A 58,364-nucleotide genomic window follows, 5' to 3' on the forward strand; every position below is an offset into this window, starting at 1 on the left:
AACAAAGAAAAGGCAAATAAATAATTTTGTACAAGAAATTTAACACATTCTGTACAATGTCTTCACTTTGCTGTCATCATCTGTACAAACTCTTCATAGTTTACTTGACCATCACCGTCAATATCTGCTTCCCTGATCATTTCATCAACCTCTTCATCTGTTAACTTCTCTCCAAGGTTTGTCATCACATGGCGGAGCTCTGCTGCACTAATATAGCCATTACCATCCTTCTCAAATACACAGAATGCTTCTCTAAGCTCTTCTTCACTGTCTGTGTCTTTCATTTTCCTTGCCATCATTGTCAGAAATTCAGGGAAGTCAATTGTGCCATTACCATCAGCATCTACTTCATTAATCATGTCCCATAACTCTGCTTCTGTGGGATTCTGCCCAAGAGACCTCATTACAGTTCCCAATTCCTTAGTTGTTATAGTTCCATCACCATCCTTGTCAAATAGTGAAAAAGCTTCTTTGAATTCTGCAATTTGCTCTTCAGTCAGTTGGTCAGCCATGCTGCAAGCGCTACCGGTCTCTGGGACTCAACTATACAACCACTTAGCTCGCTCGCTCCACTCAGACTCCCGCCCATTATTTTATCTACCACTTTCATCCTTTCTCTTTCCAGCACTGCACACCTGTCTCAGTCACAGTTTTGGTAAGCCCACAAGCTAACCCTAGCCAAAATGAGTAAAAAAACAAATCTTGCTGGAGAGCTTCTTTGAAAATGGGGAAAGACCCAATGATGAGACAGCAGAAGACTCCAAGGCTGCTAACAAAGGAAAGCTGAATTTAAAAGAAAATACTGGGACTTGCCTTGTGGCACAGTGGATGGGAGTCTGCCTGCCAGCGCGGGGGACAAGGGTTCGATCCCTGGTCCAGGAGGATCCCACATGCTGGGCCACAACTATTGAGCCTGTGCTCTAGAGCCCATGAGCCACAACTATTGAGACTGTGTGCTGCAACTACTGAAGCCTGCGCACCTAGAGCCGGTGCTCCGCAGCAAGAGAAACCACCGCAATGAGAAGCCCACGCACCACAATGAAGTGTAGCCCCCACTCACCGCAACTAGAGAAAGCCCACGCGCAGCAAGGAAGACCCAACACAGCCAATAAATAAATAAATAAAATTTTAAAAAGATAAAAGAAAATACCAAGAGTCCTACTTAAATTATGGGTTCATTGCAAAAGGTGGTTCACATTCTCCAAACCTGCTTTGTATAATATGTGGCAACCAGCTATTCAACGAAGCCATGAAACCTTCAAAACTGCTTCGCCACATGGAGACCAAGCACCCTGCATTAAAAGACAATCCTTTGGGGTTTTTCAAAAGAAAAAAATATGAGCACAAAGAACAAAAGCAATTATTGAAGGCCACCACTTCATCAAATGTAACTGCACTGAGAGTATCATTCTTAGTGGCCAACCACATTGCTAAAGCTAAAAAGCCCTTTACTATTGGTAAAGAGTTGATCCTGCCTGCTGCTAAGAACATTTGTCGTCAACTTTTAGGAAATGTTGCAGTTCAAAAGTTGGCACATGTTCCTCTTTTGGCTAGCACCATAGCTAGACGAATTGATAAAATAGCAGAGGATGCTGAGGCACAAATGTTAGAGAGGATTAATGAGTCACCATGGTACGCAATCCAGGTTGATGAGTCTACCAATGTTGACAACAGGGCAAAGATGCCTGTTTTTGTACAATATATTTGTCAGGCGGATGTGCATGAGGATATGTTACTTGCACTTTTGTTGCCAACCAACACCACAGCTACAGAACTATTCAAGTCTTTGAATAATTACATATCAGGAAAACCTAATTGGTCATTTTGTGTCAGTATATGCACAGAGCGGCTTTCTGGTTTCACTGCTTGGGTCAAAGAGGTCGCTTTTGAATGTGTATCTGTGTACTGTGTCATCCATAGAGAAATGCTGGCTAGCTGAACAATGTCACCTGAACTTAACTACATTTTGTGGGATGTGATTAAAATTATCAACCACATTAAAGTATATGCCCTTAACTCACATCTGTTTGTGCAGTTCTGTGAGGAGATGGACGCAGAGCACACACGTCTTCTCTTATACACAGAAGTGAGATGGCTTTCTAAAGGTAGATCACTGGCCAGAGGTTTTGAGTTGTGAGAGCTGCTCCAGAGATTTCTTTTAGAAAAACAGTCACCACTGGCAGCACATTTCAGACGAGATCGGGCGCGTTCAGGGTGGTATGGCCGTAGACGGCAGCACATTTCAGTGACACAGAATGGGTCGCAAAACTTGCTTACTTGTGTGACATATTTAATCTCCTCAACGAACTCAATCTGTCACTTCAGGGAATAACAACAACTGTGTTCAAGTTGGCAGATAAAGTGGCTGCATTCAAAGCCAAACTGGAATTATTGGGGCAATGAGTGAACATTGGGTTTTTGTTTTGTTTTGTTTAATTTTATTTTTGGCTGCATGGGGTCTTAGTTGTGGCATGCAGGATCTTTTGTTGAGGCATATGAGCTCTTCTTTGCAGCACATGGGCTTCTCTCTAGTTGTAGCATGAGGGCTCAGTAGTTGCAGCACATGGGCTTAGTTGCCCCACTGCATGTAGGATCTTAGTTCCGCAACCAGGGATCGAACCTGCGTCCACTGCATTGGAAGGCAGATTCTCAACCACTGGACCACCAGGGAAGTCCCCACATTGGGATTTTTGACATGTTTCAAACATTAGCAGAGATTTTGAAAGGGACTGAGCCAGGGACTTCTTTCTCTCATCTGGTGCATAATCACCTATTCAGCTCTCAAAAGAGTTTGAGCATCACTTTTAAACCACAAAAGACCCCGAACTGTGAAGGAATGGATCTGTGACCCACTTGTCCATGCTAGAAGAGGATCAGCTGCTTAAGATCATGAATGATGGTGGCCTTAAAATCATGTTTGAGGAATTTCCCTGGTGGCTCAGTGCTTAAGAGTCCACGTGCCAATGCAAGGGACATGGGTTTGGTCCCTGGCCCGGGAAGATCCCACATGCCACAGAGCAAATAAGCCCGTGCACCACAACTACTGAGCCTGCATTCTAGAGCCCTCAAGCCACAAGTACTGAGCCCAAGTGCCACAAATACTGAAGCCCGCGTGCCCAGAACCTGTGCTCCATAACAAGAGAAGCCACCGCAATGAGAAGCCCACACACTGCAGTGTTGCACAGCAATGAAGACCCAATACAGCCAAAATGAAAAACAAACACATTTTTTAAAAACAGTGTGTTTGAGACAACTTCAAATCTCCATATGTTCTGAATTAAAGTTAAGGTGGAATATCCTGAGATTGCCGCAAAAGTACTCAAAAACCCGCTTCAATTTCCAACATCCTATCTTTGTGAAGCAGGGTTTTCTGTAGTGACAGCAACCAAAACAAGATTATAGAGTAGGCTGGACATAAGCAACACACTTCGGGTGTCACTGTCTCCTATCACCCCCAGGTGGGACCATCCAGTTGCAGGAAAACAAGCTCAGGGCTCCCACTGATTCTGTATTACGGTGAGTTGTATAATTATTTGATTATATATTACAATGTAATAATAATAGCAATAAAGTGCACAATAAATGTGATGTGTTTGAATCATCCCCAAACCATCCCCCCCCCACCCCAGTCCATGGAAAAATTGATCCGTGGAAAAATTGTCTTCCACGAAACTGGTCCCTGATGCCAAAAAGTTTGGGGACCATTGCTTTAAACCATGAGAGGGGGAGTTTAAAGAAAGGGAAAATGGTGAGTGAGGCCAAATGATTGCATAAGAATTTGGAGTTGGACAGACTTGGGTGTAAATCCTAATTTTGCCACTTACCAGCAATGACACCTTGGACACATCACCAGAATTTTATAAGCATTTTTCAAAAAGAGATTAATAATATTACTTATCTAATGGAGTCATTATAAGGATTAAATTGGATAATGTATATAAAGCTGTTAGCACAGTGTCTGGCACATAATAAATTATCAGTAAATGCTGATTAATAATAAGAAAAATAAGCGCTGAAAAGGATCCATTCAATTTAAGACTAATGACCCTACTGCAGTAATTTCAGAGAAGCCACACAGATATAAAACCAAATGAAATATATTGAAGTGTATATGAGAGGTGAAAAAGGAGCCAATGAATTTGGCAATGAAGATAAAATGGGAAAGTTGGTGTGCCAGAGGGAAACAAGGAATTGAGGGTAATATTCCCCTACATCCCCACCCCAGCCATTCTAAAATAAAGAATGGGGAGTCATGTGTGTTACTAGGCTTTGGGGAACAACTTAGAGAGAGACAAGTTAAATACAAGAGACAACTTGGATTGGAAGAATTAATATTGTTAAAATGACGATACTACCCAAAGCAATCTACAGATTTAATGCGATCCCTTGTGGGAAGACATTCAGAAGCCTTTCTGAAACCTTGAAAATGTTACTAAAAGTAATTAAAGTATGTGGGCCGAGCAACTGGATGCAGAATGTCCTGCTTGAGCAGTGGAGGAGCTAAGGGTGCTGGGCGTGGAGACCATGGGGGCATAGGCTACCGTGGAAACAGAAAATTGACCCTCTCTGGGGGCACAGCCCCTTTCTCACTTGCACACCTCATATCACCCTGTTTGGCCCTGGAGAATGGCTGGTTAGCCAGAGATGGGTAAGATTCCTCAGGGGAGGAACAACCTCAGACAGGCACAGTCGCAGAGGGGCCAACAGGGGTGGGGCACAGACCCTTAATCCTTCTGAGAGAGGTCTCCTGCCCCCAGGGCTGCTTTGCTCTCCACGCCCAGCTCAAATCCGCACCCTGCTCAGATCCACACCCTGCTCAAATCGGACCCAGGAGGCAAACAAAGATCATTGCCCCAGTCATGTGAGGCCTTTGTTTGTTTATTTCAAAGATAGCCTTGTTTATGGGACTAAACTGGAAGTGTTAGACCCTCAGGCTATGCCAAGAACTCAATAAAAGCAACGTGGGATCAATCAGCAAGGCTCTTGATCCTAGAGGTCTTGAGTCCCCCGGTCCCATCTTTCTCTTAAATCTGTGTCTGTGTTTTCTTTAAGCTTGCGGCACCCATCACTCACCTCGAGTCGCCGAGCTGGTCTCGGCAATCCCTATCAAATTACCCATGACATTTTTCACAGAACGAAAACAAATAATCCTAAAATTTATATGGAACCATAAAAGACCCAGAATTGCTAAAGTAATACTGAAGAAGAACGAAACTGGAGGCAAACCCTGCCCAGACTTCAGACTATACTACAAAGCTACAGTCATCAAAACAGCATGGTATTGGCACAAAAACAGACATTGGAACAATGGAACAGAATAGAGAGCCCAGAAATAAACCCACATACTTATGGTCAATTAATCTTTGACAGAGGAGGCAAGAATATGCAACAGAGAAAAGACAGTCTCTTCAGCAAGTGGTGTTGGGAAAGTTGGACAGCTGCAAGTAAATCAATGAAGTGAGAACACACTATCACACCATACACAAAAATAAACCCAAAATGGCTTAAAGATTTAAATATTAGACATGATACCATAAAACTCCTAGAAGAGAACATGGGAAAAACATTCTCTGACATAAATCATACTAATGTTTTCTTAGGTCAGTCTCCCAAGGCAATAGAAATAAAAACAAAAATAAACAAATGGGACCTAATCAATCTTACAAGCTTTTGCCCAGCAAGGGAAACTATAAAGAAAACAGAAAGACAACCTACAGACTGGGAGAAATATTTGCAAATGATGCAACTGACAAGGGCTTAATTTCCAAAATACACAAACAGCTCATACAACTCAATAACAAAAAAACAAACAACTCAATTGAAAAAAAGGCAGAAGACCTAAATAGACATTTCTCCAAAGAAGACATACAAATGACCAATGGCACATTAGAAGATGCTCAACATCTCTAATTATTGGAGAAATGCAAATCAGAACTATACTGAGGTACCACACCCCACTGGTCAGAATGGCCATCATTAAAAAATCCACAAATAACAAATGCTGGAGAGGGTGTGGAGAAAAGGAAACCCTTCTACACTGTTAGTGGGGATATAAGTTATAGCCACTATGGCTAACAGTATGGCAGTTCCTTAAAAAACTAAAATTGGAGTTGCCATATGATCCAGCAATCCCACTCCTGAGCATATATCTGGAGAAAACCATAATTTGAAAAGACACATGGACCCCAATGTTCATGGCAGCAATATTTACAATTGCCAAGACATGGAAGCAACCTAAACATCCATTGACAGATGAATGGATAAAAAAGATGTATATATAGGTACAATGGAATATTATTCAACCATAAAAAAGAATTAAATAATGCCATTTGCAGCAACATGGAGGGAACTAGAGATTATCATACTGAGTGAAGTCAGAAAGAGAAAGACAAATACTGTATGATATCACTTATATGTGGAATCTAAACCATGACACAGATGAACTTATTTATGAAACAGAAACAGACTCACAGACAGAGAAAACAAACTTATGGTTACCAAAGGGGAAAGATAAATTAGGAGTTTGGGACAGGTTACCAAAGGGGAAGGATAAATTAGGAGTTTGGGATTAGCAGATACACACTACTATGTACAAAATAGATTAAAAAGTTTCTAGAGTATAGCACAGGGAACTATATTCAATATCCTATAATAAACCATAATGGAAAAGAATATGAAAAAGAATATGTATATATACATGTAACCAAATCATTTTGCTGTACACGAGAAACTAACACAACATTGTAAATCAAGTATACTTCAATAAAAAAGAAATTTTTTTTAAAATACAGGAACCCTCTTAAATGCTCATAATGTCCCCCTTGTACCCTAAAACCAAAGGACTCAGATGGGTCAAGATCACTCTCGGTGGGGTTGTCAGTAGAGAAGCTGCTGCATGGCTCTGGGTGTACCCTACTCTGCAAGTGGGAGATTCAAAACTCTGTGCAGAGCTCTTTGCTGCTGAACCAAGGTTGAGGTGATATACACGTGCCCGCTTAGAAAGAACTCCAGATATTTTTAAGTCAGAAGAACAAGTCCTAGAATGATATGTACAGTGTAGTCCCATTTTTTTAGAAAACAATGACAATAGGGGCTTTCCTGGTAGTCCAGTGGGTAAGACTCTGCATTCCCAATGCAGGAGGCCTGGGTTCGATCCCTGGTGGGGATGCATGCTGCATGCACGCTGCAACTACAAAAATATCCCGCATGCTACAATGAAGATCCCGCATGCCACAACTAATACCCAGCACAGCCAAAACAAATAAATCAATAAATATTTCTTTAAAAAAATAAGAAAAGAAAACAATGACAATAAAAGCTATGTCTTACCTTAAAAAAAAATACAGGAGACAAGAGGGGATCATGGTAGAAGCAATAAGGGACCACCCTTTGATGCTCCCATTGACGCTTTACTGTCATCACTTCTGCTGAACATCACCACTAGTTCAGCCTTTGTGAAACACAAGTTTACAAATGTCACATCCGCTATCTTTTTGTCCCTGTTCCAAAGCCTACAAGGAATTCCTAACGTCCAAGGAATATTGTTCAAATGCCTTCCCAACATTCAAGGCCCTGCATAATCTTGCTCCAACCTACTTTTACAATGTTGTCTCTTCCTATAGTCTGTAGACTCTTCCCCAGCTGAATCTCTCTCCTAGCTCCTTCAGGAATCTCCCTAACATAGTCTTCATTACTCCTCACTCTATCCTGCTTTAAGGTCAGCTTAGGTCTCTCTCCCTCCAGAAAGTATTTCTTGGAACTCTGCACTTTTCAATGACTACCTTTTCCTTTCTAACTCTCCTAGAACTAAAGTAGAGTTGCAGGCCAGGACATGAACTGATTTTTGTTTCTCTGTTTCATTTGAATTAGTTTAATCATAAATTTTCAGATAAAAATCTGAATTTCTGGCTTCCTTTGAAAAATCAGGCATTCCCTCCTGGCAAGTCTGATCTGGAGTTGAATGTAGCAGCGGGCCCTTTAGCTAGGGCATGCATTCTCAAGTTTTATTCTTATACTTGGCTTATTCTCATATACACATGTGCCTGGCTCTTGTAAGCATTTGAGTTTGTAATCCCAGGTCTAAACAGGAACTGGACACTTGGTTTATACTACATGGCATTTATTTATCTTTATGTTTATCATGTCTTCTGGAAAAGTTCCACATGGGCACAGATTATACTTCTTTGGGATTCCCCACAATGCCTTGCACAGCAACCTGAACATAGGAGAATACTTAATATAAGATAAATGTGAATGAGAACCTAATCTGCCTTTTCTTAACTGATCCATCACCCAACAAAACTACAGTTACCCCATTCCAAAATTAAATACCAAGGGAAAAATTCTATATGAGGAAATAAGAAAGCACTGGGAGTGAAGAGGGAAAGGCAGCTCTAGGAAGGTTGATTTCAGTGATACAAGCTCTGGTCTTGCAGCTAGAGCAAGAAGTTTGAAATTTCTCCATTGCCGTTAGCAGGTATTTGTGACTCCTGTGCAAGGCTCCTTGCTAGGAGATTCTGTTGGTTCCTATTTCCTTACTAATGTCAGACCTTTGAGACCCAAAGGCAGGAAGGAAAAGAGGAAGGATGAGGGATAGTGGTGATAGACCCTGGGTCAGAGAAGGGACTAGTTACTCTCGTGGTAGTTCCCCTCCCACTCTGTTCTCTAAAGTGAGAAGTACAAAAAGAGAGCTACTGCCAACTTGTGAAGCCCACAGAGTTGGCTAGAGCTTCAGGGGAGGGACAGGCCCGGACGTGAATCCAGATCATATGGCTCCACAGTCAACACACCCCCACCACTATACCAAGAGAGGAGGCTTTACCATGAAGCTAAGGAAGTTTAACCTTCAGGCCCCTTACTTGCACAAGCCCCCTTCAAGGTTCTGGGCAAGGCCTCAGCAATACACTCATGTGGTCATTATAAAATTCCATGAGTAAGATATTTTCATAGCAATGATTAAGATCCTTGTTTCTTTTCACTCAGACTCTCTCTCCAATACCTTTCCCTTGTTGGACATTTTTGGGATCCCGCTAAAAGGAAGTTGAGTTGGGATACAAATATTTTTGGTCATATTTAAGTGGTATATAGTCACTTTCACTTAGAGTTAAGTTAGTGCCAGACGTGTAGGTGTAGAAATGGCTTTCAAGAATACCGCTATGTAGACTGATCTGGCATTATGACCCAAAGTTGTAGGGCCAGAGGTCATATCTTGACCTTATATTACATGCTACTTATATGGCATGTAGATTGTGGAGGAGAGACAAGGTTTGAAACTTATGTAACCAGAAGCTAATCTTTGGAAAAAATCTTTCTATCGTCATACATGTAAAATTTTAAATGGAAAATTCAGTTATCACTAACACCTGATATGGTAGCAAGCATCCAAGATAGACCCCAAATCTCTGCCTCCTGTTATTCACGCCCCCCTGTCCTCCCACATTATGTCAGTGTTGATCTGTGTGATCAATAGAATACAGAAGAGGTGGTGGTATGTCACTCCCAAGGCTAGATCATGAAAAGCATTACAGCTTACACCTTCCGTCTTGGTCTCCCTCTTTCTTTCCTTCTTTCTCTCTCCCTCTAGAGGAAGCCAGCAGCCCATATCCTGAGTAGCCCTGGGGAGAGGTCCACATGGTAGGAAACTGAGGTCTATGTGAGATCCTCTAGCCCCAGTCAAGCCTTCAGATGACTTGCAGAGATGGCCAACAATTGATTACCACCTCATGAGAGAACCTGAGCCAGAATCGCCCAGCTAAACTGCTCCTGAATTCCTGACCCACAGAAACTGTGAGGTGATAAATGTTTGTTATTCTAAGCCAGTAAATTTAGAAATAATTTATTATGTAGCAATAGATAACTAATATATCCAGCAAAAATGATTGTTCTCTCCTGGTCAAGAATATATTAAATAATTCAATATTAATTCTACAAAGTCTTAGTGTTTATGTACGTAAGAAACTTGATAGAAGTTTCCCTAAATTTGACAACAAATCTATAATTTTCACCAATTTTACCAATGAGTTGTTAAATAAGAGACTTTTCTAAGCTATCATTGATAAAACCATTTTTATTAAAAGTGCCTGAGGGAAGACTGATCTATTTTTTTTCTCTTTATAGACAATACTACAAGACTGTCATATGAAGAGACAATCAAAGACTATGCAGCTAAATATATAGAAAAGTCTATTATAGAGGATTATAGAGTTTATTGGTAAAAAAATTGTGACTTTGTTTTGAGTTTGTAATGTATATGGTACAAGATTTTTTTATGTGTAATTTATTATGATTTCCTTTCCTAGTCTAAACAAATATTCACTTTTGAATATAATTTTTCTCAATAATTTTGCATTTTTTGTCTAGAGGGCTCTACAAAACCTTTGCTCATTGGACATCATAAAATGTTTTGTCAATTATTTTCTGAAGAGGTCTAAAGATTGTTTGACATTAATTTAAAATCAAGGTGGGGTGTGAGTAGGGAAAATATGACATTGTGCCCTTGGTCTAGATAATTTATCTCATTTTAACAAACAAGGGGCAAGCCCACATCCACCCCTGAGAATTCTGTTTGTATATATGGGGTGCGGGGTGCGGAGGGGGGGGCGGTGTGTGGGGTGTGGAGATCCCCATGTGGGTTCTCACCTGGACTTCGGACTTGTTCTCCCTCTTTTTAATAGCCCCAGGCTTTTAACTTCTGCCCTCTTCAGTGTCCCTATTACTCCATTATTTTTCTTTTCCCTCTTGGGAGAGAATAATGGAGATGGAAACAGGATTATTTCCATCAAAAAGGAACTGCTGAAATTTACTGCAAAACAGCCTTACTATGATATGAGAACTGTTAAAAAAGAATATGGTAGGCCTCTAAGCACTGATGACCATTAAAAGATATTCAAGATACATTGTAAAGTGGGGGGTGGGGGGGGAAGCAAGTTGCAAAACAATATGCACAGTTTTAGCCCATTCTTAACCTAAAATTACTGTATTTCATTCATTCTAAGAGGTACTTCCTATCAAATTTTAACATCTTTGATCAATGGTCTGTCAGAGTTTAACTGTCAGTTTTTTTCTCCTAGAGGTCTATAAAATAAGATGCATGTTATAATCAATGATACTTAGATTTAATGAAATATAACTATTGTTAAAGAACAAAAATTGAACCGAGTAAATTTAAAGATGAAATTGGCTTTATTCAATGATTCATTAACCAGACAGCATCCCATCTAACAAACAGAAGGAGGGAGTTGTATAAAATGGAAGGTTTTTACAGGCAGAAAGAGGGTGGGACAAGGAAGTTAAAAGTGGATTATTTGGGGGAAGATTACCTTTTCTTAGAGGAAAGTAGAGGGGAATCTTATCAGGTAGGTGCTGATCAGGAAATTTCAGGTTGACTGGTTTAAAATTTCACTCCTGGTAGCGTCAGAAACTACAGTTACGTTAGGTATTAGGTCTTGGTGGTGCTTAGCATAAGTGACCCCATTTGGGGGCCTGCTGCTTCTTTTTTAACACTATATACAGCTCACCAATCCGACCAGGATGCAGCTTGAAAACCGTAGTCTGGAAAACACTTCAGCTGTTTGGAAAGCCTTCTGTTAAACCGAAAAACCCTGGGTGTTGTGGCACAGACTGGTTACCAAGAACCTGCTTGTAGGGCTGGTTGACATGGCAATCAGAGTATTGTGATGTAAGGCAGGGATTGACGCTAGGATTCTAATGTTGTGGCTTCTCACTTTGAAAGAAGATAAAAGCCCAAGTGTCAAGAGACTTAACACCCCTCTGACCCGATTCATATCCAGTCCTGGACTGGCTGGGATTCTCTCACTAAGCTGGGAGCTGGAGGAACAAGCCCAAGAGGAAATAAAAGGTGCCGGAAGTCGCATCAGCTTTACCAAGAGTATCCTTTCTTAGTAGCAGAACTGTAACCTTTATCCAAGTTCAGTAAAATATTGCCACCTAAGCAAGTTGTGTTGAGCCTATAACCCGGGGGGGGGGGGGGGGGGGGGGGGGGGGGGGGAGGGGGAGGGGATCTTGGGCTCCTACTATATCAGTGCAATATATTTAAATAGATTTGCATACAAAAAAAGTTAGAATACATGCTACATTAATGAGAGATTATTTCTCAGGGATGAGATAGAGATAGAAACTTTCTACCTTTGTACTTCTCTATTATTACCTTTAAGAAACTCACTTATATGTATTTCTTATAATTGGAGAAACAAGGTAAAGACATTCAAATAGGAAAATACAGGCTAATATGAATAATGAAGTGGGTAGGTGACTGACGTTTTTCCTTTTCACGTCTCAACCCTCAAGAACTTTTTAATGAGCATGAATTGTTTTTCCAATACGAAAATTTGTTTTAAGAAATAAAAGAAACTCCCCTCAAACCCATTTCACGTCTTCAAATAAAAATAAATGCACAAATCCTTCAACATTGGAAGAAAAAATTTGTTCGTTTCTAAATCAACACAATATTTGAACGATTTATTCATTAAGCAAACACTGGTAAGAACGAACTGAACGCCTACTATGTAGTAGAAATTCTCACGGCTTTCTCGCTTATTACGTCAATTTGATTAAAAAAATGTTTTTAAATCAAAGACGGTTTCGAGAAACCCCTAACTTTCTAAAACGCGTTCCTTAGAAAGGAAGGGACGCCGCGGTTTAGCACCTCCCCTCTCACGTGACCCTCTCACCCGCGGGAAGCCATCTTAAGCATCGCCTCATAGAAGAAACTACATCTCCCAGAATCCTTGCGCTTTGCGTCGTGTTGGCACTTTTACTGGCCGGGTCTGAGAGCTGAGCCTGTAGCCGGGCGCCATCTTTGACTCTGGCAGTCTTGAATTTTTGCTGGTGTTGCTGCTGAGAGGACGGCGGGCGGCGGCGGCTAAGAAAGAAGAAAGACGTGGCAGCAAGCGGGAGTCGGGGATAGTGTCGACGGTTCGGTAAAGTTTCTGTTCTCTGGTAACTAGACCCGTTTTTTGCTTCCCGGGTGGCTTGGGGCCGGGGAGGTGGGAGAGAGGGCGAGGGGAGTGGCTGCGGCCTCCCCTCGCCCCCGGGTCGCGGCCTAGCCCGGGAAGTCAGAGCGGGTCCTTAGGCCTAGCGGTAACGACCCCCTCCCCCACCTCCCGGCCGCTGCTGTCGCCGGGGCAGGGTGGGAGCCCCAGGTTCCCGCTCCCAATTCCCATCCACCCCACCCCCAACCCCATCCCACTTCACCCCACCCCCACGGCACCTCCTCCTTTTCCCAACCAACCTTCTTCCCCTCCCCCACATCCGGTGTTGGCGAAACTGTAGGAGCCCGGAGCAGCCCCAGGAAGCCGACTTGTTCCCTTACTCCCAGAGGAGAACTGACACTAGATTGCTTTCTTCGGGGCAATAGTTTCCCTAGTTTAGCGGACCCCCGCTGCTTAAATCAAATTGAGTGCCAGGAGCTGATTTTACCTACTCTCATTCCTCTCCAGGGTCCCACTACTTGGGAGATTTTCTCAAACTCCACACACAGAAAGCCACCGACCTTATTCCGGTATCCTACACCCCTTACCTGCCTTAATTACACTTCCCACCCCCAGCCCTCAGCATCGGAGTCAAGAGCAACAGGGACACTTCCGTTCTCCTTTGTAGGATTGATGAAACCGTAATGAAGAATACCCCTTAAACTCCCATAATCGGTGCGGATTCCATGGGGAAGGCCCATAATTGTTGACATCTTCCAGGCCTTGGTTCTGGACCTTGAGAAGGAGGCTGAACTAGTGATAGTGATGCTTTTTAGGATAAATGTATGTAGGTATTGGGGGAAGGGGAGGGATCAACCGAGAAAGCATGGAAGTGGTTTAAAGCTAATATTTCAGTTTTTGCTGCTCATATAGAGTCCAACTTAGGAGTTACTCATTTACACGCTGTAGAGCTTCTCCAGACTAAAAAATGTCTGAAAACCAAGCATGGATTAACTCTTGATACAAACAGTAAATTGAAAATTAAGCTTGTGAGTAAAATTTTAAAATTTTACTCTCAGAGCATTTATTTTAGCTATCTACATTGAAAAAAAAATTGTATTACATTAAAAAATTGTATTACTTTTAATTAGAGTTGAAATTAGCATTTGCTGTTAATGACCAGTATGTGGAGTCTGATTTAGCTTTCCAGAATTGACATTTTGGGTTGTATTGCCAAATCACAGTCCTAAACGATGAATGTTGAATGATGCACTATGTTTTTGTTTAAATGAAAGTTACTGAAAATAATTTACTTCAGAATTAAGGGAAATTGGTGTTGCTATCATGAGGCAGCATAAAAAATACATACTTTAAAAGTCAAAGACATTTCAAGCAGATATAGTTCCTGATGAAGCAGAAAGAACGTGGACCTGGGATTTAGAAAACCTGGTTTCTAACTGCTACTGATCAACTCTATTACTTTGGGAAAGTAGGCCTCAGTTCTTTTTTCTATAACATGAGTAAATTGGACTATTTGAATTCAGAACTCAAAAAGTTGGAAGGGATCTTAAAGCCCTCTGTGAAAGAGTTTGGGAATGTTCTCCATTGCTGTCATTTTTCCTCCAAAAATAACCTGGCTTGGAAGTCATTGGTCCAAAGGGAATTTGACTCCCCATAGAAATTGGAGAAAAGGTGATGCAAGTAGAGAGGAACAGCTGTGTATCTGTTTGAGGAGTAAACCCACTAACAGATTCTGGTACGAATTTTGGAGACATAAAAAGAATGAGTGTATGTACCTTAAGTGTACCAGTTTCCTCGCTCTCTCCTGGCAGAAGATGTAGCACTTTCAGTGGTGCTGAGATTCTAGGATGTGTTCCTATTACTTCTAATACAGGTGAAGATGTGGTAGAAGGAAAGATGGTGGCAGAAGGACTGGATAAAGAGGCAAAATTGCCCGCTAAAAAGAAAAGGAAGAAGGGTTTGCGAATTAAGGGGAAAAGGCGACGAAAGAAACTGATCCTTACTAAAAAGTTTAGTAAGGATTTGGTATCTGGGAGGCCAGTTGCAGATGCCCCTGCTTTATTAGCTTCCAATGCCCCTGAGCAGGATGAAGAAAGTCTTTTTGAGAGCAATATAGAAAAACAGATCTATTTACCTAGTACTAGAGCCAAGACCTCCATTGTGTGGCACTTCTTTCACGTTGACCCCCAGTACACCTGGCGGGCTATTTGTAACCTCTGTGAAAAAAGTGTTAGCAGGGGCAAACCAGGTAGCCATCTCGGGACATCTACTCTTCAACGACATCTGCAGGCAAGGCATTCACCTCACTGGACCAGGGCCAACAAATTTGGGGTTGCTAGTGGGGAGGAGGATTTTACTTTGGATGTACCTTTATCTCCCTCTTCGGCTGGAAGCAGTGGAAGCTTTGAGTATATCCCTACTGATCCATTAGATAATAATGGAATGGGTAAGAAACGTGATAAATCAATATCTGATGCTCTAAGGGCAGAAAGAGGGAGATTTCTCATCAAAAGTAATATTGTCAAGCATGCCTTAATTCCTGGAACAAGAGCCAAGACATCTGCAGTTTGGAATTTTTTCTATACTGATCCTCAGCATATCTCAAGAGCTGTATGTAATATATGTAAAAGAAGTGTGAGTCGGGGTAGGCCGGGTTCTCACTTAGGAACTTCAACACTTCAACGACACCTGCAGGCCACACATCCCATCCATTGGGCAGTTGCCAACAAAGACAGTGGTGCAGTTGGAAATGGATTAGATGACGCTGAGACTGAGAGAAATGATCTCTTGAGTGATACTTTGCCTGGAGAGAAGTCTACAGGCAGCCAAGATGTAACAGCTGAGGACCTTAGTGACTCTGATTCAGATGAACCTCCTGTATTAGAGGTTGAAAACAGAAGATCTGAAAGTCCTATTCCTGTTGCAGAACAAGACACTCTAATGCATGCACAGGAACAAGAAACAACATATTGTGGAAATTCAACCTCAAGTCAAATAAGTCAGGCCATTATTCAAATGATTGTGGAAGATATGCATCCTTACAACTATTTCTCAACCCCAGCCTTTCAGAGGTTCATGCAGATTGTGGCCCCTGATTATAGGTTACCATCTGAAACTTACTTTTTCACTAAGGCTGTACCTCAACTGTATGATTGGGTCAGAGAAAAAATTTTCTTGACTTTGGAGAATGTTCAGAGCCAAAAGATCCACCTGACTGTGGACATATGGACCCATGACCCATCCACTGACTATTTCATTGTGACTGTACACTGGGTCTCTTTGGAAACTACACCTGCTTCCAGTAATGGCAGAGTCTCCAGTTTCAGAAAGTGGGCAGTTCTTTGTGTAACAGGTTTGGCCAAAGACTGTTTGATAACCAACATTTTACAAGAATTAAATGACCAGATTGGTCTGTGGCTTTCTCCTAATTTCCTCATCCCTAGCTTCATTGTTTCTGATAATTCTTCTAATGTGGTACATGCAATCAAAGATGGTGGTTTTACCCACATGCCATGCTTCCTGCGTTGTTTAAATATAGTCATTCAAGACTTTTTCTGTGAGCACAAAAGCATTGAGAACATGTTAGTGGCTGCTAGGAAAACCTGTCATCATTTCAGTCATTCGGTCAAGGCCCGTCAGATACTGCAAGAGTTCCAAAATGATCACCAACTTCCATGGAAAAATTTGAAGCAGGATGAAGCTGGCCATTGGATTTCTACCTTTTATATGTTAAAATGGCTCTTGGAGCATTGTTACTCAGTTCACCATAGTCTTGGTAGAGCCAGTGGAGTTGTGCTCACCTCCCTTCAGTGGACTCTAATGACGTATGTTTGTGATATTCTTAAACCATTTGAGGAGGCCACCCAGAAAGTGAGTGTGAAGACCACAGGATTGAATCAGGTGCTACCCCTAATCCATCATCTACTCCTTTCCCTGCAGAAACTCAGAGAAGATTTTCAAGTTAGAGGTATTACCCAGGCCCTCAATCTGATAGACAGTTTATCTCTGAAACTTGAAACTGACACCCTACTAAGTGCCATGTTCAAATCTAAGCCCTGTATCTTGGCTGCTTTGTTAGATCCTTGCTTTAAAAACAGTATGGAAGACTTTTTCCCTCAAGGTGCTGATTTGGAAACTTATAAGCAGATCCTTGCTGAAGAAGTTTGTAACTATATGGAATCTCCACCAGAGGCCTGCCGTATTGCAACTTCAGAAGCTTCTGGTCCCTCAGCTATAGTAGGAGCTGATTCATTTACCTCATCTAGAAGAGAAGGCACCTCCAGTTCAGGGTCTATTGATAGTTCAGCTGCAGATAATGTTGCCATTGGAGGCAGAAGCTTCATGTTTCCTTCTGCTATGGCAGTAGTGGATGAATACTTCAAAGAGAAGTATTCAGAGATCTCAGGAGGTGGTGACCCATTGATTTACTGGCAGAAGAAGGTGAGCATATGGCCAGCTTTGACCCAAGTTGCCATTCAGTATCTGAGCTGCCCCATGTGTAGTTGGCAATCTGAATGTATCTTTACTACAAATAGCCACTTTCATCCAAAGCAGATTATGAGCCTGGACTTTGACAATATAGAACAGCTGATGTTTCTGAAAATGAACTTGAAAAATGTTAACTATGATTATTCTACATTGGTTCTGAGCTGGGATCCTGAGAATGAAGTTATTCAAAACAATGAAAAAGAAATATCATCTTAATTTCTTTTTCCTTTCTCCATTTAAAATGGGCAACTTATTGCTGTGTTACTGTATCCTATTTGCTATAATTATTATATATAGTTATACTAATTATTCTGTATGGACAATCTGGGGAAACCCGAAAACACAGGAAGGGCTGAAAATTCCTCAGAGGTAATATAATGTTGACAAAGTGAAGATTAAGATTTCATAGTAGTAACTCAGTGTAGCTGTCACTTGAAATTTTGTTTATACCAATTGAGAGGAAAAAAAGATATTTTTTAATTAAAAAAATATAGTGCAGCATTGAAAAGCCTTAGGCTGTTTCTGGCTGGTAGATTGAACTAGTAATTGGTTTTAAGTAAAAATTTCTTTCAACATGGAAAGTTTGCTCTGAAACCAGTGAAATAGAGAAAAAGCATACTAAACTGGTATCTTTCCCCACCTCCACCATTTTTCTATTTCTTTAAAAACCCTGATTCATTCTTACAGCTTGGCAAAAACAAAGTTCACAAAATTGTTTTATATTTGGGAATTTCTAATTGCCTCCTCATACTGGTCAGCTTTATAATTTCAACTTACTGTGATAGAGTTGCCCTTTATATTTAAGATTGGATATATATAAAAAGGAAGCATTAGAAAACAATTAGGAAAAAATTACTTTTTAGTCTTTGAATTGCCCCCTTTACCTTTTATTGTAATAACAATAAAACAAAGATTATGTAGGTATCTTTATATAATTTATGGGTAAATGTCAATGAAAAGTTTACAAAATTGAAAAAGATTGAATGGAAACTGAAATGAAAGCCCCATAAGCATACTGTGACAGACCCAGTATCCATTTCCCAAAGAATGTTTCTCTGAATTGACATGAATTCGCAGAAGAATTAAGAATTAAGGCAGAATTAAGAATTATTAAGGCAGAATTCTTTCTGCCTTATATGTCTTTTAAAAATTATATGGAATGATCCATAATACTGTATTCTTAACTATGAGATTATTTTGGCCTTAATTCTTATTTAAAAATAAGCAGTATTTTCATGTGTAAGGAATCATTGCCTCACTGGTAAAATGAGAAAATTGATCTCAATTGATCTTGCCCCTTTCCACTCTGAAAGTATGTTTTTGTGATTGAGTGGGAGGCCGGAAATGATGACTTTTAGTAAAAGTCTATTAAAAGTTTCAGACTGAATAACTAATGTAAGATCCCAATTTTTCCTTTTTTTCATTTTAGATTTGGGGATATTCCCTGCCCAAAAATTTCCTGGAAAATTGACTAGTATTAAGTGTGAGTAAAAGGTGTCCACTTTTTTTTAAGTTTTGATTTTAGTTTTGTCTTGGGTAGTATTTGGCAAGATTTAGCCTAGAAATTATGTAGTATATATTACGTGAGAATCAAAATTGCTATGTTACTGGGCTGGTTTCAAAATTTAGAACTCATTTCTATGTATCAAAATCGTTTTTTGTTTTTGTTTTTTTTTTTGAAATTCTTAAATGGTAAATGTACCATTGTGAAATGAAATTTCAACTCCAAAAGTTTACCTTTTTACTAACTGGAGTAAATGGATAATTACAAAGTCTTTAGTTGTAGCCATCACTAATAAAAAATTTGGAACTAGGCTGCATAAGCAAGCCTTTGCAGGGCCACCATTAAATGTCATGCCAGTGACACTGGTGTTGCTGTAAAAGAAGAAAAAAAGTCTTCCCTTATTAGATAGAAGTTTTCTGTATTTCTACAGTGCCAGTTCAGGATGGCTATAATGCTGTTGTGCCTTCTACAGCTTGCTGCACCACTCTGTAGTTACTCTATAACTATACATTTCTATCTTTTTTGGTTAAACACTCCCTGAAGATGATAAAAGATGATGTGATGATATGCATACATCCATATTGTACACACTGATAATATGTGTAAGGATTTCCCTTCATCTTTATTTTGTGGGCTGGGCAAAATTTAGTGTAACATATTAATATACTTCATGATACTTTGGTATAAGAGGAAGGTCACTATTTTTATAATGAACCCAAATTTAAAGGCTTTTGTAGTGTATTTTAAAAGGGAAAATTTACCCAAATGTTTTATTTCTACACATTTGTGTGTGTGTGTATGTATAAGCCAGTTAGTATATATGTATATGTATATTATACATAAAACACTTTATATTTTTACATACAAGTATGTTTTTATTATACAGATAATAAAGATGGGGGAAGGTTTCTGTCTTTTTCTTAATAGGTGAAGAAATCTTGAAGACCAGAAATTGGATCTTATTGAATTTTGGTGTTTTTCTTTTTCTTTTTTTCTTTTTAAATTAATTGTTCGGCTATGGAAGATGGATCTTTTTTTTTTTTTTAAATAATCCTTTGACTCTCAAGTTCATCTTTATATGAACTCTTTTTTTTGTTGTTTTTGTTTTTGAGGAGATAACTAACCCTAGCTGTCTCCAATTTGACAAAGGTTATTTGAATGGACTTAATCTCTCAGTAGTTGGGAGATGTTTTAAAAACACATCCTGTGTTTGAATTGTGGCTGAGAGGTTTCCTTGGCAATGTGAGGAGGAAAATTCTTTCTGCCTCATTATTATTAATTCATGGATTGAGTGTTGGTTCGACCTACAGGCGTAATAGATTGGAACTCAGTGAAGACACAGACATTCCTGCTGAAAGCAACCAGCTAATGTAAGTGTAGAAATGTGTTTTTTTCCTTATTAAAGGAGTGAACATTCTTGCAATTTAAGGCATCATTTTCTGATGATCAATAAGAAATCAAAAAGTTACTGTCAACACATTTTTTTCTTGTAATTGTTTACAAGTTTTTGGTTTTTTGATGGAAATATATCTACCCCCTCTTTTTTTTGATAATATATGCACATTATAAAAAAGGTAAAAACAATACAGACAAGGTAGACTCTTCCTGTAATTCCACCTCCTCAGAGAAAAGCACGGTTAATAGTTTTACCATGGCATAGTTCAGTGTCCATACATATAGCTCTGCCTCACCTTTTTTTAATGACTACATACTGTTTCTTTATATGGATAGATGTGCCATAATTTAATATATCCCTCATTGAGAGATATTTGGGTTTTTGCCATTAAAAACAAAAACAGCCCCACATCTAAAAACAGCTCTGTACACACGTATGTGAAGTATTTTTTTGAACCACTTCTTAGATGCCCATTTGTAGAATTGTTATAATTCCCTAGAGAGAGATTATACCAATTCACTGAATTAATGCAGTCTTTTTGATTTTTATAAGTTCTTAACACATCCCTTTTAGTGAAGATATTAATCTTTGGCCATGTTGCTGATAAATCTTTTGCTCTGTGAATGTTTTTCATTTTACATCATCAAATCTATCAGTTTTATTATGGTTTGTAACTTTGGTATCATGTTAAGGACAGGTCTTTTTCATCTTGAGCTTATTTAAAATAAAAAAAAAAGGATGCATTTTTTCCCAGTGCTTGGGTAGTTATATACTTTATATTAAAAATGTAATCTAAGGATTGTAATTATATGACATTGCCTCTTTTCCTCCGATTAAGCATTGTTAACTATTGCTTGCTTTTTTGCTCAGTATAGTTATGAATTTAGAATCTTCGTTATATAGTGCTTTTAGTGAGCTAAAGCCTCTTTGCCATCCTTGCTTTTATTCCCCTGGAACCTTTTTGTATGAAGTAGAAATTGTTTTTTTTCAAATGGGTGGCTAATTTTTTTGATTAATTTCAAATGCCACCTTTTCTAGAAATTACTTGAATTCTGTTAATCTGTACTCATTCATTTGCCAATATTACATTTAAATGTTATCTTTCACATCTATGGTATATCAGGAAGTACAAGATCCTCTCATTCTTTTTAAGATTTTCTTCATTTTTCTCACTCTAAGTGATTTTTGCAGTCTGTCAAGTTCCAGTAATAAAGTATCATTGAGATTTTGAATTGAATTGCATTCAATGTATTTACATTATTTGGGGGAAAAATAAACCTCTTTACCTTTCTGTTCCATTATCCCTCCATTATCCAGGTCTTCTGTGCCTTAGTAGTTTCATAGTTTTTGGTTTTGTCTTTATTTTCTTTCTATACACTTTAGGTTTATTGTGAATAGGACTCTTGTTATTATCTGGCACATAGGGAATTTATTGGGTTTTTTTTAATCTTACTATTTTAAATTTCTTTAGTTGGTTGTTAGATTTTATAGTTTGCAAGTATATAATCTGCAACTACTAAATTTTTTGCCTCATCCTTTCTTTTACACTTTTTCCCCCTTATTTCATATACTGGACTCTGGAACAGTGTTGAATGATAGTGCAGTGAGCCTTTTTTTTCTTTTTTTGCCTTGAGTGATTTTACCTCTAGTGTTTTACCATGTTGCATGTGTTGATAGTTTCTGGTGAATCAGTACATTTATGCCAAGGAGGTTTCTTATAATTTACAAAGAATTTTTATTGGGAGTAGATGTTGTATTGTAGCTTTTCTTTTTTTTTTTTTTTTTTTTTTTTTTTTCATTTTTTTTTTTGTTTTTGTTTGTTTGTTTGTTTTTCTTTTTTGGCACACGGGCTTAGTTGCTCCGCGGCATGTGGGATCTTCCTGGAGCTGGGATCGAACCCATGACCTCTGCATTGGCAGGCGGATTCTTAACCACTGCGCCACCTAGGAAGCCCTGTAGCTTTTCTTTTTTTAAGCCATTTTAACTTTAAAAAATGACAATTTTAAATCTCCCGCCCCCCCCCCCCCCCCCCCACTGGTTTTCTGTTTTGGAAATCTTAAGATATCATAGAGTTTCTGTTTTTAACCTCCTTTTATTCTATTGATATAATGAATTTCCCAATATTTGTCCTGAAATAAACCTTCTTTGATCATGTTTTGTTATTACTTTCGATGTACTTTGCTTTATTCACTCTGCTTTATTTAAGATTTATCAGCTGAATCGTAAATCAGATACCCCAAGTAGTTGTTTTAAAACTTTTTTGAAAAGTAGTGAAATAGTGCCTTTTCACTGTTTTGTTCTTTTTCTACTACTATTATTTAGTTATTTTTTCTAAATTTTTTTCCCTGAGGTTAGACTACTTCCTTCAGTAGTTGTTTTTTTTTTAATTTTTTAAATTAATTAATTAATTAATTAATTTTACTGGCTGTGTTGGGCCTTTTTTGCTGAGCGTGGGCTTTCTTTTAGTTGCAGTGAGTGGGGGCTGCTCTTCGTTGTGGTGCGCAGGCTCCTCATTACCGTGGCTTCTCTTGTTGCAGAGTACAGGCTCTAGGCATGTGGGCTTCAGTAGTTGCAGCACAGGGGCTCAATAGTTGTGGCTCATGGGCTCTAAAGCACAGGCTCATTAGTTGTGGTGCACGGGCTTAGTTGCTCTGCGGCATGTGGGATCTTCCTGGAGCAGGGATCAAACCCGTGTCCCCTGCATTCGCTGGTGGATTCTTAACCACTGCACCACCTAGGAAGCCCCCCTTCAGTATTTTTTAAAAGAATGCATGATATACTTTTTGTGACTATTGCAAAAACTTCTTCCAAGTCCTGAGATCTCCTTCAAATGTAGCTTGAAAGACTAAATCTGAGGTCATGATTTCTCCTTTCAATTCTGGATATTTTGTCTTTTGGCATTTTAGAGATACAGATGAGAAGTCAGGTGTCATGTCTGATTTTCTTTCCTTTGTCGCCAGTCGGCTTTTTCCCAGAAGTTTGTGTGATTCTACCTTTATCGTTGGAATTTAAAAATTTCACCATATATGGTATACTAGAGATGTCTTTAAAGAAAATTTCTGCCTAGCATTTCAGGACCCCTTTAATTAAAAGACTCAAGTTCATCCAGTTTAGGGAAATTTATTGTATTGTTATTTTATTATTATTGCTATCAGTTCTCTTCCTTTCTTGTAGAATTTTCATTGTGTAGACGTTGAATCTTCTGGAATTATTTCCATGTTATGTATCTTTTCTCTCATGTTGACATCCTTTTGCATTTTGGGAGTTGTCCTGACAGTGATGTCTTATAATTCAGTTGTGTTTTTCATCAATGTTTATTATGTTATCTGTTCCTTCTACTGGAATCTATTTTTCAGGTTTTTCTTTATCCTGGGTACTTTTTTCCTTTCCTTTTAAAAAAAAAGCAATATGCTACCTTAGTTTTGGATTTTTGTCTGGGGTAGTAATAATTACTGCCAGTTTTTTACCTTTACATTTTTGGGGGGCCATTTTCTTGCATAGCAGTTATATCCTTTTTTCCCTTAGTGAAAGTTATAGAAGTTCAGTGTGTAAAACAGATATATGAAGGAAATGTTCTGTTTAAACATTAGTAAGGTGGTGCACATCCACTCAGGATTCAGTCTCTCCATGCCTTGCCTACCTCTGAGGGCGTTTTGCAGAACCTAATTTGAAAAAAACTGGGGGAAGAAAAGTACAATTCATGCTATTTTGTTGCTATTTCATAAATTCCATTTTGTTGTTTGATTGGTATGTAGAAGTCTTCCTGAAACCAGCAACAGTTTCATGTATATTCTTTGGGATGTTGATTTTGGGGATGACCGGAAGCTTCTTTTTTTCCTTTGTAAAAAGCTTTTGTATTGTAAAATTTTTTCATTCTTTTCTGATAATTTTTCTTATTGCACATGTCATTGTAATTATTTGAATATTCCTTAGAGACTTGATCCCATTTGAGGCAAGTTTTTTTTTTAATTTATTATTTATTTACTTATTTATTGGCTGTGTCGGGTCTTCATTGCAGCACACGGGCTTTCTCTAGTTTGAGGCAAGTTTTTTAAATTTAGTTTTTGTTTTTATATTGGAGTATAGTTGATTTACAATGCTGTGTTAGTTTCAGCAGTACAGCAGAGTGATTCAGTTATACATATACATATATCCATTCTTTTTCAGATTCCTTTCACATATAGCTTACTACAGAATATTATAATAAAGAATGCTACACAGTAGGTCCTTATTGATCATCTGTTTTATATGTAGTAGTGTGTAATATGTTAATCCCGAACTCCTAATTTATCCCTCCCCCCAATTTTTTTTTTTTTTTTCGGCTGTGTTGGGTCTTCGTTGCTGTGAGCAGAGGCTATTACTTTTCTTTGCAATGTTTTGGCTTCTCCGTGCGGTGGCTTCCCTTGTTGCAGAGCACAGGCACCAGGTGCGCGGGCCTCAGTAGTCGTGGCTTGTGGCCTCTATAGAGCACAGGCTCAGTAGTTGTGGCACATGGGCTTAGTTGCTCCACAGCATGTGGGATCTTCCTGAACCAGGGATTGAACCCATGTCCCCTGCAATGGCTGGCAGATTCTTAACCGCTGCGCTACCAGGGAAGTCTCCCTCCCCTCAATTTTCTTTCATTTTTTTTTTTTTTGGCTGCTCTGCTTGCGGGATTTCAATTCCCCGACCAGGGATCAAACGCGGGCCATGGCAGTGAAAGTGCCAAGTCCTGACCACCGGAGCACCGGAGAATTTGCTCCCTCCCCACAATTTTAAAATATTTATTTATTTATTTGGCTGTGCCAGGTCTTAGTTGCAGCATGCGGGATCCAGTTCCCTGGCCAGGGATCTAACCCGGGACCCCTGCATTGGGAGTGCAAAGTCTTTAACTACTAGACCGCTGGGGAAGTCCCCCTCCCCTAATTTTTAAAGTTACCTTTTGGTACCCTAGAAGGCAGAATGTATTCCCTGTGTTTGTGGTCAGAGGAATCCTGGTAGTAGATTGGTGAGGTGCTATTAAAAGTTCAACCCTTGTGCCATTCTGTAGTGGATCAGTGATGGTCAGGTCGGTTAGGGCAAACTTAAAATTTTTTGTTATGTCTATGTTGCATTATATTAGAAAATTTAATATTATTCTTAGCATAAAACAGAATAATAAATAGCCACCTGTAATCCTACTACCATGGCCATAACTATTGCTGACATTTTGATTTATGTTCTTCTAGACTTCTTCATGCTACTACATCCTCACTAGCATTTGGTGGTGTGAGTTTTGGGATTTTGGCCATTCTAAAAGGAATTTGTAATTCCCTGTGATGTTGAGTATCTTTTTGTATGCTTGTTTGTCATCTGTGTATTTTCTTTGGTGAGGTGTCTGTAGATCTTTTGCCCACTTTTTCCATCATTGTTTATTGAAAAGACTTGCCTTGCTCCTTTGTCAAAGATCAGCTGACTATTTTTGTAATCTGTATTAGTTTTCTAGGGCTTCCATAACAAAGTACCCACAAACTGGGTGTCTTAAAGCAACAGAAATTTATTATCTCACAGTTCTGGAGGCCAGAAGTCTGAAAAGGTGTTAGCAGGGTCATGCTCCCTCTGAAACCTGCAGGGAAATGATCCTTCCTTGATTCTTCTAGCTTCTGGTGTCTGCTGGCAGTCCTCGTCATTCCTTGGCTTATAGATGTATCAAATTTTTGAACATTTAGGTTTCTAGGTGGTTTTTCATTGTTAGAAGAAGATGATGATGAACTTACGCACTGTTAGTTTGCATGTTTGTTGAATATTAATCTCAGGATAAATTCTAGAAATGGAATCATAGGGTATGTAAATTTTGAAGGTTTAGCATATGTTTAGTAACATTGCTCTTCTAACTTAGGTTGCTGACTTAAAGGCTGTTTTTTTATCATGGGCTGCTATTCTTGGATTAGGAATTGTTAGTGGGAAATATGAATGAATTTGATTCCGCTGATTTCAAATTATAGGTCAATATTTCTGGTTTTTGGCTTTTTTTGTTTGTTTGTTTTGGCTTCGTTGGGTTTTTGTTGCTGCGCGTGGGCTTTCTCTAGTGACTTGCGGCAAATGGGGGCTACTCTTAGTTGTGCTGCGCTGGCGTCTCATTGATGTGGCTCTAGGCACTTGGGTTTAGTAGTTGCAGCTTGCAGGCTCAGTAGTTGCTGCACATGGTCCCTAGAGTGTGTGAGCTTCAGTAGTTGTGAGCAGGCTCCAAAGCACAGGCTCAGTAGTTGTGGCACACAGGCTTAGTTGCTCTGCAGCATGTGGAAGCTTCCCACTGTGCCACCAGGGAAGTCCCCTGGTCCTCCCCCACCTGCACCTCTCGGCATGCAGAACTTCCCTTACCAGGGATTGATCCCACACCCCCTGCAGTGGAAGTGCAGAGTCTTAACCACTGGACCACTAGGGAGTCCCTAGATCAGTGTTTCTGAAACTTGATTTTCTGATGCAGGGGTTTGTAGAATCCCTTTCCAAATTCTGACATGTGCTATTTTCATGTATTTTTACTTCCTTAGAAGCTTTCTTTCTTGAACCCTTTAGTGTGGAGGGCCAGGGTATGGCAGGGACTGAGGCGCAGGAGGGAACATTGGTCATTTTGCATAAGCACTATTTTATGGGTCAAGCCCCAAGAGCTTGTTTTGCTCTTTGTTTGTAATTGGTGTGCAACTCTTTGGCCATCTTCATTATATTAGCTAGCCCTAAAAGATTTTTTGGGGGTAATTGTTTCACCAGTTATTCTAGTGAGACAGTTTTTCCCACATACTTATGATTGTATACTTTTGAAATAAAAATTCTTGTGAAAATATTGGAACCTTTCTTAGATGAAAAAAATCTAGTTTGTCAGAAATGTAGATTTAGCAAATTATCTTGTGTAAAATAATCCAAGTCCCATTAATAATCTAAACTGCAGATCATTTGTTGAGTCAGCGCTTACCTAATTTATGCTGAAGCACCATAGAGAATGCAGAGGAAAGAAGCATGGCTATTCTTAACAAAAATTTTACGTTGTAGGTGAGAATGTACAACATTCACATAAGAATAAAATATGAATCAGTTTTCATAAGGCTCTGATATTAATACAATTAAAATTTGGTTTTAACAGTGTGGTCTCATTGGTCAAGGTGATTTGGAGGGGAAAGTTGGAAGAATTTAACTTAATTCGTTGTCTTCTCATTTTAGGATTACGTTTAAAAGACGATTTCTGTGATTGAGTTTGTCTTTTGGAAGATTAAATCCGTTTTAAGAGGACTTGGAGCTGGTCCTCACCTTGAGGAAGCAGTGGCTTGTTTTCAGGCAGCCACTTCTCATCTAAGGATCTACTCAGCATGCCTAATCAAGGAGAAGACTGCTATTTTTTTTTCTATTCTACATGTACTAAAGTAAGAATTGGCATCTCTAAATCAGTTCTTTCTGTGATTTCCCTAATAAAATTGGATAAGGTTTTCCCAATATACCAAGTTGTCGCTGTGTTTTGCTCAATGATTTTATTATCTACTGTCAGTTTTTTAGTAAAGGGTAGCATTCCTAAGGGAATTCATTCTTCATCATTTTTTTTCTCTTCATTTTATGTTCTCCATACTCTCCAAAAGTAAGACGGTCCAAAGCATTTAATTATCATTCAGTGTTCTTGTAGCTGTAATTAATCTCTTCAGGGTGCTTTTGGATTAGGAGCACTTTGGCTGTGGGTTGCTAACTTTGATTTTATTTTGTGTTAAATGAATGGGTGGATTGTATTGTACTTGTAGAAATTGTCATGGGTTGAATTTGTCATCTTCAGATTTCTTGATGAATACTAAAGCCACTTTTCTAAGTATGCTTTTGCAGTTTTATTGCTTTTTCTTTGTCAGAACTTATTTTTCATCTTGATTTTTCTACAGCTCCATTTAGATCTATCCACTATTACCTGTTAGTCCTTTATGACTAATTCTTTACATGTGTATTTTTTTTCAAAAATTTTTCTTAAATCATCTTGATGCTATGTTTGAAATTGTCAGTTTTGAGCAAAGCTTTGATTTTTATATAGCAAGTTGCACAACAGGAGCATTTTGTTTCAGATATTAAACTGTATGGAATTGTACTTAAATTCTGATCTGTTAATTTCAAATTTTCCATTAAAAGCTAGTTACACAAGTCAGGAAGTGTGAGAGAGTTTTGAAGATTAACTAAAATATTTTTTTAAAGAGTACCTAATACTCCCATTTGTCTTTTTCAACCCCATCTCTGAGTTTTTGTCATTCATGTTGTCAGATCAGATAAAGGATACTGACAAGTTTTAGGAAGTTAAAAATTTGTTGACCTCAGATTGTTCTTGTCATCCCATTTTGGTTGTTTTCTACCTTGTCTGTCTCTCCTTACTCCTTTGTGTTTGTCTAGATACCAAGAAGTTTACAGTGAACATTTTGCCTGGGATCTAGCTTGGTACCACAGTTCTTTTCCATATTATTCTCTTTGTTTACAGGGTGACAGCTGTCCATTCCGTCACTGTGAAGCTGCACTAGGAAATGAAACTGTTTGCACTTTGTGGCAGGAAGGGCGCTGTTTTCGACAGGTGTGCAGGTTTCGGCACATGGAGATTGATGTAAGTTTTCAATTTTTATTATAGTAAGTAGTCTTGTGTCCTCATGGGCCAATAAAACATATGGGGTAAAAAACATTTTATATAACGTGTGGATTAAATTTTTTTAATGACCTAGTGAAATTTCTGTCATTATTAAAATGCTCTTTGAATATCTAGATGTTATTATATGGTATGAACTGGTATCATATTTCTTAAAGACAGTTTGGTAATCTAAGTGTAAAAATTATATATGTATATTTGGGGAGTATATTTCTATGTTTATTTTAAAACAATCTGAACTTAAAGTTGCAAGTACAGTATAAAACTCTCTTCTAAGCTATTTAGGGGTAAATTACTGACATTTCCTATCATTTCCAAATACTTTCATGACTGTTTCCTACAAACAAGAAAGATATTCTCTTACATAACTGTGATAGAACCACCAAAATTAGAAAATTAACATTTATGTATTATTTTCATTGAATCCTCAGATCCCATTCAAGTTTTGCCATTGTACTAGTGATGTCCTTTATTACAGTAGGAGTGAGTCCAGAATCAAGTGTTGTATATAGTTGTGGTAACTCTTCAGTCTCCTTCTGTCTAGAACAGTTAATCAGTCTTTTCTTGCCTTTTGTTGGCCTTGACATATTTGCTAGTGTTAGGACAGTTATTTTGTAGAATGTCCTTCAGTTTGGGTTTATCTGGTATTTCCTCATTACTAAATTCAGGTCATGTATTTTTGGCAGGAATATGACAGAGGTGATATTTTTCTCATTGCTTACCGTTGGGTGGTGTACAATTTTAATTATCCAATTACTGGTGTTAGCTTTGATCACTTTATTAAGGTGATATCCACCATATAGCTTCACTATAAAGTTTTTTTTTTTTTGTAATTAGTATTTTGTGAGGAGGTACTTTGAGACCCTGTAATTATCCCATTCCTCATCAAATTTTCAGATTCTTTTTGCAGCTTTTTATGTGTGAACTCATGGTTTCCTATTTTATTCCATGTGTTATATGCCATTACTATCACTTTTTATCCTCAGGTTGACTCAGATTTGGCCAGTAAGAGCCCTTAAAGCTGGTTTTTGTGTCTTTTTGATGTTCCCATTTTTCTTTGAACACATCTTCACTTTCTGACCTAACAAGATTATCTAGGTTCATCTGGTACTTTAACTCCTCCAGCCATTTCTGCAAGGAGCCTTGGTTCCTTCTAGTGTAGCTGCTCCTGGAGTGTCACTGCTTCCAGGTCTGCAGTGGACAGAAACAGCGGAATGTATAAATGTATATACATTTATATATATATACATTTATATCATCATTTATTACTCTCTGTATCGAAAATCATGAGTTCACTTAGATGCCTCCAGTTTACCAACACTGCAGGGTTGCATCTAGGCTTCTACTTTTTCTTACTTGTAACTCTCTTCTCCAAAACTTGATTCCCATTGTCCTTAATCTTACTTGATTGGTCCCCTAGTTATATAAACTGATAATGTGTCATAGCCTCTTTCTTCCTCTCAGGCTCTGATGTCACACCAAGCTGCTCCTCCACAGGAAGTCTTTCTCACCTTATTTCTTTTCTTTTTTTTTTTTAAGAACTTTTAATGAGATATAATTGACATATAATGGACTGCATTTATTTATTTATTTATTTATTTATTTTTAAAGTCTGATTTGGCAGTGTGTTTTATTTATTTATTTACTTATCTATTTATTTACTTATTTAAAGCCCTGTATTGAAATATAATTGCTTTACACTGTTGTGCCAGTTTTTGCTGTACAACAAAGTGAATCAGCTGCATCTACACATATATCCTATATCCCCTCCCTCCCATGACTCCTTCCCGCCTTCCCTATCCCAGCCCTCTAAGTCATCACCCATCATTGAATTGATGTCCCTGTGTTATGCAGCAGCTTCCCACTAGCTATCTCTTTTACATTTGGTAGTGTATATATGTCAAGAACTGCATATATTTAAAGTGTACAATTTGATATATTTTTTTCTTATTAGTAATGTATATATGGCAATTCCAATCTCCCAACCAATTTCTCTCTCCCTGCCCAGTTTCCCCACTTGGTGTCCATATGTTTGTTCTCTGCCTCTGTGTCTCTGTTTCTGCCTTGCAAACTGGTTGATCTATACCATTTTTCTGTATTCCACATATATGCATTACTATACAATATTTGTGTTTCTCTTTCTTACTTCACTCTGTATGACAGTCTCTAGGTCCATCCATGTCTCTACAAAATGTCCCAATTTTTTTCCTTTTTATGGCTGAGTAATATTCCATTGTATATATGTGCCACATCTTCTTTATCCATTCATCTGTTGATGGACATTTAGGTTGCTTCCATGACCTGGCTGTTGTAAATAGTGCTGCAGTGAACATTGGGGTGCGTGTGTCTTTCTGAATTATGGTTTTCTCTGGGTATATGCCCAGTAGTGGGATTGCTGGGACATGTGGTGATTCTATTTTTAATTTTTTGAGGAACCTCCATACTGTTCTCCATAGTGGCTGTATCAATTTACATTCCCACCAAGAGAGGGTTCCCTTTTCTCCACACCCTCTCCAGCATTTACTGTTTGTAGATTTTCTGATGATGCCCATTCTAACCGGTATGAGGTGATACCTCATCGTAGTTTTGATTTGCATTTCTCCAATAATTAGTGATGTTGAACAGCTTTTCATGTGCCTCTTGGCCATCTGTATGTCTTCTTTGGAGAAATGCCTGTTTAGGTCTTCTGGCCATTTTTTGATTGGGTTGTTTGTTTTTTTGATATTGAGCTGGATGAACTGTTTATATATTTTGGAGATTAATCCTTTGTCTGTTGATCCGTTTGCAAATATTTTCTCCCATTCTGAGGGTTGTCTTTTCGTCTTATAGTTTCCTTTGCTATGCAAAAGCTTTTGTTTCACTAGGTCCCACTTATTTATTTTTGCTTTTATTTCCATTACTCTAGGAGGTGGATCAAAAAAGATCTTACTGTGATTTATGTCAAAAAGTGTTCTCCCTATGTTTTCCCCTAGGAGTTTTATAGTGTCTGGCCTTACATTTAGGTCTTGAATCCCTTTTGAGTTTATTTTTGTGTATGGTGTTAGGGAGTGTTCTAATTTCATTCTTTTACATGTAGCTGTCCAGTTTTCCCAGTACCACTTATTGAAGTCTCACCTCGTTCTGATTCCGACATTGTACCAGGGCAGGCCTCCCACGTTGCTCCACTGTAAGGACTCCTTCCTCACCCTGCTCTGGACCTCTCTTCCGCACCATGGATGCCTTTTCACATCCTTGGGCTGTGATACTCTGTGCTGGGCAGCCCTCTCATGTGAGATGCTTGTTTTCCTCACCCTGCTCATTCTGCCACTATACCAGGACCCACTCAGGAGGACCCTGCCTTCCTCACCCTGCTTGGTCTTTGATACCCATTCTAGGCTAACCCTCCGTGAATACACCCTCCTCACCCTACATTGGGATCCCTTCTGCACAAAAGCCTTACTCACCCTTCTCAGTCTCCACTGTTGTGCCAGGCCATCCTCCTACACAAATGCCTTACTAACTCTGCCACTCTGTGTGGGTTCCATCTCGCCACGTGGATATCCTCCTCATCTCAGTCAGCCTCCAGCACCTTGCTCTGGGCCACTTGCCCTTCCCTCTCCCAGCGTGAACGCCTACCTCTCTCAACCTCACCTAATAACTTTGGTCTGAATTGTTTGAGAGGGGTGGAGAAAGAAGAAAGAGATTAAATATGCAATTTGTATGCCTGGGGTTATATAACTACTCCATTCTGATTTCAGATTTATGGTCTCTTAACTACATTCTATGCTATCTTCCAAATAGGGAATTCATTAAATAGAAATACTCTGCAACTTTTGAAAAATCATGTTATATCGTTGTTAGCAGAGTGTAAACTGGCACAAGTCCTAGGAAAGGTGTGTCAGTCTCTAAGAACATCTACATTTGGAGATTTTCTAAGAGCTCATGGAAGTCGGCATATGGTTTATTCATGGCTAAGATTTATTACAATGATATAGTAAGGATACACTGGTCATAAAAGAAAAAGACACAATCAGAGTATGGAGGAATCCACATACGGGTTTCTTTTATGGTCTCTCCCTCCCATGAGAGGTCACAAAGAACACACACTTCCCCCAGCAGTGAAAATGCAGCAACATGTGTGGGGTGTTTTTGCCCAGGGAAGCCCATTAGGTACTCAGCATCCAGATTTTTTATTGGGGCTGGTCACAGAGGCACCCTGTACCTAACATATTCCCAAACTCCAGTCTCCTAGAAGGATGGCAGGTGTTCAGCATAAGCCATATTGTGTCAATGAACAGTCTAGGCACAGTGAGCAGTTAACTGACTAGGTACATTCTAGGAGCCAGTTTCCTACATGCCAGGAAAGGGCCAGCCTTCCAAGCAGGCGACCTGAGGATTGCAGACTCAGGGCTACTATATTAACTCTTTTTTTGCACAGAGGCTTGTTTGGTTTCATCTTTCAAAACTACTGAATGCTGTACTCATGGTCAAAATGAGATCTATGTGGAATTACTCACTGTAACATAATTTGTAATACGTAAAATGTATGAAACAACTGAACCTTCATTTAAAATAAATTTAATGCATTCATATAGTGGAGTGCTGGGTAGCTGTTACCAAAAAATTTTAAAGGGACACTATTTATTTATTTATATGAAGAGGTCAGGATATAGTGTCACTGAAAGGGCAGAATAAAGTGTGTAATATACTGCCATTTGTGTTAAAAAAAAAAAGATAGGGAAAAGAATGTATATTTGTTTTTCATTCGTATATGTGTTTAAAAAATCTCTGGAAGTATAAAGGAGAAACCTAACAACAATGGCTATAGCAGAGTGGAGACAGGAATGGTAAGGAGTCTTTTTACTGTATTCCCCTCTTCCTGGATGTATCGATTTTCATTATTCATGGTTCCCATATTTGCAAATTTGCCTATTCACTAAAATTTATTTATAACTCCCAAATCAATACAGGTGTTCTCTTCATGGTCTTTTTGGTGCCATGTTTGTTTGCATTTTTGTGCTTTTTGTTTGTGATTTTGCTGTTTTAAATGTTGTTTTAAGTGGCCCCCAAGTGTAGTGCTGAAGTGCTATATATAATGTTCCTAAGTGCAAGAAAGCTCTTATGTGCCTTGTGTAGAAAACACAAATATTAAATAAGCTTCATTCAGGTATGAGTTATAGTGCATTGACCTTGAGTTCAATGTCAGTGAATCAATGATATTTATTAACTAAGATGTCTTTAAACACAAACACACATAAAACAAGATTATGTATTGATCACTTGATGAAAATGTGACCAGAAGCTTGCAGGAACCTGACTGTGTTTCCTTGAGGAGCAGAATGGTTCAGTATTTGCTAATTCAATATTTATGGTAGTTTTATAGTATATAACCACTGCAAATGATGAACATTAACTGTGTATCTTTGGACCATGTGCTATATTACTTATTAAAAAGTTAAAGAAATAATCATATAGGAGAATGTTACTATGGAGGATGTGTTGCTAAGTGAAAATGTATAGAATTATGTGGAACACCTATCTTTTAAGTGTGAATCAATACATTTTACAGGTTTTGTTTGTTTTTTAAAGATACTATATTTTTGTTTCTGTTTTTTTGTTTTTTGACTGCTTTGGGTCTTCATTGCTGCATGTGGGCTTTCTCTAGTTATGGCAAGCGGGGGCTACACTTTGTTGCAGCACATGGGCTTTTCATTGCAGTGGCTTCTCTTGTTGCAGAGCATGGGCTCTAGGCTCTAGGGCTTCAGTAGTTGTGGCGCACAGGCTTAGATGCTTTGCGGCATGTGTGATCTTCCCGGACCAGGGATCGAACCTGTGTCCCTTGCATTGGCAGGCGGATTCTTAACCGCCGCACCACCAGGGAAGTCCCTGGTTTTTGTTTTAAGTAAAAGAATTCTGTAGCAAAATACGTGACTCTCACTGGATAATGGCATAACAGGCATTAATTTTATTTTCCAAGTCATCTTCATTGCTTGTGTATTACTTTTTATTTTGAAACAAAATTTAGTAAGAATATTAAACAGATCAGATAAATGTCACATGACTCCTGTATAAAGAGGATGCTGTCACAGTAGTCATCCAGTAATTTGAAGATTGCTTTCAGGAAGGAAGTAAAAACTTAAGCAAAGACAGATCCAGGAGCAAGGAAGATTGGCATTAGGTTCTACCTGAAGGAGTAATAGAATAATTGTTGTTATTCTAAAAAACAATGGTAGCTGTTATACCTACCTCTTAAGTGCAACTGGTTCTTTCAGAGGCAAAGTTATTTGCTATACTTTTTAAAAATATGTGGCAGTAAACGCAGGAAATAATTTTTTTTACATAGTTCTTACCAAATCACCTTTCAGAGATGTTAAGCTAATATACGTTTCCATTTTCAGTATGTGGGACTCCATGATTCTTCCACATCCCTACCAACACAGTGTATTATCAAATTATCAGTCTCCCAATATAGTAGATATTGGGATCTTTGCCCTTTTAGATACTTTTAAGAATCTTTCTGTAATGGTCATAGTTACTCTGTTTCTTTCCTCCATACTTAAAAATTTCTGAAACAGTGCTTCTGTTCTTTCCTAGAAATTTAAACCCTAGGCTGCTTATTATGAGAGATCCAGCATAATGCAGGTTATTAATCAGAAGTTAGTTACTTTTCAGAAATGCTTATCACATCTTTCTTTTTGCTTTTTTTTCTTCATTGAACTATTTGTTAAAGTATATATAGAGATGTACACTAATCATGATCTTACAAGTTGAAGAATTTCAGTTGCTTACTAGACCAGCACCCAGATCAAGAAATAGAATATTTCCAACACTGTCTTCCCCCTTTATCTCTTGCTTGTCACTCACCACACCCCCAGAACTAATCACCATCTTGACTACTTTACCATAGAGAAGTTTTCCTGTTTTGGTCTTTACATAAATGGAGTCATACAGTGTGTGCTCTTTTCTGTCTGGCTTCTTTTCGTTCTGCATCAGTGGTGTTAAGTTTATTCCCTCTCATTACTGGATAGCATTGTATTTTATGAATATACTATAATGTATTTATTCATTCTAGTGTTGATGTACATTTTGTTTCCATTTTGGAGCTGTTACAAATAGTGTTCTTTGAATATTCTTTATATACATCTAATGTGTATATTAGAACTAACATATGTATTTCTCTTGGACGTATATCCTGTTATCCAGCAAATCATTTTAGAGGTGCAGGTATTCTTGTTTTTCTTGTTCCCCTTTATAAGAGTGAGGTAGCTTGGGAAGGAAAGATACCATCCTTGTGTGTTACATGAGCCTTTAGAAGTCACAAATGGGAAGAATTTTTCTCCAAGTCTTGAACTCTCAGCTTCAAAATAATAACTGCAGTTTATTGAGTCTTTTTTATGTGATAAGTGCTTCATGTATTTCATTTAATTCCCAAAAGAAACCAATTAGATAGCTACTGTTACTCCCATTCTGTAGCTGGGGAAAAGTGAGACTAAGAGGCATTAAATTATGTCTGACATCACATGGTCAATAAGTAACGTAATAGAGATCCAAACCCTGTTATTTTTGATTCCATAATCTTACTTACTATATTGCCCTGCTTTTCTAAATTAAGTGTAGACATTTAGGAGTTTGAGGATGAGGGCAAGGAGGAAAGAATAGCAAACTACTTCCCTGCTCCTTTCATCTCTGTATCATGCTAGAATATGTTACTTTCAGCAACCCCTCTTTGTCATACTCAAAATCATTTCATGTGCCTCAGATTTTTTTTAACCTTGTATGAACTTTGTCCAGAAAGCATGACCAAATTAACACAGGTCACACAATTTTTTATTTGAAAACTGTGTGGTTTTCCTCTTACAGAAAAAACGCAGCGAGATTCCTTGTTATTGGGAAAATCAGCCGATGGGATGCCAGAAACTAAACTGTGCTTTCCATCACAACAGAGGACGCTATGTTGATGGCCTTTTCCTACCTCCAAGCAAAAGTGAGATTCATTTTAATTTTAAAAGAATAGTTACTATATAATGAACACTTATATGCACACTGTACAGAGTACTTTATCAACATTGCCTTCTTTTAGTCTTGTGAGAGAGGGTATTATTTCCACTTCACAGATGAGGGAACTGAACTTTATTAAGGTTAAATGACTTGTACACAGTCATAAGCCAATAAACTAGCAGTCACAATCGAAACTTTGTTGCCAAAAGCCATGCTGCTTCATAAATGTTTCTTTTTGGCAAGATAGTTTAGATTACTGTAGTTTACCTCATTTCCTATTTTTTTAATCATATCTATAGAGATTTTCAAAGGAAACTTGATTCTGTAGGCCAGGGGTTGGTAGATCTGGTCTTCCACCTGTTTTGTAAAATAAAGTTTTATTGACATGAAGCCCTGACTGTTTGTTTACATATTTTCTATGGCCAGATTTTGTGCTACTGCTACAGAGTTGTGTAGCTGAGACAGAGATCTACAAGGCCTAAAATATTTACTATATGCCTCTTTACAGAAAAATATTTGCTAACCCTGCTCTAGGGTGTAGTCTAAAATAAAACTTACATTCTGCCAAAAGCTAGTATTTATTTCTAAAGTTCCTTTTAAAGTAATTTCCTAGTGGAGTGATTAGCCATTTAAAAGCCACATCTGCTATGTGATTAAAATTTGAAGGCTATATATTTTTATCTCTCAGGGAAAAAAAGGCTCACTCCTTTCTGGCTTAATTCAAAAGTATTACCCACTCTCTCTTTAAAAAGCTACTTCTTGATCAAAAAGCCTAGAATTTCAATATTAAAAATTTAATGTCTAGAGTTTGTAAATAGTTACTGTGCATCTAGTTTACTGTTTATTCTGTTTTGAGTGCCCACTTTGAGTATGTTACATGCAGTGACTCGTTATTAGCTGAAAGCCACATTTTCCCTCCCAGGGAGTTTAAAACCTAATTGGGAAAATGGGGAAATTAAAAACTGAAATTTAATTTTCATTAAAAAACAAATTAAAAAGACAGTGCTCAAAGAAAATCACCAGATTTATCAGAGGTAGTTGGAGATTTTTGATGAATTGGGACTGTATTTTCTACTTTTAATTTTTGACGAACTTTGTATGTTTAGCTGTGTTGCCCACTGTGCCTGAGTCACCAGAAGAGGAAGTGAAGGCTAGCCAGCTCACAGTTCAGCAGAACAAATTGTCTGTCCAGTCTAATCCCTCTCCTCAGCTGCGAAGCATTATGAAAGTAGAAAGTTCAGAAAATGTCCCCAGCCCTACACACCCACCAGTGGTGATCAACGCTGCCGACGACGACGAAGATGATGATGGTAAGCAAGCCTTAGCTCTTCCTCTAAGGCGAGTAAAGGGTCAGGGTAGCTTAGTGAACTAGAGCCAGACTTGAAGCTCTAGACCTGTTTTTAATTGGAAATTTGCCTTAAATGTTGATAATATAGATCAGTTTTCTGAGGAAGGTGATGAAACCAAAACACCTACCCTACAACCAACTCCTGAAGTTCATAATGGATTACGAGTGGCTTCTGTCCGGAAACCTGGGGTCAATTTAAAACAAGGTAAGAAGAGGCTATTTTGATGCTGGTTCCTGCTCATAAATCTCACAGCACTACCAAATGTGTCCAGACTGTTTTAAATACCTTTGAAATTTAGTTTATCATTACCACCGCCTTGCCCCTGTTACACACACAACACACATACACACACACACACTCTCTTAAACATACTCTCCTCTTATTCATTGAGAAAACATTTGAATGCCAGCTGTGTACAAATAAAATGCAAAGGTGAAATGGTGCTAGTTCCTCATGTGGTTGCTATTTGCATTCCTAGGTGAATGTTTGAATTTTGGAATAAAAACTCTTGAAGAAATTAAATCAAAGAAAATGAAGGAAAAATCAAAGAAGCAAGGTGGTGAGTTATCAGGAGTTTTGACGTGGAAGATTGAATGTTGCTAGAGAAGAATAAAAAGGGCACTTCTGATAATAAGGACACTTGGCAGCAACCAAAATGAGCAAATAGATTTTGATTTTTGTGGCTTGTTTGAAGAAAAACACAGTTATTTAAACCACAGTTGCTTTTTTTAATCCATTCCAGCTCTGTTTCAGTCTCTAACTATTCAGAGCTAGGCATGTACAATAAAGAACCTGAAAAAACTTGTTTATTTTGAGAAATATAACTCTAACAAATAGCATATAAACTTTTTTTTTCTTTTGGCTGCAGTGTGCGGCTTGCAAGATCTTAGTCCCCAGACCAGGGACTGAACCCTTCTCCCCTGCAGTGGAAGCTCAGAGTCCTAACCAGTGGACCACCAGCGAATTCCCTAAACTATTATTAAAAGAGGGAGAACTTGATTTCGTAGTAGATGAATTCTTCCTCGAGAGATGCTAGGGTTTTCTTCTGGTGCTTGCCTTAGCCTGGTTGATCTTTATTTCTAGCCCTAAAAATTATAGATATAGTGTGAAATGTATTTAGAGAGAATCAAATGGTTGGTTCTAAGTACCTTCTTGCTAAAGCTTGTTCTGTAGCAACTTTGGAGTTGTGTTTTACAGAAGATTGAATACAGATGGAAAAGTGTGAATTGACACACCTAGTAGCTGATATGCTTCTGAGGTTAACTTTAGAATAATGTTAGCCTTACTAGTAAATAAAAGTAGATTGAGTGCCTGAGTCACTGAAAACAATTTTATTTTCACTTTGTGCCAAAGCCAGTTAAGAAATAAGATAATCTCCTCTTTCCCTACTCCATTTCACTATAGGCAAACAGGAATAGAAAGACTGATTGGCTTATAGTTCAGTGGTCTGTGTTTGTCTCACCTGGTCTCAAAAACAAAATTTCTTGACTTATGGTAGATTTATTTTCCATAAATTATTTACTGTTCTTTGATTCTCTTTATTCAGAAGGTTCTTCAGGAGTTTCCGGTCTTTTACTCCAACCACAGCCCATTCCAGGTCCTGAAAAAGAGAATGTCCGGACTGTGGTGAGGACAGTAACTCTGTCCAGCAAACAAGGTGAGGTATAGCGTGCAGCTCTCACATTTATGTATTATGTTTAATTTTTACGTATACTGTTTATCCAACAGATTTATTGACTGCCCATTGTAGATTAAGAACTGTAGTAAACCTTTTAAGTTACAGAAAAATGTAAGTTTTTTCCCTTAATAGTTTTAAATCTAATAAGGAATACGATACAGGTAATTGTAATATGCAGATACCTTTAAATGTTTGTGCCATTCAGACAACAGTGAATCAGAGGAAAGAGATCTCACTTCTTGCTGAAGTGATTAAGGAAGGTTGTATAGGAGAGTTAGCAGTGGAGTAAAGTATGATTTCATTTAACATACGGAAGTACACAAGCAAAAGTATAGCTTGGGTTTTATACCCAATTGGTTAGACACAGCTTGTCTTTGTGTGCTTGGCTACTGTTAATAATCAGGACTGTGCTGTTGCTTCCATTTGGGCTGTGCATTTGGTTATTTAAATTATTATTTAATAGGTTGACTTTTTTTTCTTTTAATATGGGTAGTCTTCTTTTAAGACTGAGATCTGATTTCCAAGAGACTTTCTTAGTATCAGAGCATACTTTGTACCCATTAGTAGTTAACAAATACAGAAAAATTGGCTAATGGTAGAGAAATTCTGTTTTTGCCACTTTAGGAGAAGAACCTTTGGTAAGATTGAGTCTAACCGAGAGACTGGGGAAACGGAAATTTTCAGTAGGTGAGATAAATTTTGTGCATATCCTTTGTTTTCTGCTTGTTTGTGCATTACATATCTCCATACAAATGCCCTATCAATATTGATATTGACTCCCTTGTATTTCTGGCTGAAAGCACATGTAAAATCTCTTCATATTTTTGACATGTGCCAAGTCATACAAATTTATAGTGTTTTAGTTAGATTATGGCCAACTTTTTAGAAGGTACTACATTTAAAAAAGAGTAAAGAATCGTTTAAAAAAGAGTAAAGAATATCTCTGTTTCTATGGATAAATTGAAATTTGAGGTTTTAGAGGGAAAACAAAGTATCTAGTTAATATACGAGGGTCAGTCAAAAATTATCTGCACTCTGGCTGTAGAATTTAATTAACTTTTAGAAAAGACAAGTACATCATTTTTCGACATAATCTCCTTGCTTTTCAATATATTTTGTCCATCTGTCAACAAGCTTTCGTATTCCCTCATTAAAAAATGTTTTAGGCTGAGCTGCGAGCCATAAATGCACTGCTATCTTCATTTCTTCATCAGAAGTGAAACTTCATCCTCATAGGGCTGCTTTCAGGGGACCAAACAGGTAAAAAGTCCAGTGGAGCAAGATCAGGACTATAGGGAAGATGCTTTAATACCTCAAAACAAAGTTTTTGCAGAGTGTCGACAGTGTGGGCAGAAGTGTGGAGATGTGCATTGTCATGCAAGGTCACAACGTCTTTGGATAGCAGTCCTCTGCGTTTAATCCGAAGTTTAGGCTTCAGCTCTTCAATAAGCATCTCACTGTAACGAGCACTGTTGACTGTTGAACATTTTTCCTGATAACCTTTCAATACTGGCCCTTGGGAATCCCAGAAAATTGTAAGCATCAATTTTCCAGCTTATGGTTGACTTTTGAACTTTTTCTTGGTCGGCGATTGAGGATGTTTCCATTCCATACTCTGCTGTTGACTCTCAGGCTTGTAGTGATGAGTCCATGTCTGGTCACTAGTAATGATTCTCTTTTAGAAACTTTCACCTTTCTTAGAGTATCGGTCCAAACTTTCTTTGCAGATATCCAGATGCTTCTGTTTATGCCTAAGTCTGTCATGGATAACTTCGTTTTGAGGTGTTAAAGCATCCTCCCTATAGTCCTGATCTTGCTCGATCAGACTTTCACCTGTTTGGTCCCCTGAAAGCAGCCCTTTGGGGATGAAGTTTCACTTCTGATGAAGAAGTGAAGACAGCAGTGCATTTGTGGCTCTCAGCTCAGCCTAAAACATTTTTTAATGAGGGAATACGAAAGCTTGTTGACAGATGGACAAAGTATATTGAAAAGCAAGGAGATTATGTCGAAAAATGTTTGTCTTTCCTATAAGTTAATTAAAATAAATTCTACAGCCAGAGTGTGGATAATTTTTGACTCACCTTTATACATTCAGTTGTTGAATTTATTAGTGCTATTTTATACTTACAGAAGTATTTTACCATGTGACCGAGTTATTGTGTACTAGTGTGTCTGTGTCAAAATAATTATTTTGAAAATCTCATCTGACTTAAGAGGTTCCTTCATACTTTTAAAATGTGCTTATAAATATGAAATCTTCCTGTTTTGTGTTTTGTTTTATACCATTCTCACTGCCTGAGAAATTTTAGGTAAAAATTTATGCAAATAATCTATTTTAATATCAATATATGTGTAAACTTTGTGATTTTTCATTGTATATTTAACTTATAAATAATAGATGAGAGCAAGGTATCCTCTGTATAAGGTCTTTAAAGTTTTTATGGGACCCTGCTAAGGTTATATCTTCAGTCAAGTGATCCAAAGAATAGTTTGTTTTGTTTTTTAAAAAACCTGTGACATTTAAACAGCTTGTATTGACCAGTGTAATAAACCAGGAGTCAGGAAACTTGGTCAGGTCCTGGTTTTGTCACTAATTGATGACTTGGGTAAGATACAGTATCTTTCATAACCTTAGATTTCTTATCTGGAATTGAAGAAAGGGGCTCTTTGGCCTTTGGAGTCTTCATGTCACTGGAAAATTTAAATTTTATGCTTCTTTTGCTGTCCTTAATCATCCCAGTAGTATTTAATTACAGATCTGCCTAGAATTCAACATTTGGCCAGTTAAAGATTTTTTTGTGCATGAAGATTTTTTTTTTCACATATTCCTAATCCTGAATTTCAGCTTTAATCAGGGTTCATAATCCTCCATTTGTAGTTTTAGTTATTTGATAAATGTTAATTTGTGCATTCTAATTTTTTATCTCCTTCCTTATACCTCATTTTTCTGGGACATTTTTATTCCTTCTCTAACATGGAGTTATAAGGAAGCTAGTGAATGAACACATCATATAAATGCAGAAAACTTACAGAATTATCCTGCATTGTCTTTTTTTACTTGTATTTCTTGACCTTGCTGAAGATTGACTTAATCTTAAACTAAGTTCCCTCTGTTTGTAGGTGGTGACAGTGATCCTCCATTAAAGCGTAGCCTTGCACAAAGGCTCGGGAAGAAAGTTGAAGCTCCAGAGACTAACACTGACAAAACACCAAAGAAAGGTACTTTGTTCTAATATACTTTCTGTGTGTAATCCTGACACTTGTCTCTTACAGTGTTAACAGGTGTGGTTTGTTATTCTTTTTGTTCAGGTAAATTAGATTATTATCTTTTCATGTCTGTTTTATTATTCGTTCAACAAACATTTGAATGTTTACTCTGCTGGATTCTGGGTAGACACCATTAGATAAAATAAACATGATCACAGCCCTCAGGGGCTTGTAGTATAATGGCAGATAGGAATACTTATATATATTGTGATAAATTCTGTGACAGAGAAAGAACACAGTGTCATGGTAGCACATAGGAGGTGCACCTAATCTTACCATGTGTCAGGGAAAGACTCCCAGAGGAAATGATGTTGAAGCTTAGATATGAAACATGATTTAGCCAGGTAAAGTTGAAAGGCCAGAGGCAGAGTATAATACATGGAAGGCACAGAACTCAAGGGACTCCCTGTGACTGAATCAGAACTGGGATGAAGAGCATGGTAACTGGAAAGGAAGAAGGGACTGGTCATATAAAGCCTTTTAAGCCATAATAGAGAGTTTGGGCTTATCCTAAGATAGTAGCAAACAATGGGAAGGTTATAAACAAGCATCAGAGGTGCTCAGATTGGCATTTTGGAACCATCACCCCATCTAAAATATGGAGAAAGGGGATAAGAGTGCTGTCCAGCAATGAGTTAGCAGGCTGTTAAAATAATCCAGGCAAGAGGAGTTAGTGGCATAGATTTAGTGTTCTAGAAGTTGGTATGAAGAGGATTGGACTAATTTAAGAGATGTTTGGGAGTTAGAATGATTTTATAGTTGAAGTTTTATTTATAGAAAGAAGTAAACGGTTGAATTTTTTTTTCCTCTCATATGACTTGCAGTGAAACAGTGGTGTTAATTACTTTAAAAAAAAAAGTTTTTTCCTTCTTGTGTTTACTTTTAACTTCTCCTGAAGATAAAATACTTCTGTCCACTTCTCCCCTAGCCCAAGAGGCTTTGATAAGTAGACATTCTTGTTTGGGGGCTTTCTTAAATTCTCAGAGCTGTAAACAGAAGTTACTTTTTTACTTTGCAGTCAGATTTCCTTCCCTTTTGCCTATCAGTCATATTGAAGACTCTCATAATTAAAGAGCATATTTTAAATGGATCTTGGCGGGGGGGAGGGAGGGAACCTTATGATGCCAATAAGATTTTAGAATGATGTACAGTAACAAAATCATTTCCTTAAATTCAGTAGTTTTTACTCTTCAGATGTAAAGCAGGAACTTTTTTTGAGCTTTCCAAAGTGCTCTAGAGAATCCATGATTTGTATAGATCTATCTGTACTGTGAAGAAGAAAAGTTTTAAGACTTGAAGAGATTTTTAAAAAGTATTTTCATTAGAAAACAAGTATAAGCCTAACTTGTGACCTTTGAAAAAGATTTTTGATATATAAAAAGTCTGTTCAACTTTTTTTTTAATCTTTTTTTTTTTTTTTAACAGTTCAAGTTTCCAAGTCTCTGAAGGAGCGATTAGGCACGTCAGGTAGTCCAAACAGTGAGGAGGCAGCAGGTAGGTAAACCCTAATGCCCGCTCCTGATATTTTTTTCCTTGCTGTAAGAATCTTTACTTTTTCTCCAGTTTACCTTTTGAGTTAGGTTGGGGCTTGTGTTTTCTATTTCTTGTGGGTTTGTTTGCTTTTTAAGTAATAGTTTTCTCACTGGAATGAATTCTCTTTTTGTAGTTAAAGATGGCAAAATGATTGTTTATCATAGCATTAATAACTGGAAATTAGAAATAATTTAAATATCCAGTAAAAAGGAATTAGGATAGTTATGTACTAAAATAATTGCTGTCATGAAAAGTCATGTTCTGAAGAATAATGATATGGGAAACTTATCCCCTTTTATCTTGTATTGAATGAAGAAAGGTTATGAAAAGAACACAGTGTTTTTGACCTTTTGACGTGGGGCAATATACGAATCTTTTTTTGGTGGGTGGAGGGGATGAAGTTTATTTTCTTATATAGAAATGTATTCCAATGGAAAATGTCCGTATGTATGAGATGATTTCCAGTTTTGTAAAAATATATGCCTAGAAAAAAAAGAATACACCAAAATGTTAACAGTGGTTTTTATCTGGGTGTTGAACTTTTAAGTGATTTTAATTTTTTTCATTGTATTCCTCCTGTACTCTAATTTTTAGACTTTTTAAATTGTGAGATATAACTACCTAAGTGTATATACCTGTGTACAGTTTTAAAGAATAATAAAATGAACATTTCGTGTATTCAACCATCCAACCTTTTTATTAAATTTTATTGCTGGATTCAGCTTAATGCATTTAAAATTTTATATCTATATATGAATGGTGTTAGCCTGTGCTTTTCCTTTTTCACCCTGTTCTTATCTTCGGATCAGGATAAGTATCATAAAAAGGAAATCTGGTGTCAGACGTTATTATTCTTTTGTAAACAACCTGAATTTACTCTTCAGAAACTGAGAATTTTCTCTTACTTTTTCCTACTGTGCTGGGACTTCACTATGATAGATCTAAACATGGATCTTTTTGTTCATTATGCCCAGTGTTCAGTGGGTCCTTTGAATCTAAGGACTTCACTTTTTTAGTTGTAGAAAATATTCCTCAAATTTCTTTTGAGTATGTCCTCACCCTTCTTTTTGTTTTCTCTTTACGAAATTCTTATTAGATGTTGGAACTTTCGGACATATGCTCTATGCGTCTTAACATTGCCTTCATACTTTCCATTCCTTTGGGGGTTTTTTGCCTCATTTTCTGTGGTTTTTGCTTGGCTATATTCTAGATTAGGAATTGGCAAACTTTTCCTGTGAAGGATCAGATAGTAAATATTTTAGGTTTTGAGGTCCACAGTCTCTTGTTGCAACTACTTAACTCTGCCATTGTAGTGTGAAAGCAGCCATTTGCAATATGTAAATAAATGAATGTGGCTGTGTTCCAGTAAAGCTTTACTTATAAAATTTAGACCATGGCCAGATTTGGCCCATAGACTATAGTTTGCTGACCCTGTTCTAGATGGCTGATTTTCTATTAGCCTTGTCTTGTTTTTTTCTTTCTTTTTAATTAGGTTGGATTTATTCTGTCCCTTAGGTTTTTATTTTCTAAGAAATTTTTTTAGTTCTCCGATGTCTCCTTTTTTACAGCCTGATTTCAGGCATATCTGGGGCTTCTTTTTTAAAAATTTATTTTTTTTATTTTTTAAAATTTGAAGTATGGTTGGTTTACAATGTTGCATTTCTACTGTACAGGAAAGTGATTTGGTTATACATATATACACATTCTTTTTCATTTTCTTTTCCATTATAGTTTATCACAGGACATTGAACATAGTTCTCTGTGCTATACAGTAGGACTTTATGTTGTTTATCCATTCTATATGTAATAGTTCGCATCTCCTAATCCCAAACTCCCAGTCCATCCCTCCTCCACCACCACCCCCACTTGGCAACCACAAGTCTGTTCTCTGTGCCTGTGAGTCTGTTTCTGTTTCATAGATAAGTTCATTTGTGTCATATTTTAGATTGCACATGTAAGTGATAGTATATGATATTTTCCTCTTTCTGGCTTATTTCACTTAGTATGAGCATCTCTAGTTACATCCATGTTGCTGCAAATGGCATTATTTCATTCTTTTTTATGACTGAACAATATTCCACTGTAGCTACATATCACATCTTCTTTATCCATTCATCTGTCATGGACATTTAGGTTGCTTCCATGTCTTGGCTATTGTAAGTAGTGCTGCAGTGAATATCGGGGTGCATGTATCTTTTTGAGTTAGTTTTCTCTGGATATATGCCCAGTAGTGGAAATGCAGGATCATATGGAAACTCTATTTTTTAGTTTTTTGAGGAACCTCCATACTGTTCTCTATAGTGGCTGCACCAATTTACATTGGCACCAACAGTGTAGGAGGGTTCCCATTTCTGCACACCCTCTCCAGCATTTGTTATTTGTAGACTTTTTTGGTGATGGCCATTCTGACTGGTGTGAGATAGTGCCTCATTGTAGTTTTGATTTGCATTTCTCTAATAATTAGCGATGTTGAGCATCTTTTCATGTGCCTGTTGGCCATCTGTATATCTTTGGAGAAATTTCTATTTAGGTCTTCTGCCCATTTTTCGATTGTTTTTTTTTTTCTATTGTTGCGTTGTATGAGCTATTTGTATGTTTTGGAAATTAAGCCCTTGTTGGTTGCATCGTTTGCAAATATTTTTCTCCCCGTCTGTAGGTTGTCTTTTCATTTTGTTTATGGTTTCCTTTGCTGTAGAGAAGCTTGTAGTTTGATTAGGTGTCATTTGGTTGTTTTTGGTTTTTGTTTTTGGTTTTTGTTTTTGCTTTAATTTCTATTGTCTTGGGAGAGTGACCTAAGAAAACATTGGTACAGTTTATGTCAGAATGTTTTGCTTTTGTTCTCTTCTAAGAGTTTTATGGTGTCATGTCTTATATTTAAGTCTTTAAGCCATTTTGAGTTTATTTTTGTACATGGTGTGAGGGTGTGTTCTAACTTCATTGATTTATATGCAGCTGTCCAACTTTCCCAACACCACTTGCTGAAGAGACTTTTCTCCATTGTATATTCTTGCCTCCTTTGTAGAAGATTGACCATAGATATATGGGTTTATTTTTGGGCTCTCTATTCTTTTTCACTGATTGAGGTTTCTCATTTGAATCTTTTTTTTTTAATAGGTGTGTGTTTTTTTTGTCTTTATTGCTTCTCTTCATTTTGGTTCTTTTTTGTTTGTTTGTTTGTTTGTTTGGTATTTCATTGTCTTTTTATTTGCATTTTTTTTAAGGGGGGTACACCAAGTTCAGTCATCTGTTTTTATACACATATCCCCGTATTCCCTCCCTCCCTCGACTCCCCCCCCACCCTCCCTCGAGTCCCCCCCATCCTCCCCCCTCCCAGTCCTCTAAGGCATCTTCCATCCTCGAGTTGAACACCCTTTGTTATACAACAACTTCCCACTGGCTATCTATTTTACAGTTGGTAGTATATATATGTCTGTGCTACTATTTTGGTTCATTTTTAATGTTGCTTTTTCATAGTTGTAAGTACTGGGCCTCGATTCCTTCTGTGATTCTAAAGGTCTTTTTCCCAAATAGTCTTCTCTCCTGGCTGGGAGATCTATCTGCCTAAGTAGAAAGGGTGCACTCAATGGCAGCTTCTGTCAGTTGCAGGCTGGAAGGCTGAGGGCTCATATGATTACTACAGTAAGAAAGCCTTTCTTTACTTTCAGAATGCAGCTAACTTCATTTTCTAGCTTTGCTTTTTACTTTTCACACTCACCTCTCCTTTTTCTGCTTGGCATTTGTGAAATTTGCATGCTCTACTGCTTTGCAGCCCCAACATCCTCATAATGTGCTCCCTTTACCAACAGTCTCCTCTTTTTGGAGAGCAGTTCTCAGGAGAAGGTCTTGACTGACCCAACTGTTCTGTAAACAGTCCTTAATTTCTACCACTGTTAATTTTCATACTAGTTTGGCAATTTTCTTTACCTCTTTTGGGAAAAACATATCTCACTCCTATAGTTTTATCTACTCTTTTTTCTGTTTCTGTAATTTCAGACATCTTTCTGCCTCAAATTCCTCAAGATTTATGTTTCATCAGTGGCTTCCTTGTTTTTTCATTTCCATTGTGGATTCTTTTAATGTCTTCTCTATTGTTTCGATAAAATTTTGTAGTGTAAGGAAGCGGGGTCTCTGTGTCACCATTCATGTACTTTCTTAAAGTGGTAGTTTTGAGGTCAGACTGCCATCTTGAAATGGAAGAATTTTTATTTGAAAAACCTAAGAAATTCAGTAAGTGCTTCCTATGTAACAGATACTGTACTAAAATAATTAAATATAGTCATTGTTCTCATGAAGTATCAAGTATGGTTGGAAATTAAAGCAGTTACCATACTGTGTGGTCAGTGCTGTGATCAGGGAAACAAACTAGACTGGAGGGTGTCAGGTTCTAAGCTGAACTCATTTAAACTAACTAGGCAGCAGGAGAAATGAGACCAGTAGGGAATATTCCATGTAGAAGGGACAGCATATTCAAAGATTCAGGAGGTGAGACAGAAGTGATATGTTTAAGATTGTAAAAGGATATTTTTTGCTTTTGATCTTTCATTAAAAGGTTTATTTAGTGATTAAATATGTGTGTATAATCTCCAAATTGTTTTTATTTTTCTCACATCACTTCATTATTTCTTTCTTTAAGCCCTTCAGTAATGAGGACAGGCGTATGTGCCAAGTGTGAAATTTGCTCCTTAAACAAATATAGAATGATTAATGTATCATTAGAAATAGCTCTTCACTGGCATGCCAGTCTCTGGACCGTTCTCATTTTTCTTCTGTCTTGTCGCTGTTTTACCTCCTTTTCATCCTTTAGATGTCACTTAAATATTACTCTGAAAAGCTTCCTTTAATCAATCTCTAGACAAAGGTTGGTGTTTTTGCGGTATGCTCCTACATAGCATTATATACAGTTAATCCTTGAACAACATGGGTTTGAACTGCATGAGTCTACTTATATGCAGATTTTTTTTCAATAAGTATGTACTACAGTACCGCCACGATCCATGGTCGGTTGGTTGAATCTGCAGATGGAGAACCATGGATATGGAGCCCAACTGTAAAGTTATATATGCGAGTTTTCAACTGTACAGGGGTTGGTGCCCCAGTACCCCACCCCCAACCTCTGCATTGTTCAAGGGTCAACTGTACCTCCTTTATCAAAGTTATCATTAATATACTTTGTTGTTGTTTAATTATTGGTCTGTTAGACTGCAAACTATCAATACATGTGGGCAGAGTTTGCATTTTGCTTACCATTATATTGCTAGCATAGTGTCTAGTGTATGTTTATACCTGTGAATGAATGGGAGAATTAATTTATTCCTTTTTATTGGTAAGATTTATAATGAGAAGCTTCTCCAACTAGTAAATGGCTTTCAGGATCCTCAAGAATAAGCTTCTGAATAGAAATCCAAATCACTAATTTTTGCCTCCTAAGAGTTTTCCTTGAGGGTCAGTAGCTACGAGGGTGAGTCAAAAATTATCTGCACTCAGGATGTAGAATTTATTTTAATTAACTCTTAGAAAAGACAGATACATCATTTTTCGACATAATCTCCTTGCTTTTCAGTATATCCTGTCCATTTGTCAACAAGCTTTCACATTCCCTCATTAAAAAATGTTTTAGGCTGAGCTGCGAGCCATAAATGCACTGCTATCTTCACTTCTTCATCAGAAGTGAATCTTTGTCCTTGTAGGGCTGCTTTCAGGGGACCAAACAGGTGAAAAGTCCAGTGGAACAAGATCAGGACCACAGGGAGGATGCTTTAATACCTCAAAACAAAGTTTTTGCAGAGTGTCGACAGTGTGGGCAGAAGTGTGCGGACGTGTGCTGTCATTGCAAGATCACAATGCCCTTGGCTAGCAGTCCTCTGCGTTTAATCCGAAGTTTAGGCTTAAGCTCTTCAATAAGCATCTCACTGTAACGAGCACTGTTGACTGTTGAACATTTTTCCTGATAACCTTTCAATACTGGCCCTTGGGAATCCCAGAAAATTGTAAGCATCAATTTTCCAGCTTATGGTTGACTTTTGAACTTTTTCTTGGTCGGCGATTGAGGATGTTTCCATTCCATACTCTGCTGTTGACTCTCAGGCTTGTAGTGATGAGTCCATGTCTGGTCACTAGTAATGATTCTCTTTTAGAAACTTTCACCTTCTTAGAGTATCGGTCCAAACTTTCTTTGCAGATATCCAGACGCTTCTGTTTATGCCTAAGTCTGTCGTGGATTACTTCGTTTTGAGGTGTTAAAGCATCCTCCCTATAGTCCTGATCTTGCTCGATCAGACTTTCACCTGTTTGGTCCCCTGAAAGCAGCCCTTTGGGGATGAAGTTTCACTTCTGATGAAGAAGTGAAGACAGCAGTGCATTTGTGGCTCTCAGCTCAGCCTAAAACATTTTTTAATGAGGGAATACGAAAGCTTGTTGACAGATGGACGAAGTATATTGAAAAGCAAGGAGACTGTCGAAAAATTATGTATTTGTCTTTCCAAAAAATTAATTAAAATAAATTCTACAGCCAGAGTGTGGATAATTTTTGACTCACCCTCGTAAAATTGAGGTTGAAACTAATGTGTCTGCCTAAATGATACCACTCTATTGGACTCTGTCCTTATCCAAGCATAGAGATAATCATTAAGAGATGAATTCCAAGTACAGTGATTTCTTTCTCCCCCATGAAAACAGAGAGAGTTACTAAAGTTGGTGAAATCCATGTGAAGACATTAGAAGAAATTCTTCTTGAAAGAGCCAGTCAAAAACGTGGAGAATTGCAAACTAAACTCAAGACAGAAGGACCTTCAAAAGTTGATGATTCTACTTCAGGAACAAGAACCTCCTCTACCATCAGAATCAAAACGTTCTCTGAGGTCTTGGCTGAAAAGAAACACCGGCAGCAGGAAGCAGAGAGACAAAAAAGCAAAAAGGACGCAACCTGCATCAAGCTAAAGACTGATAATGAGATTAAAAAAACAATGGTTTTCCCACCCGTAGTAGCCAGCAGAGGACAATCAGAGGAACCTGCAGGTAGAGCAAAGTCTATGCAGGAAGTGCATATCAAGACGCTGGAGGAAATTAAACTGGAGAAGGCTCTGAGGGTACAGCAGAGCTCAGAGAGCAGCACCAGCTCCCAGCCTCAGCCTGAGGCCACGCCAGGGGCAAGACGGCTTCTCCGGATCACTAAAAAAACAGGTAACAAAAGAACTTGGTCTGTATTACCACTTCCCCAGATAATATTTCAAAGGGCAGTATTCCACAGGATATTCATAGGAATTCTGTGAGCACTTTTCTTTACTCAGATAACTTTGAAAACCACTGGATTAAAAGAAGTTAAGCTGAGAATTAAAAGAAGTTAAGCTGGCAGTCCAGTGGTTAGGACTCCGTGCTTCCACTGCAGGTGGCATGGTTTCAATCCCTGGTTAGGGAACCAAGAATCCCGCAAGCCGTGTGGCGCAGCTCTCGGCCACCCTCCCCCCGCAAAAAGTTGTTAAGCTGTTTCTTTACAGCAACCCTGTATAGACCTGTGATATTTTAATGTGCATTTTAAATCTGTGTGAGGACTAAATAGATTTTGTCTACAATTTTATTTTCCTTTCTTATTACTTTTATTAAGAAAAGTTTTGTTTAATTTCATCTGTTATTAAGTTGCAGCATGAATAAAATTACTAATGATGTGTTTAATATGAATCTAGGTATAAAAGAAGAAAAGAAACTTGAAGAAGAAAGTGACATTGCTTCTCAGAGCAGTGTTACTAGAACAGAGGCTAAAGAGGTGAGTTTATTTAAAATCATTTTATAGTTTTGTCCATGGCAAGCAAAGGCTAGATGAATGGTAAATGTGCTTTTTAGTTTTAGCTTATTATAAGTTTCTATTTAACACTTCACTGATATATCAGGTAAATAGTTTTCACTATGCTTATAATTTTCTTTGAGTGTTTTCTGTACTTCTATGTATATCAGTGTTTTCTGCCCTTTTAAAGTTGTTTTTAATTGGCCATTAATATTTTTTAAACTATTTTTTAAAAAGAATGAGGAACCCTGTATTCCACAATCCAGGTGTAACCTCCATTAGGTTTTTTTCATGCATTTCTTTCAGGCCTTTTCTTTATATTTGTATGTATGTGAGCTTGTTTAATGTTTAACTCATATTTAGAACATAATTGAGAACTCTACAATGTTATCATTTTGCAGCCTGCTTTAACTTTACCATATTAATAATTGTTTAAGATGATTGCTTTTACTGGCCACATAGTGTTCTGTTACACAAATATAGTCTGTTTCTGGACTAGATTTTGTTTTACACAGTTAAGATAATGAACATCTTTGTACATAAATCTTTGTGCAAGTTTCTGATTAGGAACCATTTGTATTAGACTGTCAGTCATGATCTTCTAGCTTATAGAATTTGGGTTTTTATTGTTCCACACATCTTTAATCTTTTATCTTAAGCTTTTTTATTTTCCCCCCATATATTATCTACTTTACTTGGGTGAGTGTTTAAAATTTTGCTAAAATAAGTTAATGACAAAAAAATAGCACCAATAATAACAACAAAATGAATGCAGTTTTCTGTTGACCATGGTTGTTTGTAAGAAGTAAATTTAAGAGAGAGGCTGATAGGGAAGATAATATGTCATTTGTCCAGAAGGGCAAGTCAAGCTTTCTATTTGATATCAAACAAACGGCAAAAGCTCTCGTTCTAGATCATGTGAACCTTTGCTTGACTTAGATGTTAGCCTGGTAACTTATAAATAATGATTATCATACAGGTTGTTAGAGGTACTAGGTTTTAATTCTGTCCTTTAAATTTATCTGTAGGCTTCAGATGAGACCGCAGCAGTTGGCATCACTAAAATTCAAGTCAAGAGATGTGAGACAGTGAGAGAAAAGCATGTGCAGAAACTGCCGGAGAAGGTAACCTCACAGAAGGAAAAATCAGTTTTGACACCCCTTCGGGGAGATTTAGACTCTTGCAATACCCAGTTAGCAGAGAAACCAGTGCTCACTACCGTGCTAGGCATCACACGGCACCTGACTAAACGGCTTCCTTCAAAGTCATCCCAGAAGGCAGAGGTAGAAACCTCAGGAATCGGGGACTCAAAATTGAACGTGAAATGTGCAGCACAGACCTTGGAAAAAAGGGGTAAAGGTGAGTGTTTTTTTTCTAGTGCATCTTGTTTTAGAATTTCAAAATTACCAAGTTTCAGTGACTGCCTGGCAATAATTGGGTTGAATTTCATTTGCCTTTGTATACCGGTCACACAGGTGGATAGTAATATTTCTGAAAATCCTATTTAAAAAGACAAAAAAACTAGATGAGTTCCTTTCTCACAGTTTAAAATTGCTGTTTATAAAGATTTGTCTGAAACTTTCCATGGTGCATTTTCCCTCTGGTTTTGAAGGAGAAAAACACCAGAGAAGCGAAGAGCAGTAGCAAGTTCAAGAGCCACTGAAAGAAATTGAGTGTACATACATGCAGGTGCATATATATACACACATACATGTGTGCAAGTGTGTATTATGGCCACATGTAGTGCAGATTGCTAGTGGGTCATTTTCAGTCTAGTTTTCTTATTTGGTTAGTTGGTTGGTTTTTTAAAATTATTTGTGTTGTTTCTATTGCTGAGAAGGAATTGATATTCTGAGCTATTCTCCATGTAAAAAAGGGATTATTCCAGCTTTTAATCAGATATTTTTTTATCTTGTAGCTAAACCTAAAGTGAATGTGAAGCCATCTGTGGTTAAAGTTGTCTCATCACCCAAACTAGCCCCAAAACGTAAGGCAGTAGAGGTCCACCCTGCTGTCATTGCAGCTGTGAAGCCACTCAGCTCCAGCAGTGTCCTGCAGGAAAGCCCAGCCAAAAAAGCAGCTATGGTGAGAAGTAGATCCAACTCAGTGGTGCTTTAGTCTGTGTGGTAGGAAAGCAGAGAAGATTAATTCTCTATTAGCTCTCTGTATATTATGTGTAATATTTTCAGTCAATTCCTAAGCATTTTAGTTGCTTAGATTGTTGCTGTATTTTATATTTACGGCTTAGACATTTGCAGAGTGGCAGGGTGACATTTTTTTTTAAGCCTAATTAAGATATTTTGCTTATTTGTGTACTCAGTCTTTCTTTGGATTATTTATTCTTAGATTCCCAGGCTTAAAGTATGGTAGCCATGGTTCTAAGAAGGCAGCAAAGAAAATGAATTTGCTCAAATTTAAAAGCCTGACTGTACCACTGAATTACCTTACTCTCACTTTTGTAGGCTGTTGTCCCACTTCTCTCTGAGGACAAATCAGTCACTGTGCCTGAGACAGAAAAACCTAGAGACAGGTAATACCTTGCTGTTCTTTTTAACCAGACTTTAGGCTGCTATTATTGTGTATGCTCTCTAGAGAATAACACTGCTAAATAATTTGAAACATTTACAAGTTTAGCCACATCTAAATAAATCTGCCAAACTTCAGATTAATTGCAAGAAAACATGATATTCAGGGTTGCTGTTCTTTTTTGGTGCTATTGTTTATGTTTTGCCTGTATTATTAAAAAAAGTTTTTAAACACCTGTCTGAATTCTCCTTTAAAGGATGAAAATGCTTTATCCCAAATCAGTGAAACAATTCTTTGTTTATGTGTATCCTCAGAAACAACTTTTTGCTAAAATTCTTTGTGTACCTAAGACTAGGTGGTCCAGCCAACCATTGACTAAGGGCAGTTATCTAATAATCTTTTGGGGTTTTTTTCTTACAGTTTTGTGCTGCCTCCGACCCAGTCCTCTTCAGATTCTTTTCCACCAGAAGTATCTGGCCCTTCCTCATCCCAGATGGGCACAAAAACTCGCCGACTCAGCTCTGCCTCAGCAGGAAAGCCCCCACTCTCTATGGAGGATGATTTTGAGAAACTGATATGGGAGATTTCAGGAGGCAAATTAGAAGCTGAGATTGACCTGGATCCTGGGAAGGATGAAGATGACCTTCTGCTTGAGCTGTCAGAAATGATTGATAGCTGAAGGTGGTAGTAGAACATTTAAAACAGTAGAACATTTAAAACAAACAAACAAAAATCGCCAAAAAAACCTGGATTTAGTTTCATCTATTATAACATTTATTCAAAATGATCATTTCTTTAGTCTAGAATTTGCCCCAAATCAGAAGTATACCTCTGAATTATCCATATGTGTCCTGGATTCCTTGGGGTCGGATTTTTAAAGTCCCTTGGTAGTCATTTTGTCCATTTGATGCCATTGTTTAGCATCTTTGAGAAAAAAGTTCTGTCTTACCCCTCTTTCCACAAAAAGACTGAGTGGGAGACCTAAGTGAAAGGGTACAGGAAAACTTAGTGACTCCTTGAGGTGTTTGTCATTTTTTGGCTTTTTTTCCCCTTTGTTGTATTATTTTTTTATGTATTGTCTTAATGTACCTATTGTTACCTGAGTTTGAAAAGGATGAAGACAGCTGCTACCATTAAGGACCAAATTTCATGCCACCACAAAACAAAAAAATCCACTGTCTGTGTTAAATTGTATGTGTTTTTAAAGGTATTTGGAGAATTCAACTAAGCTTTTAGAGACAGCTGAGCAGCTCAGGAAACTTGTAATCTGGACTTACCTTTTTGGACCTGATTTTCATGCTTCTGCTGCTCTGTATGTCTCTGAAGAGCAATAGCTAATTTATTATTACTGTAATTTTTTAAGGCTTTAAAGTGCCTCAGGGGTCCTCTGAAACTAATTTTCTATTTCTGGGATTCCCTGGATTCTTAATAAGAGATGGTGACATAATGATTACAGGAATTTATTTTTAGTAAGAAAGTTGTCCCTTCTTCAGTACTTGCCTCACTAGCATTGAATTATCACAGGGATAAAAATTGGTTAATTTTTAATTTCTAATTCTCCTGGCAAACTCCTCTTGCCCAGTATTTATTTGGTGCCCTTTAACCGCCTGGGGTGGGGTAGGGAATGAACTCATTCAAGCTGCCATTATTTATCTATGGACTGTAGCAGTACACCGAATTGTACTGTAGCAGGGATTATCGAGATGCTCTGGGGGTGTATTGTATACCTTCCAGCTTTCTTCATTTCTGAATTGAATTTTCTTTTCTCGATGTTGGTCTCCTTCATATCACCTCAAGGTTTAGACTTGTGAAGGAACAAGTATGCTGGGGATAATAGTCTTGAAACATATTGTACATAATCAAAAGGAAGAGGAAAGGACCTGCCCGTTTTGATATTTTGCTATAGGTGGCCAGTTTTGTTTCTCATAGGGAAATTTGACCCACCTGTCATGTTGGCTCCTAAGGAACTGGTGTTGTAAGCGGCTCATCAAGAGTTGAACTTCATGTAGCCTTGTTGGGAATATGGAAAGGAAGAAAGCCACAGGACTGCCCATTCAGTCTTGGGAAGATCTGGATAATTCTACACAAGCAAAAATGACTTGAAATTTATGTATATACACTTCTCTCTACCAATCCATCTTCAGCTGACTGAATGTTGTCTAATAGCCCTTCTCCAAAGCAAGGGTGGAATGTTCTGGTTTCAACGCAGATTTTCTACTCATTTCATTTTTGGAATCGGCTTGTAGATTCCAAGTCCTTTTTGTATATAACCTTTATTCTTTTGCTTTTTTAAAAATAATTTTGTTTCATATTTAAAGCCCTGTATTAGTCAATGATTCATGTTCAGCATTATTTGAACCATTTGGCACTATAGAAAGATAAATACTTATTTGTTTTAAATAAAACTGATGTAGGAAAGTCTTCATGCTGTGTGTTAAGTAGTCATACATCACTTCAGTCTGGGATCTGTCTCAATAGAGGCCCAGTTAGAATACTGTTGGCCTTTTGTGTAAGTGATCCAATTTCACAGATACTATTTGTCTTTAGAAACCTTTTATTACAAGGACATATTGCCCAACTTCTCCACAAGTATGCTCAGTTTTTGTTGCACATACTTTAGGTAAGAATAAATATTACATGTGAGGATTTTTTCCTGACGTTGATACTTAGCCATTATCATTGTAACTCAAGTAATGTTATTAATTTTTTTAAAGTAGAGAGGGTTTAGAAGTGATTTTAGATGGTTCCAACAATTTAGAATTTTCAGGCATGAAGGCCTATAAAATTTTTAGTTCAGGGAAGTCCAGTTTTTTTGTTATGGGAATACATATAAATTTGTTAATTTACCAAAGAATATAGATTTTTGCAAATAGTCTAAAAGTAGTCCCCAACAAGTTGAATCAACTTTTCACAGAAAGCAAAACATTGTATATTCAGTTTCGAGTGATGATGGTTTTCAGTTTTAATAGGAAAATGGCCTAAATGTTGTAGAACTTGGCCATAGCCAGAACTTTCAAGATAATCTGCAGCTCATGTATTTGTCTTAATAAATGATCTCTTAAAGTTCTGGCTTTAACCTCATATTCCAGTGGATCTTCTCTCATATGGCCAGAACATGGTTTATTTTCATCTCAGTCAATCTTTGGTGGATGTTTAATAATTACAATTTCAGAAATAAAGCTTATTCTCTACATTGATCAAAATTCTATATGATCCTTTTCTAAAATTGTGGCTGCCTTTGGCCAGAATATTTCTGCAATTCTCTAAAATATTTGCTTTGAATTTGTCAGGGACCAGTGGGAACTGTG

The 58,364-nt window shown here is 37.7% G+C and overlaps 3 protein-coding genes across 14 annotated transcripts in view; 2 read left to right on the plus strand and 1 right to left on the minus strand.

Annotated features, from left to right (window-relative positions):
- LOC130849427 (calmodulin-1-like) overlaps nucleotides 1–588 on the minus strand; it is a 649-nt gene extending 61 nt beyond the window's left edge. The window contains exon 1 of the mRNA XM_057728312.1: nucleotides 1–588. This exon is cut by the window's left edge and continues 61 nt beyond it. Within this exon, the coding sequence (XP_057584295.1) occupies nucleotides 63–512 (450 nt within the window). The 5' untranslated portion in view covers nucleotides 513–588 and the 3' untranslated portion in view covers nucleotides 1–62.
- A 12,218-nt stretch (nucleotides 589–12,806) lies between these two features.
- ZC3H11A (zinc finger CCCH-type containing 11A) lies at nucleotides 12,807–57,479 on the plus strand. 12 transcript variants are annotated; one of them, XM_057725897.1, is made up of 20 exons: nucleotides 12,807–12,957; nucleotides 13,458–13,664; nucleotides 18,868–18,921; nucleotides 20,253–20,312; nucleotides 27,512–27,711; nucleotides 28,791–28,910; nucleotides 36,789–36,912; nucleotides 38,033–38,236; nucleotides 38,363–38,479; nucleotides 38,754–38,834; nucleotides 39,822–39,932; nucleotides 40,578–40,640; nucleotides 43,074–43,172; nucleotides 44,646–44,714; nucleotides 51,429–51,932; nucleotides 52,433–52,512; nucleotides 53,559–53,889; nucleotides 54,449–54,615; nucleotides 54,993–55,060; nucleotides 55,477–55,793. In XM_057725897.1, exons 5-20 carry the CDS (start codon nucleotides 27,658–27,660, stop codon nucleotides 55,733–55,735), a joined length of 2,451 nt encoding a protein of 816 aa, XP_057581880.1. In that variant the 5' UTR covers nucleotides 12,807–12,957; nucleotides 13,458–13,664; nucleotides 18,868–18,921; nucleotides 20,253–20,312; nucleotides 27,512–27,657; the 3' UTR covers nucleotides 55,736–55,793. The 12 variants fall into 12 exon arrangements, with proteins under 12 accessions (XP_057581880.1, XP_057581882.1, XP_057581886.1 ...); XM_057725899.1 differs by having other exon boundaries at nucleotides 13,458–13,519; XM_057725900.1 differs by having other exon boundaries at nucleotides 12,840–12,938; nucleotides 13,458–13,519.
- Nucleotides 13,671–18,861, plus strand: ZBED6 (zinc finger BED-type containing 6). The gene has a single exon (XM_057725891.1). The coding sequence runs from the start codon at nucleotides 14,712–14,714 to the stop codon at nucleotides 17,652–17,654; it is 2,943 nt and encodes a 980-aa protein (XP_057581874.1). The 5' UTR covers nucleotides 13,671–14,711; the 3' UTR covers nucleotides 17,655–18,861.
- Nucleotides 57,480–58,364: the final 885 nt, after the last annotated feature.

Source organism: Hippopotamus amphibius, chromosome 3 (assembly GCF_030028045.1).
Source record: "Hippopotamus amphibius kiboko isolate mHipAmp2 chromosome 3, mHipAmp2.hap2, whole genome shotgun sequence".
In the NCBI taxonomy this organism is placed as follows: domain Eukaryota; kingdom Metazoa; phylum Chordata; class Mammalia; order Artiodactyla; family Hippopotamidae; genus Hippopotamus; species Hippopotamus amphibius.

What these genes read in the sequence shown, in the direction of transcription:
- ZBED6 (XM_057725891.1), top strand. Translation starts at nt 14,712, where the DNA reads ATGAGTGTATGTACCTTAAGTGTACCAGTTTCCTCGCTCTCTCCTGGC.
- ZC3H11A (XM_057725897.1), top strand. Translation starts at nt 27,658, where the DNA reads ATGCCTAATCAAGGAGAAGACTGCTATTTTTTTTTCTATTCTACATGT. An exon ending in GAAACGGAAATTTTCAGTAG is followed by an intron (nt 40,641 to 43,073) that starts GTGAGATAAATT and finishes CTCTGTTTGTAG; the next exon opens with GTGGTGACAGTGATCCTCCA. An exon ending in ACAGAAAAACCTAGAGACAG is followed by an intron (nt 55,061 to 55,476) that starts GTAATACCTTGC and finishes TTTTTCTTACAG; the next exon opens with TTTTGTGCTGCCTCCGACCC.